The following is a 72,089-nucleotide window of genomic DNA, read 5'->3' on the forward strand; positions in this document are numbered from 1 at the left end:
ATTTGATTCAAAGGTATGGCAGTTCTTCTTTTACAGATTGGGAACGTCTTTTCACCATTCGTAGACCTGTTTATAAGGAATGGTGTGTTGAGCTGATGAGTACTATAGCGTTAAATGTAGATGTAGATAGGTTAGATGATAGAAGTTTTCTTAGATTTATCCTTGGCGGTAGGATGTACAGAATGTCCATGATGGACATGGCCGGGGCATTACAGATTTACACTCCTAGTGAATTGCTACTACCCGACTGTATGAGTTTGATTTATCGTGGTGAAAGGGTAGATAGGAATTTTGATGCGAACGCCGTTTGGAGGCGTATGTCAAACTATAATGTTTTTACACTAGGAGGAAAACACTCCTACTTACATATTAACAAAGCCGAGCTTCGTGTAATTCATAGATTTTTGGCTAACTCGATTACACAGAGAGGTCACAATAAGGAGAAAATGACCTTACATGATTTATTTTACCTAAAGTGTATTCGAGACCCGAGAAGCTTTGTTAATATCCCTTACTGTGTTGGTTTTTATTTATCTAAAATGGTAGTAGGAATGCAGGACGGGAGTATAATAGGAGGAGGTATTTTTGTTACTCTCATTGGAGAGTATTTAGGTGTTGATAGGAACCAAGGGGGTCCATTACAGGTTTGTAGAGAACAGGATGAGACCATAGGATTGCGGGTTTATACGGGTGCTAAGGTATTGAAGAGTAGACGCAACCAGGCAATTCCCTATGAAGGTAATCATCCTCAGGTAGAGAGAGGCTCAGACGAGGAAATGGAGGAAGCTGAAGACATTAGGGATGTCTTTCGAGATGCTATTCTTGACGTCCACGTTCGTATAGATGAGGAAGCAATGACGAGCGCGGCCAGACATAGTATGTACGAGCAGTGAAACTCCGAGCGAGTATACGAGGATTATAGGCGACGCCAACACGATAGCTGGTTAGTTCATCAGCACCAAATCATGAGCCAGCTATCATATCAGGTACCAAATAATTACGTGCCTACTCGACCTGCTCATTTTCCGCCACACAACCCCGACATCCGACCACCCTTTAACCGGTATGACTATAACCAAGCCTATCAGAACACCTATAACCAACAATGGAACCCCTATCCAGACTGATTTAGTTCCATTGGTTATTTTTATGATTTTTATGTTTTTATCTTTTTACTTATTCATGTTTAAACTTACGTTATTGGATATATTTATGTAATTTTTATCATTTTTATTATTATTGTGTACTAATATTTCACATTTAGGATTTGAAAGTGGGATATTAAGTCCCATTTCAAATTGCCATGCATGTTTATATTTGTATGTATGTATATTGTCGATTGTACAAAACAGGGTAAAACAGCGCATTTTCAAAGACTGGCATTAAGTTCAGCAAAAGCTAGTAATTTTGACGACAAGATGAAAAATAAATGTGATGTAACAACAAGATGGAATGAACAAATGATATGCACCATTTATCATTCAGCAAACAAACGCCAATATGTTTGGAAACTTTGGTAAAATTTAATCATTTTTCTACGCTATTTACCCTCAATAATTTAAATTGTTACTGATTTCTTGCAAATGAGGGCATTGCAAGATCTTAAGTGTGGGAAGTGGTTAAATTCTTTCGGAATTTTAAAAATTTTTGACTTGTACACTTGGTTACCATTAGAAATACTAGTAACGCAGTAGTTGTATTAGAATCTAGTGCTCTCTGATAATAAAGAACAGCCATAGTCTTATATACTGACTACCCAATTCTAGTAAAAATTTTTAAAATTTTTAATTAAATGAATTCAAAATCATGTTTATACATATTTATGAACGATAAAACTAAGTGTTAACACCGAAATTATTGTTACCTCGGAAAGGACATAAATTGAGAAACAACCTAAAATGTTAGAATTCATTTAAAATGGAATAGAGGACAATAAAAAGGAAAATAAAAGCCAAGTGTGGGAAAATTTACCAAGTTATTTAAAACATATATCACACATATTTTTGTAACAAATAACTGAAGATACTTTTGTTTTGGACGATTTTATTCAGTTTTACCCGATTTACTGTAATATATTTGAAAGAAAGATGGATCTACACGATGAATCAATTCCATCATTAAAAGGAAGTAAAAGTCTTCCAAAAAAGAAACGCGCTTCTTGATTTAGGTCATGAAGTTGTCGTCCAGACCAGCTGTAGGTTGACGAAAAATCTAGAAAAGCCATCACTAAAATCAGCAAGAAATCCACGGACCTCAGCATCAAACAGGGTCGCAAGTGGTCAGACTTATCCTAACCATGAGAGGATCTGTCTCGTAAAATGGGGAGGACGCCGTGCAAATTAGCTTGATAAGACTAATGAATCAGATCCCCAGAAAAGGATAATCTCCTTAAAGATCAAAAATCAGCTTTTAAGCCTGATATTACTCAATCCTAGAGATTGACCTTAAAGATTAAGAATTACAAACTCATGAAATTCGATGATATCTAAACTCGAGCTTGAACGAAAAAATATTTTGATCAAAATTGCAAACCGATTTGTTTTCTGAAAACCCATTTTCAATGCGTTCATTACCATTGAACGTAAAATCCTAGAAATTCACCTGGAATTCATTAGGTCACCTGAACCAAATCGGGTGTCAACCGTAAGAACAGTGGTTGCATAGCATGGTCAAAGACAGGACCTTGTGCCAGACCGAAAAATTATAAGGGTGAGCTTTACTATTTCTCCTACAAAGAATAGTAATTGCATCCGACACGTTATAGACCATAATTAAAAGCATGTCAGGGGACATTGCCTTAACAGTTGCTTGTTTAACGCTTTCCTTTACAACCGGACGGTAGTTTACCGAAAGGTAATATACGGAACAAGTAAACTGGACGTGTTGCTTTTCCAATACAAGGTTAGCAAGTAGGTGACACAAAACCGCAAGTTTTGAACTAAAATTTTCAAATCTGAAACCCACCAAACCCACAAAAATAATTTGTAAACACCGGTGAAGGGTTATCCCGGAAAACTTATCTAGGGTAAAAGCTAGATTTAATTTTCAAAAGATCAAATGTTTTCATAAAGATCCAATTTCCTTAAAGGATCTAAAATTTTTATAGTCATGTGGGACTGTAAACCATAACGTTACTACCATTGTTCATACCGCCGTAATGAAATCACTGATGTACAAAGTGTGAAGAATAAAGAAGTGATTCTAGTATGTTTTTATTCAAGACTATATTGCTTGAGGACAAGCAACGCTCAAGTGTGGGAATATTTGATAATGCTAAAAACTAACATATATTTCATAGCATTATCCCTCAAGAAAGACAAGCTTTTAGTTGCAATTGTTCTATTTACAAGTGATATTCGTTTAAATAATAAAAGGTGAAGACAAAAGACAGATTCGACGAATTGAAGACGCAAACGACCAAAAAGCTCAAAAGTACAAAATACAATCAAAGAGGTTCCAATTATTGATGAGAAACGTCTCAAAATTACAAGAGTACAAGATTCGAAACACAAAATACAAGATATTAAATTGTACGCAAGGACGTTCGAAAATCCGGAACCGGGACCAGAGTCAACTCTCAACGCTCGACGTAACGGACTAAAAATTACAAGTCAACTATGCACATGAATATAATATAATATATATTTAATTCTTAAAATTAATATATATATTATATTATATTATAAAAACCGTCGGCAGAAAAAACAAGAGCATTTGAGCCTCCCCAGCTGGCCATGCGATCGCATGGCCTTGAAGAGTAATCTTCATGCGATCGCACGAGCTCCTTTTCCAGCTCACAGGCCTATAAATTCGTGTGTTTGGTTCAGTTTAATCCATCCATCCAACTCTCTCAACGTATATATATATATATATATATATATATATATATATATATATATATATATATATATATATATATATATATATATATATATATATATATATATATTATAATTTTAATTTTAATTTTAATTTTAATTTCCAATAATAAGGGTATGTTAGCGAATGTTGTAAGGGTGTAAGTCGAAATTCTGTTCGTGTAACGCTACGCTATTTTTAATCATTGTAAGTTATGTTCAACCTTTTTACATTAATGTCTCGTAGCTAAGTTATTATTATGCTTATTTAAAACGAAGTAATCATGATGTTGGGCTAATTACTAAAATTGGGTAATTGGGCTTTGTACCATAATTGGGGTTTCGACAAAAGAACGACACTTGTGAAAATTAGAGTATGGGCTATTAATGGGCTTTATATTTGTTTAACTAAATGATAGTTTGTTAATTTTAATATAAAGATTTACAATTGGACGTACATATAAATAACCATATACACTCAATCGGACACGATGGGCGGGGTATTTATATGTACGAATAATCGTTCAATTAACCGGACACGGGAATGGATTAATAGTCACTAGAATTATTAAAACAGAGGTGAAATTATATACAAAGACACTTGGTGTAATTGTTAACAAAGTATTAAAACCTTGGGTTACACGCAGTTGATATCCTGGTGTAATTATTAAACAAAGTATTAAAACCTTGTTACAGTTTAAGTCCCCAATTAGTTGGAATATTTGACTTCGGGTATAAGGATAATTTGACGAGGACACTCGCACTTTATATTTATGACTGATGGACTGTTATGGACAAAAACCAGACGGACATATTAAATAATCCAGGACAAAGGACAATTAATCCATGGGCATAAAACTAAAAATCAACACGTCAAACATCATGATTACGGAAGTTTAAATAAGCATAATTCCTTTATTTTCATATTTAATTGCACTTCTAATTATTGCACTTTTATTTATTGTCATTGTATTTAATTGCACTTTTAATTTTCGTACTCTTTAATTATCGTAATTTTATTTTATCGCACTTTCATTATCGTTATTTACTTTACGCTTTAAATTAAGTCTTTTATTTATTTAATATTTTACATTAGGTTTTAACTGTGAATAAAGTTTTAAAAATCGATAAACCGGTTATTAAACGGTAAAAACCCCCTTTTTATAATAATAATATTACTTATATATATATATTTGTATTTTTATAAATTAAAACTAATATAGCGTTAAGCTTTGTTTAAAAGATTTCCCTGTGGAACGAACCGGACTTACTAAAAACTACACTACTGTACGATTAGGTACACTGCCTATAAGTGTTGTAGCAAGGTTTAGGTATATCCATTCTATAAATAAATAAATATCTTGTGTAAAATTGTATCGTATTTCATAGTTTTTCCTAGTAAAATATAAGCTATTTCATATACACCTCGCATAATATCAATATGTTAAGATATGAATTAGCAGATACGCAAAGATATGAATTTTGTCTAAACACTATTCATGCAATCAATGCAGTATGATGTGTCTAGACTAAGAATGATAAGCATGTAATTTCCTAAGGATGATAAGCAGATGATTTTCGACTAGAAATGATAAGCAAAACTTTTGACATGCAGACACGGTCGAAGTCCAGACTCATTAATGCATCTTAACAACTATCAGTTAGACACACTAATGCAAGACCTGGTTCGCTAAGACCACCGCTCTGATACCACATGTGATGAGCCGTCCTAATCCATAAGGACGAATACAATAACATATGATTACATCGCGAGGTATTTGACCTCTATATGATACATTTTACAAACATTGCATTTGTTTTTAAAAGACAAACTTCCATTACATCGAAAGTTGTCATATATGCATATCCTTTCATAATATATCCAAACTATGAATGACTTAATATTAATCTTGATGAACTCAACGACTCGAATGCAACGTCTTTTGAAATATGTCATGAATGACTCCAAGTAATATCTCTAAAATGAGCAAATGCACAGCGGAAGATTTCTTTCATACCTGAGAATAAACATGCTTAAAAGTGTCAACCAAAAGGTTGGTGAGTTCATTAGTTTATCATAATCAATCATTTCCATCATTTTAATAGACCACAAGATTTCATATATTGACACGCGTAACTCGCGAATTAAAATTCATTCATATGGTGAACACCTCGTAACAGACCTTAACAGGATGCATATAGAATATCCCCATCATTCCGGGACTCACATCAGACATGATAAATCGAAGTATTAAAGCAGTTCAAATTCTCTGACTGGGGCTTGTTAGTACCCATAGATCTATCTTTAGGATTCGCGTCAATTGGTGGCAATTATAATAAACACCAAATCTTAGGCTACCAAGCTAAAAAGGGGCATATTCGGTTTGATAATCCAACCATAGAATGTAGTTTCGATCACTTGTGTCTATTTCGTAAAGCATTTATAAAAGCAGCGCATGTATTCTCAGTCCCAGAAATATATATTGCAAAAGCATTTAAAAAGAGAGCAAATGAAACTCACGATACTGTATTTCGTAGTAAAACTACATATGACGTCACTGAACAAGTGTAGGGTTGACCTCGAATTCACGAACCTATATTAATTGCATTTCTATTAAAACATATAATAGAAATATCATAATTTCATTTATTAATATATATTTTGTAGCTATATAAGATTTATACTAGGTTTCATTTAAAAACATATACTTTATGTTATATCTTAAATTATATGATATATATATATATATATATATATATATATATATATATATATATATATATATATATATATATATATATATTGTATATGTATTTAAAGTGATTAATATAGTTATATTAATATCTATATATATATATTTAGGATTATATTAAAAATACCTAATTTGTTGTATGTAAGTTTTTATATAAGTAAAGTTAATATGATTTATATATATAGTTATATGGAATATTAATATATTTGTAATATATGTGATAAGTATGTTTTATGTACAAAATATATATTTGTTAAAAATGATAGTTTTGATATTAATGATTTACTAATAATAATAATAATAATAATAATAATAATAATAATAATAATAATAATAATAATAATAATAATAATAATAATAATAATAATAATAATAATAACATTATTAAAAATGATAATATTAATAATAATAATGATATTGTTAATAATGATACTTTTGTTTAATAATAATAATACAACTATTAGTGATAATAATAATATTCATACTTGTATTTATAATCATAATAAATGAAAATTTTATCATAGTACTTATATTAGTAATAATAATATTAATAATTAATATTCATGATACTTAATAATAATAATTCTAATACTTAATAATAATAATAATAATAACAATAATGATAAGTGTAATAATAATACTAATAATAACAATAATCTCAATCATAATAATAATAATAATAATAATAATAATAATAATAATAATAATAATAATAATAATAATAATAATAATAATACTAATAATGATCATGATATTACTAATACCTAGTAATAATAATAATAATTGATAATTACTACTTATATTAATAATGTTAATGACAATAATAATTGTAGTACTAATATTAATAGCAATAACAATAATAATCATAATAATAATAATCATATTAATATTAATAATAATAATAATAATATTAATTAGTAGTAGTAATAATAATAATAATAATAATAATAATAATAATAATAATAATAATAATAATAATAATAATAATAATAATAATAAGTGAATAAATAAAGACTACCTCAAAGGAATGAATTCCCAAAAAAAACAGCCCATGCCGGGGCTCGAACCCGCGACCTCTCAATAACCTAAACAACTCCTAACCATCCGTCTGTTTCTCTTTATCTGATTAATCCCACTTCCATTTTCTATTTAACCCTTCCTATCAGTTACCCCTTTTTCTTCATCTTTTTCGTGATGCAAATCAATCAGAGACTAGGAAAATCCCCATTTACTTACTCGTTGATTTTAATACATGTAATTAAAACGACAACCATTTATAATTGTGACTTTGTATTTCGCAGAAGAAAAAAAATAAGTAGATACAGCAACCAAAACAGTTCGCTGTAACACCTTATGAACTCCTATCATGATTTTGAAATTTACAGCGTTTTAGATCCAACTTACAACATGAAAAAGTTTACATTCCATTCCTAGAAACTTTCTGGACAATTTGAATTGACACATCAAAACAAATCCGAATTTTGCTATGAACACTTCGTTTGACTTTTTGATTTGAAACGTTGACCTCAAAATTGGAACTCGATAATAAGAATTGGAGTTTGAAAATTTGCAGAAAGATTCAATAGAGGATTCCTAACAAAACTACATTTCTAATTTTTGAAATTTTATTCGAATTCAAGGTTTTTGAGATTTGAGTTCAAAAACAGAGGTTACGACTCGTTTTCTCTATTCTTCTGTTTGAATTTCGAAAATTAAAAGTTGTAAGTAATTTATTTGACAATGGTTTTGAAGGAAAGAATGAGTTAAATCAATATTATTGACTTATCGATTGTTTTATAGCAGATTGATGGGTCGACATAAGATATTCACTCAGAAAAAAATAAAATAAAATAGAAAACGAAAGCTAACTTTATTTGAATTTATTTCAGTGTTTGTATTCGTTTATGTAATAGATTCAGGGACAAGAACAAAATTTGAAGAAAGTTGATTGAGATGGGAAACATGATTGAATTCCAAAAATTACGCGTATGAATTTTTATATAATTATTATTAATAATTAATAATTTTAATTATATTAATAATAACTTAAATACAAATAATAACATTAATAATAATAATAATAAGTCATAAAAATAAAAAATTTAATGAAATTGATAGTGATAATTTTTAATAAGAATATTCATAGTAATATTAAATAATAATGTTATTAATAATAATAATAATACTATTACTAATAACAATAATAATAAAATTATTAATAATAATATCGAAATAATTCTAATAATAATTATAATATCAAAATAATAAAGAGAAATAATAATACTGATATGATAATATTAATAAAAAGATAAGTTAATAATAATTAATAATAATGATGCTAATAATAATAATATTATTAATGATAATAATAATTTGTCTTACTTTATAATAATAATAATAAGGATAACTATAATAATAATAATAATAATAATAATTAATGATAATGTAACAATAATATCGAATAAAAATACAATTTATAATTAAGATAAAACATGTTACATATTTTCAATTTTATATAATAATATTAATACTACAGATAATGATATTAATAATAAGAAAAATAATGATATAATGATAATAATATTATAGCAAATATATTGTTAGGTTACAATTATATATTATATGATAACATATGTTGAATATTTACTATTTATTCATTTTAACAATATTTAATTATTCTTTTTAATATATTATATTTTGTTATTTCAAATTGTTATATATACCTTTGTTTATATATATATATATATATATATATATATATATATATATATATATATATATATATATATATATATATATATATATTTACTTACACTCAATTATTCGTGAATCGTCGGGAATAGCCAAAGGTTAATTGAATATATGAACACAGTTCAAAATTGTTAAAACTTCAACATAACAGACTTTGCTTATCATGTCGAATCATAATAAAATTAAGTTTAAATTTAGTCGGAAATTTCCGAGTCGTCACACATTATGAGCTTAATTCAATAAGCATCAATCTTTATTCTGCATTTTTGTCAATCAATCATACTATTATAACACTATAACCACTCCTATATTCATATAGAGCAAGTGCGAGAAACAAAAGCATATACATAAATGGAACCGCGAACAATCAATTTGCATATAAGAATGGTAGCAATGGTATAAGCCAATGGTAGTCAATGGTAAAATCAAATTCTATTATTTAAGGATCAAATGTATAAGTCAATGGTAGCCAATAGCACAAATCTAAATGCATAATAGCTTTTACAGTAGTCTGGGTCATATGACCATACTGCTACCCTTGTAAGAATTATAGTTAATCAATAAACGTACTTTTTGTTTAAAAAAATTCATATTAAGAATCTAATGGCATAATTAACAGCCTAATATTTGAACTGAATTCCCAAAAAACTTGTCCTACCACCAATACTAAATCGTCATCAAATAGCACAGATTTCTATACAACACATATAAACCCAAATTTAATACTATATAAATTGTCCGTTTAACATATAACTAAGATGATAAATTTTATTCAGTAGTTAGTAATTTTTATTCCCCATTTATCAATCAAACATACAATTATTTATCACTATATTAGTTTCATAAGTAATAAGCACATACATACTACTGTACTAAACTTCAGCAAGGAGTATTTTAGCACAACTAAATACTAACATATTTTGAGACAATAGAAGTGTAACAACTATTTAAGCTCCAACGGTGATCAAATATTAATAAATACAACATACCATTTACGTCTAACATATCAATGCATTCAGGAAGATGATTAACATGATCATTTCAGCAACATCTATACAAATAAACAAAAAAACAACCTTAACATAAATAAAAATAAACTAATAGTGTATAGAATAATTTAGGACTATGAGAGCATTACTACTCGTTAAAACTTCACTTGCAGTATAGGCTTTGTCTATGTCGAGAACCAAGTTGAAGAATCTTATATCTGAAGCATTTGCCTGAAATCGTGTTACCCTGGGTTCATTTAAATGTAAAATAAGTAGTGGTATTATTGTAATTATTATCTATTGTAAATAAGTACAGTTAATATATAAAAGCAGATTGGTAACAATTATTTGTTATACCATTTCGTCTAATAGAATAACACAATATCCAAGTGGGGTCTGGTCTGGGGGGTTTCTTGCTATCCATATGCAATAAACTTTTACCTCAATCACTTTTCCGTTGTCATAAGGTCTTAGATCAGCAAGTGGAGTAATCTGACTCATTATGAAGCAAAGAAAAATATTAACAGCAGGTACCATACAAACAAAAAAAAAAAAAAAAAAAAATATGACAACTCTAAAAATAAAACAATATAGACTACAATAATTGGAAACTGAAGTTAAAGCAAGCGACCAAAACATTGAACTAACATACATCAGTTGAATCATACCTTCGGAATTGAAGACGAGATTAGTATCAAGTAAAGATCGTCAGATTTGAGCATTGTAAACAGGCAATTGCAACAAAGAGCCAGAACCTAGTGTTAACATTTAAAAAATATAACACAAATTAGAACACCATCTGCAAGCCAAAAAGAATAAGCACTACAAAAATAGTAGCAAAGAAAAAACATGCTATGATTTACCATCAGCAACAGTTGCATTACGATCCTGGGATGAACTATTAGTTGTCAGAGACCTAGCGTCCATCACTGCCATTTGAAACAATATAACGCAAAACATGTAAATACCTACAGGATATTGTGAACATCAAAAAGGAAACTACAAAATTTACACACCTTCTGAACTACCCAAAACAGTATAACAGAAGCAGTGTACAATGGCCTTCAATTTCAAATCTCCAGACAATCCAACAACAAATAATGACCGATCCGAACTCAAATTTGCCTTACGATTACGATAATTTAACATATTTTGAATATCAGTTTTCCTCGAAGATACAGAAGAAATGTTCGCAACGAAGGCGTTGTCTTTAATACCCTCGAGCGAAGCATTCGCATTTTCAGCTGACCTTTTTTCACGTTTTTTAGGTGCCATTATACTATTATGGCTTATAAAAAGGATGCCAACTGAACTTAAGGCAGGCTATTATTTAACAACTGGTTCATACCAATAACTCATACAAAACAGCAGATAAAAAATGCCTCTTAAACATTAGCCTATAGTAGAAAAAAAAAAAAAAAAAAAAATCATCCAGTTAAACCAATAAAGTACATAGAAATAGCAAAAATAAGATTAGAAAACTTACAGGTATAAGGAAAAGATGTAGCCGTTATCTGCAATAAAAAAGAACGTATAAACAACAGTTAATGATATCCGGTCGATTAACAACAAACCAAAAAAAGTCAGTACCTTCAAGAATGATAATAACCAACAAAAGCAAAAACAAAACCTGGAACTTCGAGATGACGCAAACGGACGGTAGTAGATGAAGTTTGCTTACAAAGAAAAAATTAAATAAAAAAATGACAATAATAACTATTAACTACCAATAACTATCAAAAAGTAACTTACGATTATGTGAGATGTATATTTAGGGGTTCATAGGAAAAAAGGGTTGTGACAATTGGGAATGAAATGAAACAATGGTGGAGAAGAAACCGTAGCAGCGGCGGTGGTCATGGTACCAAAAGCAACGGCGGTAGTGGTTGCAGCAACAAATTTGGCCGCGTTTGGTGGTCTGGTGGTGATGACGGTGGCAGAGTGACACAAAACACGCAACGGAGGAATCATCGGTGAGCAAAGTAGCGACCTAGAAAGAAAACCCTATCGCCAGAATTCGACAGATCCATCGAGAGAGTGGGTGATGGGAGAAATATGGGGTAGGTTTATAAAATATCTAAAGTGTTAAAAACAAAAATACCCTTTACTAATAAAGTAATAAAGTAAGTGAGTGAATAGTAAAATGATACTTTCTATTAAATATATATTAATATTAATATTAATATGTGCAAAAGGTGTATATCGGCAAGAACTAAAATCATTTTTTTTTTTTTCAAACTCACCAAACTTACTTTGTAAAAGTTGGATGCCTATAAAATATCGCAACCGAATAAGTCCCATGTGGCACATATAAATACCACCATCGAATACCTTATACCTCCCATGTGTCAAGAACGACTATCATCACACTTTATCAATGTTTAGAAATTCTTACCAAGAATGAGACTCGAATAGCTAGTCTCACAAATGAGACTCGAATAGCAAATCTCAACTTCATTGTGGATATTATTTACACTCCTTATCTCATCAAAACTTGTAACATGATTGGTCATGTTAACATACAAGTATACAACTTGCAAGGATCTCAATCAACTAAGAAAGACTAAGGGTGTGTTTGGCGTGTAGCTTATTGGAGCTTATGAAAGTTTGAGCTTATGATTTTAATAAGCTCTAAGTCATAAGCTTCGTTTGGTAGTCAAAAAAAGTAGAGCTTATGAAAATCATAAGCTCTGAAAAAAGAAGCTACTTGTAGTAGCTTATGAAAAAAAGTAGAGCTTATGAACTGAAAAATAAGCTCCAGCTAGTTTACCAAACATTTATAAAAAATAATAAGCTCCAGCTACCAGCTTCAAAAATAAGCTCCAGCTCCAGCTCCTGCTCATAAGCTCCAGCTCCAGTTACTTTCGTCCAACCCCCATCTTATCTATCATACGGAGTATATCTTTATGGTGTTATTCTCATTTTTCTATATTGTAAATTAAAACAATGTTTTTAAAGGCTATGGAATCTGGTTTTCAACAGAGATACAAAGCAGGATGCAAGTATATTAACAACGACAGTTTCCGACCATTTTCTAATCCACCCAAGATATGCATATGAAGTGATTAAAGTGTCACTTATTTTTTATTCGTATATTATTATATATTTTATATATATATATATATATATATATATATATATATACAATAAACAAGTTCCTTGATAATCATTAAGGGTTTTAGAAGCTAACTGTATAATTATAGATGCAAACATCCGAAAGAACAACAGATAAGAAGATACATTGTCCAGAGACATAAAATCACAACCAAATACTTAACATTAAAGTTGTATTATTCAACCCATTTCTTATTAAATTTTATTCTGATTATTTTACATTAATTATAATTCACAGATTGAACATAACCTTGATGGCGTTACCACCACGAGCACTCGTCTCAAACGCTTCTTCAACCTCTTTCTGCGAGAAACCGTATCTATGAGTTATCAACGGCTTCACATCAATCTTACCACTTCTCAAAAACTCTAAACACAACGGCCATGTGTTCTTGTACCGAAAGATTCCCACCACATCAACCTCCCTGATTACACCCAATAACATTTCTCCATAATTCAGCTTACAACCATTAGATGGAATCATATCCAAAACAAAAGGGCCATGTTATAAGGGTACCTGGCAGCAGCGGGAGTGAGAGGGACCGTCATTTCATGGTGTCCCATTCCTACAAGACAAACCTTGCCGCCAGCACGAGTGGCGGTCAAAGCCGTTGTCATGGTCTTGTTAAACCCTGCACAGTCAAAGCTCACATCCACTTCACCTCCCATTGCTTTCTGTATTAATCCCACTTCCCCCTCCAGATCCTAAGTATAAAATCATTCGCTTAACAAACAATAAATTTATATTTAACAATAATTAGCCATGTAAGTTCATGTCATTAGTAGGAGGGATTGAAGAAACCTGAATATTAGTAGACACTTTGATGATCTCATCTGCACCAAGCTGCTTTGCTACCTGCAACCGGCTGTCATCTACATCCACAATCACTATTCTTGGAGCTCCAAAAGCACGAGCAGCAAGCATTGTCACTAGCCCTATTGGTCCAGCTCCCATAACTAGTACATTTGTCTCAGGCCCAATATTAGCCCTACGGCAAGCGTGGACCCCAACACTCAATGGTTCACACATTGCCCCTTCTTCTAAACTCACATTATCAGGCAGTTTAAAACATAAATCTGCTGGATGCACCACCTGTAATAAAAACTTATTTTTACTGACCAGAAAAAGGGAATTCGTGGAATTATTTTTTCAATTATAAATACTAAGATGTACCTGATGGGCAAGAGAGCCGTGAACAGGGGGAGTAGCGAAAAATTTCATATCAGGGCAAAGATTGTATCGGCCTTCTTTGCATGGTGCGCATTTCCAGCAGCTGATACCAGGCTCGAGAGCTACACGATCACCTGGTACTAAATCTTTGACTTCACTACCGACTTGTTCTATCACTCCAGCACACTCGTGCCCAATAACCATTGGTTCTTTGACTACAAAATCTGCACATCTTAATGTCTGCAAAATTATTTTAGTCAATACGGTCATGTTAAAGGTTTAAGAAAAATTCAAGGTGAAGTGTTTTAAATGGTTAAAGTTAAGTGTAACTCACTATGACATTAAGCTGATTATGCAGTCATGTTTGTAAAATTATAAGCTTTAGTTACGTTCCATCAATCTATCTTTTTATTATGCAGTTTCTATCAAGTATGTATATATATATATATATATATATATATATATATATATATGGGCAGGATCAATGGGGAAGTAACCAATCGGGGGGAAGCGAGGGGAAGCAAAATTTTATTTTATTTTTTCGTTTTTTTTTTTTTGGAATTTTTTTTTCCGGCATCAAGATCACACGAAAATATGAACATTTAGAAGAGACACTTCGTGATGAATGCTATTATTTAGGCGGGAAAACGATCGACAAAAATAACATTTAAGATAATATTGTTCGTGAAGAATATGAACGTTTTTTTCCCATGTTTTGTGAAGTAAAATTTAGCCCGATTTAGAGTTTAGGGTTTAGGGTTTGGTGTTTTGGGTTTATTTCATAAACCCAAAACACCAAACCAAACCCTAAACTCTAAACCGTTCGTGTTGAAAACTCAATCTAAATCCTAAATCTAAACCCTAAATCTAAACCCTAAACCCTAATATCTAAACCCTATAAACCCTAATATCTAAACCCTAATATCTAAACCCCAATAGCTAAAACCTCAACATACGCTCGAAAAACACGATAATTGTTATATATTACTTCTTCGAGCGTTTTCCCGCCAAAATAAAAATATTTATCACAAAGTGTCTCTACTAAATGTTCATATTTTCATCCCATTTATAATGTTCGTGAACAAAGTTTTTTCAAAAAAACGAAAAAAAAAAAAGTTTTTGCTTCCCCCCGCTTCTCCCGATTGGTTACTTCCCTCTTGATCCTATATATATATATATATATATATATATATATATATATATATATATATGAGACAGATATTGGTGATTAGTGGTACAAGAACCAAAAACCTGTAAGTTGGATTGTAAATATTAATCAGGAATCAATTAAGCACGAGTTATTGCTTTGATTAATCCATCAATCCATATTATTATTTTTTTATTTTTTTTTGAAAAGCAAAGACTTTTATTACTATAAAAACAGAGAGTTGAAGCAAACATCTGTATGTATATCAGTAAGAAGCAAACAGCAACAAAGATAGTTGAAAATTTGGAAGTATCAAACAAAGGATCCTATTCTTCTTGATTTTGGATATCTCAAAGGGTATAACAACACAACAGAGAGTTGAAGTACCAAAAATTACCAAACTTTTAGATATCATATTTTTTAACGACATCCATACAAATACCACAATTATCTTTGAAGTGAATTTAGGAATCCCTTTAGGAATACACCAACATCTTTTAATCATAAAAAATAAACAAACAAATAAAAATAAAAATTCATAGTATAGTAGAAGATATATAGTAATAAAAATAGACCTTGAGGTAGTGAACATCACTTCCGCAGATACCCACAGCTTTCATCCTCACTCTAACATCAAACGCCCCTGAATTCAATTAATTAATAAGTAATAAATTAGTTAAACTGATTAATTAGTATTAGTTATTAGTAAAATAGTAGTAATAGTGATAGTAATATCAAAAGTGGATTTGATTTGAATTGGATTACCAAGAGCAGGAAGCTTGAAAGGTTGAATCTTGAGGGTGTTAATGGCGACCAACCAAGCAGCCATGTTTTCTTCACCTTCTTCGCCATTTGGGGCCACCTCATCACTCTTTCCACCCTTACCCATATCTCACTAATCTGATTATTGACTTCCTCTCTTTTTCAATCCCCTGGTTCACCGTTATGGTTTTTTCTTTTCCACATAATTTATTTATTTATATAAAATTTAGTGATAGCAAAAATATGATGATTTTTTATTTTTTAATAAAGGATCGGATAAGAAGAATATCTAGAAAGGGTTTATTTTTTATTTATTCTTTGATTTATTACTACTCCGTATTTAATTTTAACTAATTCTATATGTTTGAATTAAATGACTCTAATAATATCTGATACTAACGATTATCTAATTAAATTATAGATTTTTTCAATATGCTCCAATTATGGAGTACTATCGTAGTTGTAGTGTTTAGTTTGTGTACGTAATTTCTCTCGACAGTCTCAAAAATCACCAAAACCAGATTAATTACGCCATAGGAGCATGTACATTGTGCTTAAACATGTGTATTATGCACATATGAATTAATTTCCAGCTATGAAATGAAACTCAAAATAAGATTAGATGTGACCATTTCACACTAACAACCAGTTTGAAGAAATCAATGATGATGACAATGATGCATAAAGATGAACAAGAAGAGAATAAAGAAGAGATGATGGACAGCAACAATAAGGCAGCTTGGCTTGTTGGAATCAAGAACCTTCAAATTCAACCTTACCATCTTCCTCCTCTTGGTAACTATTACCGGTTACATCATCAGTACATGACTTTTACTAATTCTGATCATCATCTCTAATTTTTACTTATATCAATTACAATTATTCTACACTCAAATTCCAATATAACTATACAAAAAGGGGCTCAACGTACATGAAACAAACTCATATTTATGCTGCTTTTTTAAAATACTTAGGTCCTTATGATGTTAAAGTCCAGATCAAAGCCCTTGGAATTTGTGGTAGTGATGTTCATCACTTCAAGGTAAACTGATCATATGTTTTATCATAATGCTTGAATATTGTTGTATACAAATTGATTGATAGTCATTTTTTACCAACCTGTACATTTTTCTCAACTGGATTTGATGTATTTATGTGGCACTGCAATTAGAACATGCGAGTTGCAAACTTCATAGTGAAAAAGCCAATGGTAATTGGACATGAGTGTGCTGGTATCATCAAAGAAATCGGGTCCAATGTGAAGTCCCTAGCAGTGGGTGATCGAGTAGCCCTCGAGCCTGGTAAAAGTTGCCAAAATTGTAATCTTTGCAAAAACGGAAGCTATAACTTATGCAAAAAGATGAAGTTTTTCGGATCTCCACCAACCAACGGCTCTCTTGCCAATCAGGTTAAACACAAACATGTTCTAATACTGTTAGATAAAGACAAGTTTTTCATGGCATTTTTGCCTACTTCTAGGTGGTTCATCCTGAAAATCTAGTGTTCAAGTTACCTGATAATGTGAGCTTAGAAGAAGGAGCCATGTGTGAACCACTTAGCGTTGGTGTGCATGCTTGTCGACGTGCGAATGTCGGCCCAGATACAAAAGTGTTGATAATTGGAGCTGGACCAATTGGTCTAGTAACTATGCTAGCTGCTCGTGCTTTTGGTGCCCCCAAAGTCATCATTGCTGATGTTGATGATCACCGATTATCAGTTGCTAAAGACCTTGGTGCAAATGGTACCATTAAAGTCTCAACAAGCATCCAGGTTCTGCACATCAAATTAAATTATATAATACATATAATATATTTGTGAACGAGTTGATCTGGGCTATTTTTATCTCTAACATGTCTCAAACAAGTAATAGAACATAAAAATAAAAGAAGAAACACCTTGAGAAGGAATGGATCAAAACTCACAAGTCACCCAATATGCATTTTTAATGCAGAAATCCTTCAAAGTTATTGTATTCCAGAAAAAAATATATTAATGAGTGGCGGTTGTATATGTGACAGGATATTGGTGAGGAAGTAGTAAAGTTTCACAAATCTATGGGTGAGGGAATCGATATTAGCTTTGACTGTGTTGGCTTTGACAAAACAATGTCAACAGCTTTAAATGCCACTCTATCTGGTGGTAAAGTATGTCTTGTGGGATTGGGACAGAGTCAGATGACCATCCCTTTGGTTGCTGCTGCTGCTGCTGCTGCAAGGTTTTCTTTCATTTACTCCTCACACACACAGATTCATTACAGTTACATACATGTATACTCTTTCACCATAGAATAAACCAACCCTCGTTTCTCTCTTTTTGACACTAGGGAAGTTGATGTTATTGGGATATTCAGGTATAGAAACACATGGCCACTCTGCATTGAGCTTTTGAGAACTGGGAAAATTGATGTGAAGCCACTTATTACTCACAGATTCAAGTTTACACAAGAAGACGTTGAGAAAGCGTTTGAAACAAGTGCTCAGGGAGGCAAAGCCATCAAAGTTATGTTTAACCTCTGAGATACAACTTCTGTTAGTGGGTTGATATGTAATATAAGAAGCAATCTCTTGTCACAAATTACATTAAATAACCTTTTTGGTAGTTCATATGTTACCTTGCAAAGAACTCCAACCAGTTGTTTTTTTTTTTTTTTAACACTCCACCTTTATTCAACAAATTTCTCATTTTCATAACATCATCCCATCTCTCTGCAAAAGCATATATGTTTGATAAAATAATATAATTCCCGCTAATGGAAAGATCCAAATCGAGAAGCTTGCTAGTTGCAATTTCAGATCTAACCATGTTTCCTTCAAGCTTACGAGAACTTAATATCCTACATACCATTTGATCATATACATCATGTGCCAACTTTATCGAACCATACCTTCCAATCTTCCATGATATCCATTAAGATGTTTCCAAGTTATACATCAATCATCTTGTAGTTATCTGTAACATACTTAGCAATAGACTCTGCAAAACTCTTGTCACCTATATTGACACATGCTATTATAACTTCACCGTGGTGACTCGAATCAAGTACCATATCTGCGTTATGCAGATGCTCAAAAGGATGTAAAACCTCCTTGAATCGGTCACATCGACTAGAGCCTGAAATCATTGCATTTCAAGAAACCAAGTCTCTCTCAGGCATGTTGTCAAACACCTTTTTTCACATCCCAACTGTCCACATGAAAATTACATATGACTTGGAGAGTTACAAGCAGATAGATACGAGCTGAACCCCATCTTAAACTCTCTCCAAAAACCCATCTTTAACACGACCACAGGCTTTTAATTCAAATATATAATACATGTCAGGTTGTTTCTCAATAATCCAGGTCACGCACTTCATCAAACAGTTGTAGTGCAAAAACATGTCTCTGCGAGAAGGATTGGATCACAATGCTCCAAATTGGCAACGACGGTCCTTCAATTTGATCGAATACAGTAAGGGCTTTGCTCAGATTGTTTTGTTGAGGGCTATATGTACGGATTACAGGAAATATCTGCATAAAATGATTACATGTTGATCAAGCGATAAAAAGGAATCTTGTGATTACTGATTAGTTACCTGAATAACATATTGAGGTACAAGAAAAGATGCCCCACTCCACTTGTATATGCCCGTTTCGCTGGGCCCAAAATCGCTAGCTGGAAGAAGAAGAAAAAAAAAAACGCCCCCTGCAAGAATCGAAGCTGCACCCATCTGAAAAGAATAAAGGTCACCAAGCCATCCAGCCACTTATGTCTTTATGTTATTATTTTACAGTGTTTAATATATATCCCTTAAAATTAGAGGGTTGGGCAAAATTTAAAAAGGTAATCAAAAGAGGGTGAAATTTAACATAATGTAAAGACAGGGGGTAAGGTGACAAAATTGTGAAAAAGTTTAAAAGGGGGTGAAATTTAACATAATGTAAATACCAGAGGGTAAGGTGACAAAATTGTGAAAAAGTTTCAAATGAATAGTTCTATTTTTTTGTCTTCTTGTGTTTTGTAAGTAATTATTACTATTATTATTATTATTATTATTATTATTATTATTATTATTATTATTATTATTATTATTATTACTATATCTAAAAGACATAGGAAAAATGAATAGTACCTAGGGGTACTTTCGACTTTTTACGTTTTTTTTTCTCAAATTGCACAACAAAACCCCACACTTTATCCAAAAAATCAAACCTACCCCTCAAACAGGGGGATAAATTGTCAAATACTCATTCTCATAAAAAATCTTAAACAAACTCCACCCAAATATTCAACGGGCCATATCTTCGCGCTCGCAACGAGTTAAATTTTTCCGCCACCATCGTTAAACTCAAAATAATTTTAGGAACACAATGTCACTAGCTACACGCAAAACGGACGCTTTTTAAAAAACGCTAAATATTTGGAGTACTTTTCATACACGTTAATTCTCCGTTAAATTTTTAAAAGTCGACAATTCCATAGCGAAATGCGGAGATGCATATATATTGTTAATTTAAAATAACTTTTAAATCTTTCACGGGTTATACCTTTTAGTTCGACTCGAGTTGCGCTTCAACGACATCATCGTTAACCACAAAATGATTTTACAAACTAAACGCAATAAAATACATTAAAAACTGAACCCCCGCCGCGAAGCGAGGGCTCGAACACTAGTTATATCTAAAAACATAGGAAAAATGAATAGTACCTAGGGGTACTTTCGACTTTTCACATTTTTTTTTTCAAATTGCACAATAAAACCCCCTCACTTTATCCAAAAAATCAAACATACCCCTCAAACAGGGGGATAAATTGTCAAATACTCATTCTCATAAAAAATCTTAAACAAACTCCACCCAAATACTCAACGGGCCATATCTTCGCGCTCGCAACGAGTTAAATTTTTCCTCAAAATTTTCCTCCACCATCGTTCAACTCAAAATAATTTTAGGAACACAATGTCACTAGCTACACGCAAAACGGACGTTTTTTTAAAAAGCGCTAAATATTTGGAGTAATTTTCATACACGTTAATTCTCCGTTAAATTTTTAAAAGTCGACAATTCCATAGCGAAATGCGGAGATGCACATATATTGTTAATTTAAAATAACATTTAAATCTTTCACGGGTTATACCTTTTAGTTCGACTCGAGTTGCGCTTCAACGACATCATCGTTAACCACAAAATGATTTTACTGTTATAATATATAGAATATAAATATAATAGAGTGGATAGTCAATTTTGATACACAAAATTAATGTTATTGTATTACCTAAAGTACTTGAATTCTTGCTATAAATAGACCTTCAAGCAAGCATAATACTTGCTCATTCTTACAAGAAAATTTCTCTCTTTACTCATATACTCTTGTTCTTAAGATTTTCAAAGTCTATATTCAAGAACCAATCCAATAAAGGTAGTTATAAGCCTACTGAATTATAAACGTTATCTGCACGAAGTGCTCCGTATAATCAAGGTTTATCTAAGCAAGCACAAGTCACTAATCAAGGTAAGAAATTCTTTAACGATATCTTCTATTATTTATTAGTAAGGTAAATATTATTATCATCATAAGTAAAATTATATTTCTGTAATCTAACTTTTATTAATTTCACTAACATTTATATTTATGTTATTTAAGTTATATATGGTCGGTTATACCGCCTGAATTATATTTATGTAATCTAACTTTTATTAACTTCGCTAACATTTTATATTTATGTTATTTAAGTAATATATGGTCGGTTATACCGCCTGAATTATATTTATGTAATCTAACTTTTATTAACTTCACTAACATTTATATTTATGTTATTTAAGTTATATATGGTCGGTTATACCGCCTGAATTATATTTATGTAATCTAACTTTTATTAACTTCACTAACATTTATATTTATGTTATTTAAGTTATATATGGTCGGTTATACCGCTTGAATTATATTGCTTTAATCTAACTCTTATTAATTTCACTCAACTCTTCGGTGGTAACACCAATCTCCTTCGTTTTGATGATGACAACACCGTCCATCTCCACCTCAACGAATACACTGGCAAGTGTTCAAATTCGGAAGTACGCTGCTTCGAACCGGTGTATCCTGAGAACAGACGACGAATCGGTTTAAGGGAATTGTGTCAAACACAAGCCCGGTTCAAACCTTCAATCGGTTAGATCAATTTATTTTTAGTTTATGATTACATGATTGTTATATGAATATTATGTTTGTGTAATCTATATGTTTCAGTTTCGTATATAATTTATCTACAAACTAAAATAGATTACCTATTAAGTTTTGCGATATTTATAAAATACCATACCATTATATTTTTTTAATAGGACACTATTACAGAGTAATAGTTAAGTGATCACAAATTGAAAAATAGTTTTACTTATTGATAAAAAAAAAAATACATATAAAACCACAGCTGATTAGAAGGTTAAGTTGTGACTTGTGAAGATGAAATGAACATGAAAGAGAAAGATGGTGTTATGTCACACTTTTCAATACATATAATACCGAGTAAGAAAAATATAAAATCATCATTAATACCCATATACCTATATACATGTACCTATTTAAACTGTTAAATTATTGACTTTGGTCCAAAGAAGAAAAAAAATAGGTCCAAATACATAAAGTCATGTTTGATGCTATATACATTGATCTGTAATACACATGCTATCTTTAGTACACATGTTATTTGTATTCACTGTAAGTTATGTTTTCGATTTCCGGTATACATACCGATTGCATGTGATCATAAATTTGCATGATATGATTAATCATTTCGTTTATCTAATACACCTAATAAAATAAATTGAATTATTTTATTATTTGTTGATAATCATGAGATCATTTAATTATTTAATTATTCTAATTAACTTGTCAATCCAATTCGTTTTATTTTGAATGTTGGTCTTCTACACATATACGGAGTATAAACTTATATGTTTCATCCAGTAAATTATTTGATTTATATATTAGGATATTGGAAATTGATAAATGCTTAGTTTAATCTTTTATGTATAAACGGTCATGTGTATGATTTGCTATTGGTTGATGCTATTTAAAACTTAGATTTTTTTATGAAGTGTATGTGTATGATATATGCTTTTTGTCTCGGCCTGTTTTTATGAACAACTTTTTACCTGCCGTGATAAGTATATTATGGATTAAGATGTGTTTTTAAAAAAAAAAAAAAATTAAAGATATGTTATACTTTTATGAGTCTTATGTCATACTCCATAATAGATTATGGATGCTCATGAAAAGTATACGATTTAAATCTTTTGGAGTATATTATATTTTGAAATATAAGGAATAGAAAAGGCAAAATTCATGTTACCAAATGATACGAATATTCTGATAAACAATGTCTTGTTTTCTCCCAAATCAAAGAGAAATTTGTTAAGTTTCTCTCATATATATCATAATGAATATGATTATCAGTCAATGATAACCGGAAATGAGAAATATCTATGTAGCACCGAAAAGCGCATATGATAAAAAGCGCAGCGCATATGATTAAAAGCGCATATGATAAAAAGCGCGTATGATGAAAAGCGCAGCGCATATGATTAAAAGCGCATATGATGAAAAGTGCATATGATGAAAAGCACAGTGCATATGATTAAAAGCGCATATGGTGAAAATGATATATGATTAAAAGCGCATATGATAAAAAGTGCATATGATGAAAATCGCATATGATGAAAAGCGCAGCGTATATGATTAAAAGCGCATATGATGAAAAGTGCATATGATGAAAAGCACAGCGCATATGATTAAAAGCGCATATGGTGAAAATGATATATGATAAAAAGCGCATATGATAAAAAGCGCATATGATGAAAAGCGCAGCGCATATGATTAAAAGCGCATATGATGAAAAGTGCATATGATGAAAAGCACAGCGCATATGATTAAAAGCGCATATGGTGAAAAGGATATATGATTAAAAGCGCATATGATAAAAAGTGCATATGATGAAAAGCGCAGCGCATATGATGAAAAGCGCATATGATGAAAAGTGCATATGATGAAAAGCACAGCGCATATGATTAAAAGCGCATATGGTGAAAAGGATATATGATGTGTGACGATCGCTCCAAATCCATATGGACAATACGTCATTCATTGATTTCATTGCGAGGTATTTGACCTCTATATGATACGTTTTGTAAACATTGCATTCTTTTGAAAAGGCACACCATAAATGAATATTTAAATCAAAGGTTTTCGACATCTGATGATTTCTACATATAGACAATCACCGTAAATAATAGTTTACAATAGTACTTCCGTTGACAATGCAGTCAAAATAAGATACATGGTGATGATTTGGTGAATGCAACGTTTCCTTGAAAAGTATGTCATGTAAGACGCCATGCACATAGCTTGTCTAACATATAAGCAACAGCAGAAGACTTCTAGTAAACCTGAGAATAAACATGCTAACAAGTGTCAACACAAAGGTTGGTGAGTTCATAGTTTTATTGTTTCGTATAATCTGTATGTAAAGGTGAATCACAAGTTTTCATTTGTTTCATCCAGAAACGTTTATCAAAATATTCTACAAAATTGAGCACCCTGGTAACTAAACTTAACGTATATATAATTTGTACCCTTTGTATAATCATCTTAATAATACACGCAAACCAACGTGTACGCTTCTCAAATAGTATACGTCCGTTAAAAAGCTAGTGCTCTAGCTCGGACGGGAATATCAAGCCCTATGGATCCATATACTGTTATTCGCATCCACCAGTCCATATCCTATGTACTGGCAGTTACTAGTTACCAAAGCTAAGGGATTTTCGGTTTAAACTCAGCGTAGAATTTAGTTTGTACTTGTATCCATTGCGTTTAAAATAAAGTGCATGTATTCTCAGCCCAAAAATATATATTGCAAAAGAAATTAAAAAGGGAGCAAATGAAACTCACGCATATAAATCTAGTATTTTCAGTATTTAAAAACAGTCGCATGTATTCTCACCCCAAAAATATATTGAGTAAAAGGGATCATATGAAACTCACCTTAGCAGCACATAAAGTTGTTCATCGTAATGTGACCGAAACTCGGTATATCAAATAATCGTAGATCTCAACCTAGAGAACATATGTTGGTCAATAAATGTCTATCAAGCTAGGTCAGGTTATAGTGTATCACAATCCTAATGCTCGAAATTGACATACAAAAGTTATTCAAAGTTGTTTCAAAAAGTCAATTTTAACAATAGTTCAACAAACGAGACGTACCTTATATAAGGATTTATTTACTCGGTTGGTAATATTAAAAAATCCATTTTATCAATCTCGTAAACAAGTTGTTTAAGTATTAATTGCAGATTCAAAAAGCAATTCCAATTAATGTCAATTATAATTCAGTTGACCATATCTTTTGATTCGTTCCTCGAAACTATTCGATATCTAAATGAAAAGTTATTGATTTTTCGCCAGCTTTCCGAAAACATGTATATCATATACCTTTTACCCTTCATATATGTATTTAATTCGTGATTTATTATAAACTGTTTAACGACGAAATTTAGTATACAAGCATGTATAAATATATATACTCAAGCACTAGACATGTATACACTACTAATTTATAAAAGATAAAATATAAATGCTTACGTATCAATATTGTGATTCAATATTTCAGAAAAGTACGTAGACGTAACGGAGATGATAAACACTAGGTTAAATATACGCCCGAACATTACCCATAACCTCCTTGGCAATAACCCATAATTTCCTTAGTTCTATCCCGCTCGAAAAACCATTTTGAAAGTGATACGCTTAAGACCTCGTCGTAGTATTTTATGTATAATATTAATACTACTAATAATAATAAGATTAATAATAATATTAATCTTAATAATAATAATAATAATAATAATAATAATAATAATAATAATAATAATAATAATATAATAATAATAATAATAATAATAATAATAATAATAATAATATAAATATAATAAATAATACGGAGGAATGTGGAAACCAGCTCGAGCTTTTATAGGATTCTGGCCTGCTACAGTACCCCATGCGATCGCATGAGTTTTCAGTGTTTTTGCCATGCGATCGCATGGCCGCCTTATCCTGTTTTTGTTTGCTAGTTCGCCGACATCAAATAGTGTTTTACTGTAGCAAATAGTATTTACTGTAGCAAATCAATGTAGCAAAGTCGTGTCACTGTAGCACTGTAGCAAAATACGGGTTCACTGTAGCAAATAGTGTTTTACTGTAGCAAATAGTGTTTTACGGTAGGAAAGTCGTTTTTACTTGTACATATATATATATATATATATATATATATATATATATATACATACATATAATTGTTCATGAATCGTTGAGAGCAGTCAAATGTAATTTAATACATGAAACAGTTCTAAAATTTTGAAATTCAACTTCATAGACTTTGCTTATCGTGTCGGAAACATTAAATCATTTAAAGATAAAGTTTAAATTTGGTCAGAAATTTCCGGGTCATCACATGATGAAAAGCGCATATGGTGATTAATGAAAAAGCATATATGGTGATTAATGAAAAACACATATGGTGATTAATGAAAAGCACATATGGTGATTAATGAAAAGAATATTGAGAAAGAATCACCTATGTTTCTTGAAAGAATTCAAGGTTATATATATGGACCAATTTATCCATCATGTGGACCATTTTGATATTTCATGGTTCTAATAGACGCGTCTAGCGGATGGTCTCATGTTTGTATGTTATCAAGCAGTAATATGGCATTTGCAAAGTTTCTTGCACAAATTATTAAATTGAGAACACATTATTCTGATTACACCATTAAAAAGGATGAGACTTGATAATGCTGGTGAGTTAACATCTCAAGTATTTAATGATTATTATATGTCTACAGGGATTGTTGTTGAACATCCAGTTGCTCACGTGCATACACAAAATTGGTTTAGCTGAATCAATAGATAAACGTTTGTAGCTAATAACTAGACAATTGGTAATGAGTATAAAACTCTCAATATTTATATGGGGACATGTAAATTTACATGCTGCGACATTAATTCATATTAGACGAAGTGTGAGTCATACATATTCTCCCCGACAACTTGATTTTGGCTGAGAGCCAAATTTTTCCCACCATTAGAACATTTGGTTGTACAGTGTACGCTCTAGTTGCACCACCACAATGCACTAAATGAGCCTTTAAAGGAGGATGGGGTTATATATATTGGATATGAAACATCTTCAATTATAAGATATATTGAACCCATGACGGATGATGTTTTTACATCACGTTTTGCTGATTGTCATTTTAATGAAAAATTGTTCTCTAGATTAGGGGAAGAAATGAAAAATAAATAAAATGATGTTTCATGGTGTGAACATCAATTAAGGTATCTTGATCCTCGCACAAAAGAATGTGAAACGAAAGTTCAAAAATAATGCATATGCAAGAACTTGCAAATCGATTACATGATGCATTTAAAGATACAAAAAGAGTGACTAAATTATATATAATAGCGGTAAATGCTCCAGCTCGAATTAAAATTCCAAAAGCTGGCAATAATGTCACTCTTGAGTCTTTGCCACGCATGAAACGTGGAAGATCAATTGGTTCCGAAGATAAAAATCCTCGAAAATAAAATCAGCTGATAATGAGGTAAAATAAAGTGTTCAAGAAGAACCAAATATCAATACTCCTTCTGCAGAGGATATTGATAATAAATACAGAAATTGCAATAAATTATGCAATATTATGGAACCGAAACGGAATGACAAATATTGATGAGAATTTTTCGTATAATGACATCATGAATAAAGATGATGATCTAGAACCAAAATTTGTCATTGAGTGTCAAAATATACATGACTGAGCTCAATTGAAAGGAGCAATATGAGCGGAATTAGAATCGCTCAATAAAAGAAAAGTTTTCGGATCAATCGTTATCACTTTTAAAGATGTGAAACGTATGGGATACAAATGAATTTTAATTCGAAAAGGAAATAAGAAAAATGAACTTACAAGGTAAAGTCAGACTTGTAACTCAAGATTTCTCTCAAAGACCAGGAATTGATTATGAGAAAACTTATTCTCCTGTTATGGATGCAATTACTTTTAGATACTTAATTAGCTTGGCAGTTTCTAAAAATTCAAAAATACATCTAATGGATGTTGTTACTGCTTATCTATATGGATCACTTGATAGTGATATATATATGAAGATACCTGAAGGATTTAAGGTATCAGAAGCATCCAATGCAAAATCCAATCGGGTCGCATGTGGTATAAATGATTAAGTGATTACTTGATAAGCAAAGGGTATACAAATAATTTTATTTGCCCATGTGTATTCATTAAGAAAACAACATCCGGATATGTGATCATAGCTATTTATGTTGATGATCTTAACATCATAGGTACAAATAAAGAGATCCATGAAGCCATTCAACTTCTAAAGAAAGAATTTGAAATGAAAGATCTCGGAAAAATCAAGTATTACCTTGGTTTGCAGATTGAGCATATGCCTAATGGTTTACTTGTACATCAAACAACTTATACCGAAAAGATTTTAAAACATTTTTAAAGACAAAACCATTGGTTGATATATCACTCAATATTGACACTGATCCATTTCATTCACGTGAAGATCATGAAGATCTTTACGGATCAGAAGTTCCATATCTTAGTGAATTGGTGATAGGTCAGATCATATTGAGATTGAGAGAAACGATAAGATAGAATGAGATTCGGTAGGTGAGAAGGAGATTCGGTAAGAGAGAGAATCGGTACAAATTACATTCCACAGCTTCTAGAACTCAGTTACAATGCAATGTCTATCTAATTAGGACTATTTAGGTTCCTTATGTAGCCCTCTTCTAAGGAACCATCAATTAAGCTTATTTCACATTAACACTATATAACTTCGGGGTCCTAATAATCTCCCCCTTAGTGTTAAATGTGAACTTTACAATATAATCCTATTAAAACATCTAAAGGAACTTTGTTCCTTTGAAGTGAACTTTGGATTTGAATCCCTTGAGATTCTCATATCTTCGTATGTTCACTCTTGTCTTTAGACGACTTTTCAATCTTGTGAGAATGTATTTGACAATCTCATTATCTTCAGTTGAATAGCAATTATTGATCAGTCTCCATCTCAAATATTTGAAAGCATACATCAACGTTCCGTCTGAGTATCTTCTGAAGTCTGAGACTCTGATGAAAATCTTTGTATAGTGAGAATTGACAAACACAAACCCATAAGGATTGTCACTTACTTCAAGTAAGGACATAAATCTTAGCTCTTTGATTACTTGATTTGGCGGTTTGATTCCGAGCTTTTTGTGTCCAGATTCTAACCCCATTTGAAAATCGTGAACTGACATCCATCTCATCGAGTCAAGAATAAATATGTAGACTGCCTTTATCATGGTAGCATGATAAATTATTGCAGATTCATTCAAGTTAATCAAGTGGTTGTAAATGAAAATAATGTCGTCCATCTTCAATCTATCAAAATCTGCCTCAGAGAATTGATAATCTTCATCATCCATTCTTGTTACCTGAAACAATGGCATCTTCACTCCATCCTTGTTAATCATCAAAATCTTATTTATGCTTTTGATCTCTGAATTTCGCGGAACTTAAAGTTTCTCTTCGTTCTTCAATTTATATTTGTCACGAACACTCAGATAAGCTTTGAGATATTCTGGTTTCTTATGATATTTCCATGCACCCAGAACACTCATTGATGCAGAAAGGACGAGATCAGAATCACCATAGATTCTATACGCTTGTTGTTCAATGAATGGTGAACGAAGAATCATCTTCTCTTCGTCCTCACTTAATTGGAAATCAGCATCACGCTCAAGAACAATCTCTGCAATTCGAAATGGAACATTCAGATCAGGAGGAGTCATAGTATCTTCCTTGCCATTAGAGAAAATCTCCTTCTCAAAGTGTATCCCAAATTCATCAGTTAGAGATGATAAGTTAACAAATTGATGATCGTTGAATTCATTGGCGACACTCGACGACTCCTTCAAAATATCTTCAATATTATCGAAGTTTTGATTATCCTCTTGAGCTGACTTATTCTCTACTTGATCAGCTGAATCCATAATCATAAGCATCCCTGAGTCACCCTCTCTCTGACCTTCCGATTCATCTAGAAAACTTTCACACTGAATTTCCTCAATTTCATCGCTTTCAGAATCAGATATATCAACAACATCTTGATCCTTATGTTGACTAGATGTACCAGTTTCATACGTTAACCTTTGAAAACCACTGGATCGATAACCACCTTGTCTATTCTCCCCCTCATGAAGATTGTCGGGATCGAAATCATCATGATCAGGCATGTGAATTGGTCCAGGTGACTTGCATGGAGATAAAGGATATACTACTCTTGCTTGCTCAAGATAAAGCATCATAGTCTCGCGAACTTCATCAAGATCAGGTCGTTTAGCAAACATAGCAAGATATAGTTCCTCCACCTCATTGTCAGAGAGATATTGTAATCCATATCTATTCGAACTCTAAGAAGATAACCCAGTTGGTGAAACAACAGTGTAACCACGAACAACATCAGCATCAGCAGCAACTGTTGAAGGCGATGTCAGTGGAAGTGTTTGATTTGTCGTGAGGGCAGGTAAGGATATATGTACGGTATTATTCTTATATGTAGGACTGTACATACTACTAGCCAGATTCATGATATCCCCTTCTGATGGTGGTTGGGCAACAACCGGAGTTGTCGCCGGCGAAGTTTCTTTTAAAGCATCCGCCTCCATGACTTTAGTCTCATGGGACTCTGACAAAGTAGTAGAACTACCCGTCAGTTTTGATCTCGCAGAGATATTCCTATCTCCGACTCCTGAAATCATTGATATACCATGAGGTGGTACATCTCTTTCAGTTAACGACTCATCCTCCAGACCCTGAGTTTCAGAATCCAAAAGAAAAGTGGTTTGAACCAATGGATCACTTTCATGAACCAAAGGATCAGTCTGCTGGAAGTCTGATAAATATCCCGAAGGATTGTCATGTTGACTCGTTTCCATGGGACGCGGCAGATCTCCCTCATCAAGATAAGCCGGACCTCGAGACCCTGTTGTACGTTCAGGCACAGGAGGATTTCCAGCCGATATGCAGGGTGCCTTTTCAAGACTTTTCGGCTCCCCTTTGGCCGTTCTGGACTTCAATGATTGAGTTTCCTCAATCGATTGAGTCAACGCAGACTTTACTGCAGAGGAAGACTTTACTTCCTTAGATGCCGAAGCATCTTACTGTGTAGGATTTATTATTAAGTCCTGTTTAGATTGGATGGGCTTAGTGGTCTTTTTACCATCCTTGCATTTAGATCTCTTTCCTATCGAAGCTTGCTCTTCATTTAGCGTAGGGCTTACTGTTATTATTGGATGTGATACGAAGATGGGTGAGGGTGACCTAATTGGTTCTAGGTCTTGGTCCGTATCACCAACGGTTGGAGTAACAGTTTGGCAGACGATGGGTGTCGAAGTCCTAGATCTAGTTACTCGTTGGGTTGGCAGAGTCTGAATCATCTCATCAGGTATAAATCGAGTTCTCTTAGGAGAAGGTTCAGGAGATGACTCAGTTACTGAAGAATCAGTGTCACTGCTCACTTCGGGTGTTGTTGAAAGGGTTGGTTCAATCCTAGGTGAACTAGGCTCCATGATCCTCACGGGTTGAGCTTGGTGTGCTACCCTAGAACATTTGAGGTTCACCCTAAGTGGAGGATTAGCTGGTCCGGGTGGTTGTACTAAAGGTTCCTCTACAACCTCTGGGGCTGCCCACGGCGGGTCCAACTTGTTCTTGTTGTGCTGGGTTCGGAAGAGGTATTCCTACAGCCTCAAAATAAGAGCGCATTCGAGCGTCTTGGGGTACAGCTAGCCCCACAAGCCAATTTGGAATCGGCGCAGTGAATTGATTGTCAGAAATCACCGGGGTATTCATCTTCAGCTCCCCAAATCTTTTCATCTGTAATCCATGAGTACCTGGTACAAAAATATTCGCATTTCTGCAAGCAGTGATAGCATCATGGATAAATATATAGAAAAACCTTTCACAAGGGATGTATGAACCCCTTGGCTTATCAACTTGTGCTGAACCAGTTCCCATAGAAGCTCAGCATAGTCAGGAGCCTCTACTCTTATGAAAGAGTAGAACAACTTCAGCATTGGCACGGTAAGGCTGTCGGATCCACTCCTTGTCATCAGCAAGCATCTGTTGATGATTGAGAAGATCACATACCACCTTGAGTGCAGATATTTCTTCTGAAACTTAGCTGGTGGAACATTGGTAGCTCCAACATAACCAAGATCGAAGACTGCATTCATCATTTGCTGAGTAGCAGGGAAAGAAGGAGCATTTTGTATAAGAGGAAGTCTGAAGATCCTCCTGAAATTAGCCTTAGTGATACTCCTCATCCCTTGAACTCCCCTTAGTTGAAATTCGAAGCGAGCTTGTGTTCCCTCTGGATTTTCAGCAGTAGGTTGTGTAGCTTCCACAAACCTAATAGTTCTATTAAGTAGCTCCAGATCTGTCAATGCCACACTGGCAGTAGTACTGAGAGCAGGCCATAATGTGTGCTTCTCCAGTATTGCAGTCCAGTAGTTGCAGGGAATGTTGGTTTCAGAGTTAATGAAGTGATTGTTCGCCATTTAGCTGTATGAATAAGAAATAGAAGACCACAAGATATTTAACATAAATCACATATCTCTATTCTTATTTGCCTTTGAAATCCTTTGTATTTTCAAATTTTATAATTTTTATGGTTTTTCGAAGTTAAAAACATCATTTATACAAATTATGAACAAAGATTTGACACACATGATATTCATATGATATTCATCACATTATACCCTATCATGTAATCAAGTATATATCATAAAGAATCAGAACAACACTTAGTCAATTTTCAACACAATTAAGCAGATTCGGTATACCAAAAATTTTAAGATTTGGAAACCAAATGAGTTTTGAGTTTTCAATTCAAAAAGATCCAGAATAAACATGTTAAGTGTTCGAAGATAAAAATCAGAAAGTTTCGAGGTACCAAATGTCAGACTCGGTATCAAGACAAGAACAGATTCAGTATATTCAAAATTAACAGAAAGTCACTCAAACATGCATATTCTATCACATATCATGCAAGAACACAACCAAAATCAATTAACCACTCAATTAAAGCATAACACCATGTTAATTGTTTGAACAGACTCGGTACTGTAGATAGAACACATTCGGTATATACAGAATCCATCAAATAAGCAATTAACCATGTAATTAGACTCGGTCAAATGATAAATCAATCAAATTTAACTCAGATTAGACAAGATTTCATGTTAACTATCCAAATCAATTGACTTTAATCAAGGATTAAAAGAGTACGACTCAGATTCGGTATAATTAATAATATTTCAAAATTGAAAGTCATAATCCAGTTATTTTGATCTTTTCTGGTTGATAAACACTTAATTATCTCAGATCTACAATTACGTATCTTAAACATTGATTAAAATGAAAATATACCAAAGATTTGAAGAAAGAGAAGGACGGACTCGGTAGATTAGGCAGATTCGGTATGTTCAGTCAGACTCGGTAGGTAATTAAGAACAGTAAGAGAGTTAGTTTGACTTTGACCCTCCTTTTATAGATACCGAAGATAAAATACTGAATGGGCCTATTATACCGAATACAGTCCACTTTTCAAAACATTATCAATTTAACTTCAAATCTTGACAAATTGACTTTTCCTCTCAATATTCATTTCAATCTTTTCGTGAAAAATATTTCTGAGACAATTATTGAAAATTTTGAACTTACCGAATCTGCACTGTTGGTTGTCAGATTCGGTATAATGCTAAAATTAGCATTTATTCAGTAAAATTCAAATATTTTTAGATTTTATCTTTTCCAATTTTTATGAATTTTATCAAAACAAGATTTGTACTTAGAAAATATTGAATTATGTACAAAGTACAAATCTTCAGTGATACCAATTATTAAAACGAGTTGCATACTGAGATGTATACAAGCCTTAGTGAACTATTTCAGATAAAAACAAAGAATTTATGAAATTCACTATAGAAAAACAGTTTTCTTTTCATTTTCTCCCTTTTCTCCCCCTCAAAATGTGATATACAAGAAAGTAAATCACCATTTTGATATATTTCCAAGAAAATGAGTTAACTCCCCCTTAAAATATGATATCAATGAGTTACCTCCTCCTTTCGTAACCATTGAAATTTAATACTACAAAGTTAACAGAATTCTAAAAGTAAGGCTCCCCCTTGAAAGATGTTATCTAAAGCAAAAGAAGTAGTTGCTCCCCCTAGAATTTATCTACTCCCCCTAAACACAAGATCTTAAGTATAAGTCCCAACAGATCTAAGGAATGTCAAGCACTATACTCTACCATGCCAATTTCTTTGATCAAGAACTTTAGCCTAAGTTCATCTAAGGGTTTAGTGAACATGTCAGCTAATTGCACTTTGGTAGGCACAAAGTATAGCTCTACATCCCCTTTTTCTACATGGTCCTTAATGAAATGATAACGAATATCAATGTGTTTAGCCTTAGAATGCTGGACCGGGTTGCTCGTAATTGCAATAGCACTTTGTGAATCACAGTAAATAGGGGTCTTAGAAATCGGAAAGCCATAGTCCAAAAGTTGAATTTGCATCCATAAAACTTGTGAACAACAGTGAGCTGTAGCAATGTACTCAGACTCAGCTGTTGATAAAGACACACAGTTCTGCTTTTTGGATGACCAACCAACTAGCCTATTTCCCAACATCTGAATTGATTCAGATGTGCTTTTTCTATCAACATGGCAACCGCCATGATCCGCATCAGTATAAGCAGTGAGATTGAAATCGAATCCATGAGGATACCAGATCCCAAGGTTAGGTGTACCTTTAAGGTACTGAAAAATCCTAACAACCGCTTTGGAGTGAGATTTCTTAGGGTTAGACTGAAAGCGGGCACAGACAGTTATAGCAAGTGTAATGTCTGGTCGACTTGCATTCAGATACATTAAAGAACCAACCATGCTTCGATAAAGCGTTACATCAAAGGGTTCCCCATTAGCATCAGTATCCAGTAAAGTCCTCATTGGGGTTGTCATTGGTTTTAAATCAGTCATATTAAAACGTTTTAGCATATCATTGATATACTTTATTTGACTAATAAAAATTCCATTTGGTAATTGTTTTACTTGTAACCCCAAGAAGAAATTTAACTGGTCAAGCATGCTCATTTCGAATTTGTTGGCCATAAGATCACCAAATTCTTTCCATAAGGTCGGGGATGTGGAACCAAAAATAATATCATCAACGTAAATTTGAACCAAGAGAATGTGACCGTGGTTTTTACGGATGAATAGCGTTGTATCAATCGTTCCACGAGAGAAGCCGTTATCCAGCAAATACTTTGTCAAGGTCTAATACTATGCACGCGGTGCTTGCTTCAGACCATATAAAGCTTTCTCCAAGTAGTAGACGTGGTTTGGATAAGGGATCGACAAAGCCTTCTGGTTGATCAACATAAACTTCCTCTTGAAGATGACCGTTCAGAAAAGTAGTTTTTACGTCCATTTGAAACACCGTAAACTTCATATGTGAAGCAAATGCAAGGAAAAGATGAATAGCCTCAATCCTAGCAACCGGAGCAAACGTTTCGTCATAATCAATACACTCTTGTTATCAATATCCCTTGGCCACAAGACGTGCCTTATTTCGAACCACAATTCCATCAGGGTCCTTCTTGTTCTTAAAAATCCACTTAACCCCTATTGGTCGTTGACCCGTTGGTCTTGGAACTAATCGCCATACTTTCAAACGATCAAATTGACTTATCTCTTCTTGCATTGCTACTACCCAGTTCGGATCTAGTAAAGCTTGAACAACCGTTGTTGGTTCAATCTTACTAAGAAAGGCAGTGTATAAACACATATTCAGAGTAGCCCTTCGAGTTGAGACTGGAGCAGATGCATCACCAATGATAAGATCAATTGGATGACTTTTAGTCCATCGGTTATTATGTGAAAGAGGTTGTACATCAGTGGTATCCATTGGAACATCAACCGTTGTTGACGTTGAGCCTTGATCCGCTTGATCTGATGTAACACCATCTAATGGATTCAATTGAGTATCTGGAGAAACAACTGGAGTTGTATCAACTGATGAATCTTGAATTGGTTCATGATTATCTGTATCTGGAGGTGGGAGGGAGGATGAAGAAGCAACGGGTGAATCAGTTGGTGTTGTATTGTAACAACCCGACTTCGTTTCACCAAAAACACGCCCTAATTTTTTTTTTTCTGGGACAGTACATCTGGACGGCGTCCAGTTTTGAAGGACTGGACGGCGTCCAAGCCCTTGGGACGGCGTCCAATTGAACTAAAAGTTCATGATCAGTTTTTTCAAATTCACGCGAGCGAAAAACCCGCTTCCCGACACTTTTAAACGAAACAACTTTCACAACACATCATATTAAGTAAAACTAAGAGATTTCCGCAATGAAAATAAGTTTTACAACACCGGGCCCATAATGACCCGTTTTACAAATAATGTAGCGATTTCGACCCATTTATCTCTTTAGACGGATTAGGACTCTATAACCCAACCCAATACCAAGAGCATAATCCCGGAGACTACCAAATCCCCAATCCGCGTCCATATAACCAAAAGCTACCCCTTCGAGCCCAAACGCTCCTACGCATCTAGTCTAACAACTAGCTTGCTTCATAACACAATACCTGTAAAAAGGTAAACAACGAGAGGGGTAAGCATAAAGCTTAGTGAATGCAATAATTATACACATACATATATACATATATAATATACCAACTTGCAAACACTTACTCACATACCGCATACATACTAGCAACACAATTAGCTTATCATCACAAGTACAAAGCTATTAACCTCCAATACCACAAGCTAGCACAACAATAGCATATATATATATATATATATATATATATATATATATATATATATATATATATATATATATATATATATATATATATATATATATATCTCGAACAATATAAAATGCTTACGCTACAACACAATAACCATGGTTAACCAATAGCACAAGGAATGGTACTCAAATTTCCCATCGGTGTTCATAACAACCGTTAGAGTACTTAACACGTCGTACACTAATCCCATGGGTGGCATCTTAACACGTCGATACTTCACCCTGGGTGGCATCTTAACACGTCGACACTTCACCCCGAGTGGTGTCTTAACACTTCGACACTTCAATCTTTATTTTACTTGAGGTGGCATCTTAACACGACGATACTTCACCTCGAGTGGCGCCTTAACACATCGGCACTTCACCCTTGATTTTACCTGGAGTGGCATCTTAACACGTCGATACTTCACCCCGGATGGCGTCTTAACACATCGACACTTCATCCGTTAATTTCTTGGAGTGGCATCTTAGCACATCGATACTTCACTCCGGGTGGTGTCTTAACACATTGACACTTCACCCCGGGTGGCGTCTTAACACATCGACACTTCACCCGTCATATTACTTTGAGTGGTGTCTTAGCACATCGACACTTCACTCGTCACGTGAACGTGGTGTCTTAGCACATCAACACTTCACATCTCACGCTACACAAATAAATACATTATATATCTACGCATATAATTATTCCACTCACCTTGGAATGCCCGCACAAGTCATGTACAACATGATCTTCGTCCTCAAATCCAAGCAAGTAACCACATATATCACACGTAGGAAGAATATACACATAAATAGCCATTCTCTAAAAGAGAACTCGATACAAACATCCCTTAGCTGAGGGATCACACCTTGCTAGTCAAAACCCGCCCATCTAACACCTAATGGACACAAACTAATTACCACTTCGGGTGGTAATTCAAATCAACACAACAAAGTACAATTTAATCCAAAATCATACTTTACCCCAATTAGACCAAACCTAGGTCTTAACACTATATTACTATTTAGGTAGTAATCATTTCAAACGCCTATTGCACCAAAGTTATAAAATGCCCCATAATCACTAACGACTAGTGGTTATATTTCCAAAACATCAATTAACACATAAATCAAGTATTTACATACTTGATTTACCAAAACTTGACTCCAAACTTAATTTGACACCGAATCAAGCTTACTTGACCCAAAATACCCATTTGACCCATTTTGACCTAAATTAGGGTTTACACCCAAAAATTAAGTCAACACAAGTGTTCTAAGGTTTAACCAACACATGCAAGGTCCAAACTAACATTTTCATCAATTGAAACCCTAAGTCACCCATTTAGGCTTACTTACATGAATCTTACCCAAAACCCTCAAATTTCACAATAAATGGGTTTATAACTCTAACTAACACAAACCCTAACTCAAACACAAATCTTAAACAATGAAATTCGGATTTAGAATTTACCATAACAATCAAAACGTAGCCGAGAACGAAAGGAACAACTTCATCACTCGCACCTTTGATTGATTTAAGCTTCTTCTTCATTAAAGATTCAAATCTCTCTCTAAAATCTCCCTCTCTCTCTAAGATAAGATGAGAGAGATGTGTGGATGTCAAAATGATCCAAAATAGGATCTAAAACTGATATTAAAGCCCCAAATCCGTCCACAAGTGAAAAGACCAAAGTACCCCTTTTAATTTGAGTAAAATAGAGCTGCTGGCCTGTCAGGCCTCTTGGACGGCGTCCAAAAAGCATGGACGGCCTCCCAATGAACTGCGTCTGAAACTGAAACTTGTTTTGGTCATAACTTTCAAACCGTAATTCCGTTTTCGACGAATCAAATATCGTTGGAAACGTAATGAGATTTACTATCCAATGGTAAGGTTTTAGAACCTCAAATTCAAGTTTATTTGGGATCCAAATATACGCTTACATGCCTCATATTTCGAATGATTCGAAATAATGCGTAACTGAAAAACGGGTGTTACAACTCTCCCCCACTTAAATTGGATCACATCCCCGTGATCCGAACCAACACTAGTAGTAAGTACTTCTCCCTCGAACATTTCTGCTTCCAACGCAGAGTCACACACGTATTAATCACGCCTTCGAATTCTCACTTCGTGCTCTAATGCATCATATTACAACGATATCGGGCAATTAACCCTCGAGTCAAAACAACTGCAACCGTTTGCTCCTACACCGAGTTTCCAAACTCGTACCATACACTTCACAATCGTCTTACAAGTAGAGAAATTCATCGACAACCATCATCGTCGTTCCTTTTAATCCTGCGAAACACAACCAAGCCTGACATCCATAACATCTTCCGTGAATTCTATGAACTCATCACACGCTAATAGTCACTAGCGTGCACTACCGCAAAAAGCGATATCTCATACACTCACGTCCAGAATTTCCATTTATGAAAATACGAAAAATACTACATATCCCTTCAAGTTCTCTCGGCTACTACTCGCCACAAGCAACATCCGTAACCATATCACTCAATCAATCGATCCGCACACGTCCATCCGTCACTGGATTAATCCAGGACAACAATAATACACCATGTGCTGAGCAAAACATCAACACTCGACGCAGGGTTCCTGCTCTAAACCCTACCACACAACCACACAAGACGGCTTCCTAGTACTAGCATGGGACTAATCATATACTAGAATTCCGTCAATGGTGAATTATCATCACGAAATTTTCGTAATTTGCCACATGACTCACAGAATATTTACCAACGCCGGGTGAACCTTCCTACCTAGACCTTCCATTAAGGATGGTCTTGACATTTTAATACAACCTACGGGTCACATCACTAGGGTACACACTCTCGTAAACAAACAACATCCGCGTGTCTCTACGGGAGACAGTCAGAACCGACACTCTCCGCCTCACAATCGTCCATAAAGTGGAATGATACACTGACAATTTCTAAGATCACTTTTCCCGACAGGGAAAAATACAGCATTCGCCACGATATCGAACTCGTTCCCATCCACTAATCCTATCCGAGTTTCATGACAACCCAGATTTTTCACTACGAGAGCACCCGCAATGAAAGCTTCCTTTTCTCACTTCCGTGGTCTCCAACTGCATACTTGGTCTCATACCACTCTTTGGTACCACACGACCACCTTACGTAGGAAATCTTACACCACACTCGATTCTAACATCCCAATCTCCACACATATCATTCCGGAATCGCAACTCACAATCGTAAATGCACGATCTCGAGTCGACATTAGCAACCCGTCACTCTTCCTTGTTAGGAACTCCAAATACCTGTTGAGGCTTAGCACGGTACACTCCGACACTTCGCTATATATAGAACCACTGGGGCTTCCTCATGCGGCAGTAAAATCCCCCACTTAGAATTCCACTCCATATTCTCACCGCTAAGATGATAACATCCCGCGGAGTTGTCACTCTACGACACACATGACCATTCTCATTGTTGGTTATACACACCAAATCACTGCAATTTCACTTTAGGCTCTCAGAGCCGTCATACACATTCGCTTGAAGTGCCGTACACGTGACGCCATCGCACCTTCGTACCACAATTACAAATAACAGTCCTTCACCGTTCGCAAAGCGAACTCCACCAAAGTCCCACATACGCCTCTAAGCCTAGGCATATGCCACTCCACTTAAACAGTCGTGAATCTCAGTCGAGATCACCCGACCTTCCACTCAACGAACCTTTATCAACAATTGCTCACTCTCATGGAGAAGAGTGACCAATTCTGACACCATAATTGTGTCCACCACAATATCAACACGTCATCATACCCTTCGAACTAACCGACCATTAAGTCCGTCACCGTGTGATAACCCGTTAATTTCCGACCAAATTTAAACTTTAATCTTTATATGATCCCGACACGATAAGCAAAATCTATAATGTTAAAGTCTCAAAAACATTAAATTGTGTTCATGGATTCATTTGACCCTTGACTATCCCCGACGATTCACGAACAATTGTTTGTAAATAAATAGGTACGTATATATAAACATATAGGTAAATATAAGTATTTACAATAATTAAAAATGGTAAAATATAAGTTAACATTCGAACTAAAAATGTAGATAAGTTACCAAATAGTTATGTTCTAATTCAAATGAACCTATATGATTATTTATGTATAAATATTATCACATATATATATATACTGCATAAATATTCAGTTATATAAATTATGATATAATTGATAAATTAAGATACTATTATATTAAACATGATTTCAAGTTAAATATATAATTATTATAAATATTTTCAACAATTATACCAGTGTTATTAATATTAGTTAAATATACAGTTTATAGATACGAATCTGATATATATAAGTTGATATCGTATTATTATTATTATTAGTATCATTATTATTTATAAATACCAGTAGTATTGTTATTCATACAATTATTAATAAATAGTTTCAATTGTGTATAAAATAATAAAGGTAATGAATCTGTTTTCCATCAACATCGGATCATCTGTTTAATCGTCCTTCATGTCTGTTAATCTAACAAGTCGATTCTTTCCAAATGAATGCCAACAATTTCTGTTATCAATCTACCTCAACTTTTAATTGTTTTTATTATATTTTTTTTTTCTTTCTGTCTATATCAACTATCAAGTGGGATCACACTAAGTTGATGTGTGTTGTTACAATTATTTTCATTTTTGTTTGCAAGCCGTCCCTCCACCTCTCTCTCTAACCTCTCCCCTTAGCCATGATCAAAATCACCACTTTAAGTTATCAACACTCTCACCTTGATGTGTGTTGTTACAATTATTTTCATTTTTGTTTGCAAGCCGTCCCTCCACCTCTCTCTCTAACCTCTCCCCTTAGCCATGATCAAAATCACCACTTTAAGTTATCAACACTCTCACCATCTTCAAACTTGGAAACTGCGAACTTCCACCTTGATCACCACCATCGTGAAACCAGTGAGTCACCACTACTCCAACACCACGACAATCACAGGTTTCTTTTCTGTTTCTGCTCTATTGATCCACCAAAACCTGTCACTTTTATACCTCCTGTTCGTAATTACTAATACTGGATCACCTTCTCCAATCACCACCCTTTCTTGATATATTTTTTTTGTTGTTGTTCGATTGATGAAGCACCACCACAGCCATCATCCTCTCTCTCTCTTCCGATCACAATCACAGTCGAACCCTCAACACCACGACACCATGGAGAATCACTACCTAGAACAACCAACTCAATCAAAATCGCCACTACTATCAACATTATTTTTTTTTTTTCTGTTTTCATTTCTGGTTCAATGGACACTCAAAACCACAACTCGCGTTTTATTTACTGTTCGGACAGCCCTTGATCATCTAACATCCAAAGTTGTGCTGTGTTTTATGTTTCTCTCTTTCTATTTGATAATCGTATGTACCACACCCCACCGAACTCAATATGATACGGAATAGTTACTTGATCAAATTATGTGGATGTTAGTGGGAGACAACTTCCTAATCATGAAGCATTTGTTAAATATAAAGCAATAGGGAAAGGTGGGGATTACTTCTCTTTTCTTTTTCGTGGCCAACAACCCCATTCACCACTTGCAAATTTTAAATTGTAACATTGATCATGGGAAGTTAAACTGTAACCATATATGACTAGATTATTGGACCGTTATGTGTTGGTGTTTCCAAGTGGGTCGAAACCATTTTTAAATAATTGATGATGATTGACGAGGAACGAAATTGAGGTAGTGATAAGTTGAAGATGATAGCCGATAATGATGAACAAAGTGGATAAACCTTCTTATTTCTATTTAATAACACCACAAACGTTCATTCTGTTTCGATCTCTAATAACCTAGGAATTTATATTCATCAGCTCATTGTTAATGGATCCAATCTGTTAATGGATTACTCCTTAATCCTGGCCCAGCTCGTGTCCAGCCACAACCGGCCCAAACCTCAAAGTGCAAACCATCGGTGTTATTATTTATAAATAAGATTGGGTTTAAATCGAGTAATTGAGCATTGAGTCGAGTTGTGGGGTTAATGATATGTTCGTGTTTTATAAACTAAACCATCACCAAGCCATGTTGATTGATAAATGATATAGGTGATAAATAATCGTAAAGATGATGAAATGATTTGAAGTAGAAGAAAAAGGAAAACAGATAGATATAGGATATAAAATTAAGTATGGGGTAGAAATCAGAAATGAAATGATGGATGGATGGTTTAGAGGTATTGGTCTTGAACTAGAGGTTGCAAGTTCGAACCCGGATCGAGGCAGTTTTATTTTCTTTTGGAGTCTAAACTCTTAAGGTAGTAATTCATCATTATTATTATTATTATTATTATTATTATTATTATTATTATTATTATTATTATTACTAATATCATTAAACTTATTATTATCACAAGTATTATTATTATCATTATTACTAAAGTAACTTTATTTTCAAAACTGTCGCTTTTATTAAAACTAATATTATCATTAAAAGTAACATTTTTACTGTCCTCACTATTAATAGAAGTAGGATCAATATCATTATTTTTAAAAAGTATTATAATTATGACAATAATTTTTTAAAAAGATATTATTAAGAATGTAAGTATGTTTGTTTTTAATCAAATTAACAAAGTTTATATAAATATTCATATATAACATGTTAGGTATTAACTATATAAATATTGAACATTTTGAATATATACACAAACTAAATAAGTATAATATATAATTTAAGATATAATATATAATTTTGTTCGACTATAATTACGTGTGTTAATATATACATAAATGATATAGGTTCGTGAATCCGAGGCCAACCCTATACTTGTTCAATGTCGTTCTATGTATTTTTACTACAAAATACAATACGGTGAGTTCATTTGATTCCCTTTTACTCTTTACATTTTGGGACTGAGAATGCATGCGCTACTTTTACAACTGCTTTATTAAATGCTTTTGAGATATATGTTGAACTGCGAATACATGAAATTGCTCTTATAAATGTTTGACGCAATAGACACAAGTACCTTAACTGCATTCTATGATAGAATTATCTGGGATTGGGGTTGATTATTATGGCATGTATTGTCAATGGTTTATATGAATGAATGAATTTGTCTCCATGTGTGGGACGTATATTATGAGAAATGGCACCGGTTGACCTATATATTATATACATGTGTTCAGCCGTGGGGGAGTAAAGACCGGCACAGAGGTTCTATATTTTGAAGGCACATGTATTCAGCCGTGGGGTGTAAGACCGGCACAGATGGTTACTATTATATTTTGGAATCCTCACCAGGTGTTCTTCATATGAATGATATTTTTCTTGGGTAGTTGGAATGGGACTTCTGTACGCTTTATGATAATTAAAATCTTGTGGTCTATTAAAATGATGAAATGAAATGTTTACTATAAACTAATGAACTCACCAACCCTTTTGGTTGACACTTTAAAGCATGTTTATTCTCAGGTTTGAAAGAAGTCTTCCGCTGTACATTTGCTCATTTTAAAGATATTACATGGAGTCGTTTATGACATATAGAAGTCCGTTCATCGTGATGATACCAGTTGTTGAAGGCTTCGTCCGGATGGACTAGGACGGGGCGTTTCAGTTGGTATCAGAGCGATGGTCTTAGCGAACCATGTCTGCATTAGTGTGCCTAACTGATAAGTCGTTAGGATACATTATTGAGTCTGGACTTCGACCGTGTCTATATATCAAAAGTTTTTGCTTATCATTTTGTGTCAAAAATTACCTGCTTATCATTCTTAGAGAATCATTTGCTTATCATTCTTAGTCTAGACACGTTTTACTGCATTGACTGCATAAATAGTGTATAGACAAAATTCATATCTTAGCGTATCTGTTACTGTAGATCTTGCCTGATATCTTTCGTAAATTTCTCCGTAATTTAAGGGATCCTGGTACTATATATATCTATGTAAATTATGCATTGAGAATACCATCCAACTATCAATTACTATCACTAAACTCTTCATATCAAAAAAAAAAAAAAAAAAAATCTTTCCTGAGATCGCGTAAGATGGCCTCTACGAATCGATCAAATTCCTCTGACTCCGAAGACAGCGTGACAGGAGCACATCAATCAATCAACTATCGTGATTACTGGAGAAAATGGGGGTGGGTTCGCGACATACTCACTCTATGGAGAAGGGAAGAAGGTACTCCATATCATGAATCGAATCTACCACCTAACCTTGGAGTACTCGACCCGCTCACTGGCGAACCTGTTCGCAACACCGTTTATACCCTTTTTGCCAGAATTTTTCGTCTTGAGACTACCATTAATGGAACTAGAAAAGATATCCAATCCCTACCTCACATTGATAACCAACCAGGGTTAGTAGAAGAAGTTAAAGAACTCCGAGCTCGAGTGTTAACTTTAGAGAGCACGGTACACAGTCTGCAAACACCAGCAGTATCACCAACACCAGTCACATCACCAACCTTAGCACCAACAACACTAGTACCACCAACAACAACATCCGCATCACCAGCTTCGACATCTCATTCTATACCTCATGTATAATCATCGTTCTACGTATCGTTCTATCTATTTTATTTTCGTTCGACATGGCGATTATGTAATCTCTAATGTTTTAGAAATTATATATTATTGCTCTAATGATAAATCAAATGAGATCAATATCACATTAACTCATTAACTTCATGATTGCATCTAAAGAAAATATATACGTATATATGTTTTCATAAAGATTGTAATTAAAAATTCTTTTGTACAAACTGTTAATGGTGAAAATATTTTAACGGGTAGGTAATACCCGAGGAGTATTTAGATATCACATTAATAAGTTACACTGTATTGATTCAACGATCATTTACTATCCTATTTACAACCACCAATTTACGTATCCGTTCACCAAAGAATAACTATTTTCATTCAAATTCAATTTCATATTTGGATTTTGATCTATCAGAATCCAACAAGTGGCATAATGAAGAAATAATGGACACAATAAAAATTGATTAGAAACAGACTAATTGACAATATGAAATTTTGTTAAGAAACCACGCTAACAAAATCCTAGCTAACTGTTCCTAGCTAACTGTTAATTCCATATTACATTTTATTTATCGCAATTTATTTTATCGCAATTTTAATTCTCGCAATTTTATTTATCGTTATTTAATTTCTGTTATTTACTTTACGCATTTTATTTATCGTCATTTAATTTCTGTATTTACTTTACGCACTTTAAATATCGGGACACGTATACAAAGTTTTGACATATCATATCGACACATCTATATATATTATTTGGAATCACCATAGACACTCTATATGCAGTAATGATCGAGTTCTCTATACAGGGTTGAGGTTGATTCTATAATAATATATATACTTTGAGTTGTGATCGAGTCTGAGACATGTACACGGGTCACGGTACGTATTAATTAATTCGAATATTATATATTAAATTATATATGAATTATTGGACTGTCAACTATGGACTAATAACATTGGACAATTAAAATGAATTAAAATATTGATTATAATATATGAAACTAAATAATTCTTCAAGTTTGCCACTTGATTTCATTTTAAACCCCATTCGTATCATCACAATTACAATCTGTGTTCAAACCTTTCATGATTCTTGAAAACACCTCAATCGAGAGGATGAACCAACCGCACTTCATTTACGGAAGGAAAGAGTTATGCATATAGTAGTGCACCTGAGAAACTCTCGGCAACTGAGTAAAAGTTTAACATTTAGCCGCGTCAGATCCTTTGACATTTATTAGCAAAAATAACTTAGTAATCTCTTTCCAAAGTAGCAAATTTTGTCACAGCTTCAGCAAATCAACTTCGATTTTTCGTTCGAAACAACCTCATTATCACCTTGACTAATATGCATGTTCATTTATTGTTACCGGGAACCTTTTATATTCCACCATATTACCGTCAGCGTTTAATCATCTAAAAACACAACTTTCTTGAAATCATCTCGGATCGATAACAAATGATTCAGATAGGGTAGCAGTAAATGTAGAGGAATCGGCAATCAGTACTTTGAAAACTCACAGCATATCTACATTAACAGTTATATGTATGACATTTATCTCTTAGAATTATGATCTCTCATTCTGAAATTCTGAAAAGCACTCAGTCACAAATCAATACTCTGAATGTTGAAAAAGCTGAATGAAGCAGCAGAAACTGTAGATAACCGTAAACGACCATAATCATCGAAAGTTTGATGATAAAAATTAGTATGTTGGAAAAGCTCAGAAAAGTTGGAACTGGAAAGCGGATTGAGCTAACCATAAAGGAAACCAAGGAGAAATACAAGTAACATACCCTAAATTCATAGAACCCAGATAAATCTAGATCCGTTGAAATCTTTAGAGAATATCTTGCTCCGAAGTCATGTTAAAATCTTGCGGAAAAATCTTTCTCCATCAACCATCGAACTTAGATATTCCAAAATATCATCATCAATATCTTCGATATTTCTGAGGATATTTTCATAAATATTCTCGTCCGAAATTATATACCTCTTCGTGCTTTCTGTGTAACATTATATTAGAAACATTCAATAGAAAATTTAGTACCGAAAAGCGGATCATGCGAAACTATGAAGGAAGCCGTGGACAAATCACAAGGAATAAGTCTGACTTCAAAGAATCCAAATGATTCTGTTTCTGATGAAATCTTTAGCGAACACCTTGTTTCCGAATCTAAACCCTTACGGATAAATCTCCTTCATCATCCATCGATATTAGAAATTCCAAGATATCACCGTATCTTCCATTATAAATATTCTCCATATTTATGAAGATATTTTCATAATTATTCTTATCTGAAATCAATAATCTATTCGTGTTATCAATGTTACATCATATAGAAACTGTTAGTTTCTATATTCTGTAAACTATCGAGCTTAAAATATGAATGTTTTTGGAAGTAGTGTTGGGAACTGATGCATGAGTTAGTATTATATAATGACACTTGATCAACGTGATTATATTACAGTAAGTCATGCTGAGTTTCTAATGAAACCTGATGATGGTTCACAGTAGATTATACCATCATCATGTGTCATGTTACATAACTCTTTCATTCTACATAACCTCCGAACATATCAAGAAGAATGTATTATTGATAGTTCTATCATCTGTATTTTTGATAAATTTGAAAATCAAATCGTGCTATCACGTTCCACCCTTCTTAGAACATTATAATCATTTAGAACTCTATATCTACAAATTCTGGACCATTATTCGCTTGATTTAAAGTCGGGAAGAGAAAACAAGAGCATGAAGCTCCGATATATAAGGAAAATATAAAGCCCAAACAACACCACCGAAATTACAAACTGTGGATATCAGTGCGTATAGCAATATAAAGACACGGGAGAATTATAAATACAATAATCCCTAGACCATAGTAGAAATAAACAGATTCTTCCGTTGGGAGTTGGAAAAGAAGAATGATCATTGCGATAGTCAGAATAAGAACAAGAATTAGAACCGGATTAAGCATTATTATAATCTTTTAGATATATGAACTGAGGAAGAAGGTATAAAAGTGGTGGAAACTAAGGGAATGGAAAAGATAAATTTATAGTGGAAATATCAGACAAAGCAATCAAAACAGATGATCGCATTTAAGGCGGATCCCAACCTCCTTGATTACCGAATAATCAAATCTTATTACAAAGATTTTTTTTCTAAATCTCTTGAACTTGGGAAAAATCAACCCTATCTACGACAAAAGATTTGACGAATCTCTATTTTCTCATTTCACTCTTTAGAGATAGCTTCACTCGTACTCTTCACAAAAATCAAATTGTTTTATCTATATTACTCAATGATGATAAAACTCTGTTTATCAACTCACATTCGTCATGAAAACATTTTTATTGTTAGCTATTACGACCTCACTCAAATTTCGGGACGAAATTTCTTTTAACGGGTAGGTACTGTGATAACCCGTTAATTTCCGACCAAATTTAAACTTTAATCTTTATATGATCCCGACACGATAAGCAAAATCTATAATGTTAAAGTCTCAAAAACATTAAATTGTGTTCATGGATTCATTTGACCCTTGACTATCCCCGACGATTCACGAACAATTGTTTGTAAATAAATAGGTACGTATATATAAACATATAGGTAAATATAAGTATTTACAATAATTAAAAATGGTAAAATATAAGTTAACATTCGAACTAAAAATGTAGATAAGTTACCAAATAGTTATGTTCTAATTCAAATGAACCTATATGATTATTTATGTATAAATATTATCACATATATATATATACTGCATAAATATTCAGTTATATAAATTATGATATAATTGATAAATTAAGATACTATTATATTAAACATGATTTCAAGTTAAATATATAATTATTATAAATATTTTCAACAATTATACCAGTGTTATTAATATTAGTTAAATATACAGTTTATAGATACGAATCTGATATATATAAGTTGATATCGTATTATTATTATTATTAGTATCATTATTATTTATAAATACCAGTAGTATTGTTATTCATACAATTATTAATAAATAGTTTCAATTGTGTATAAAATAATAAAGGTAATGAATCTGTTTTCCATCAACATCGGATCATCTGTTTAATCGTCCTTCATGTCTGTTAATCTAACAAGTCGATTCTTTCCAAATGAATGCCAACAATTTCTGTTATCAATCTACCTCAACTTTTAATTGTTTTTATTATATTTTTTTTTTCTTTCTGTCTATATCAACTATCAAGTGGGATCACACTAAGTTGATGTGTGTTGTTACAATTATTTTCATTTTTGTTTGCAAGCCGTCCCTCCACCTCTCTCTCTAACCTCTCCCCTTAGCCATGATCAAAATCACCACTTTAAGTTATCAACACTCTCACCTTGATGTGTGTTGTTACAATTATTTTCATTTTTGTTTGCAAGCCGTCCCTCCACCTCTCTCTCTAACCTCTCCCCTTAGCCATGATCAAAATCACCACTTTAAGTTATCAACACTCTCACCATCTTCAAACTTGGAAACTGCGAACTTCCACCTTGATCACCACCATCGTGAAACCAGTGAGTCACCACTACTCCAACACCACGACAATCACAGGTTTCTTTTCTGTTTCTGCTCTATTGATCCACCAAAACCTGTCACTTTTATACCTCCTGTTCGTAATTACTAATACTGGATCACCTTCTCCAATCACCACCCTTTCTTGATATATTTTTTTTGTTGTTGTTCGATTGATGAAGCACCACCACAGCCATCATCCTCTCTCTCTCTTCCGATCACAATCACAGTCGAACCCTCAACACCACGACACCATGGAGAATCACTACCTAGAACAACCAACTCAATCAAAATCGCCACTACTATCAACATTATTTTTTTTTTTTCTGTTTTCATTTCTGGTTCAATGGACACTCAAAACCACAACTCGCGTTTTATTTACTGTTCGGACAGCCCTTGATCATCTAACATCCAAAGTTGTGCTGTGTTTTATGTTTCTCTCTTTCTATTTGATAATCGTATGTACCACACCCCACCGAACTCAATATGATACGGAATAGTTACTTGATCAAATTATGTGGATGTTAGTGGGAGACAACTTCCTAATCATGAAGCATTTGTTAAATATAAAGCAATAGGGAAAGGTGGGGATTACTTCTCTTTTCTTTTTCGTGGCCAACAACCCCATTCACCACTTGCAAATTTTAAATTGTAACATTGATCATGGGAAGTTAAACTGTAACCATATATGACTAGATTATTGGACCGTTATGTGTTGGTGTTTCCAAGTGGGTCGAAACCATTTTTAAATAATTGATGATGATTGACGAGGAACGAAATTGAGGTAGTGATAAGTTGAAGATGATAGCCGATAATGATGAACAAAGTGGATAAACCTTCTTATTTCTATTTAATAACACCACAAACGTTCATTCTGTTTCGATCTCTAATAACCTAGGAATTTATATTCATCAGCTCATTGTTAATGGATCCAATCTGTTAATGGATTACTCCTTAATCCTGGCCCAGCTCGTGTCCAGCCACAACCGGCCCAAACCTCAAAGTGCAAACCATCGGTGTTATTATTTATAAATAAGATTGGGTTTAAATCGAGTAATTGAGCATTGAGTCGAGTTGTGGGGTTAATGATATGTTCGTGTTTTATAAACTAAACCATCACCAAGCCATGTTGATTGATAAATGATATAGGTGATAAATAATCGTAAAGATGATGAAATGATTTGAAGTAGAAGAAAAAGGAAAACAGATAGATATAGGATATAAAATTAAGTATGGGGTAGAAATCAGAAATGAAATGATGGATGGATGGTTTAGAGGTATTGGTCTTGAACTAGAGGTTGCAAGTTCGAACCCGGATCGAGGCAGTTTTATTTTCTTTTGGAGTCTAAACTCTTAAGGTAGTAATTCATCATTATTATTATTATTATTATTATTATTATTATTATTATTATTATTATTATTATTATTATTATTATTATTACTAATATCATTAAACTTATTATTATCACAAGTATTATTATTATCATTATTACTAAAGTAACTTTATTTTCAAAACTGTCGCTTTTATTAAAACTAATATTATCATTAAAAGTAACATTTTTACTGTCCTCACTATTAATAGAAGTAGGATCAATATCATTATTTTTAAAAAGTATTATAATTATGACAATAATTTTTTAAAAAGATATTATTAAGAATGTAAGTATGTTTGTTTTTAATCAAATTAACAAAGTTTATATAAATATTCATATATAACATGTTAGGTATTAACTATATAAATATTGAACATTTTGAATATATACACAAACTAAATAAGTATAATATATAATTTAAGATATAATATATAATTTTGTTCGACTATAATTACGTGTGTTAATATATACATAAATGATATAGGTTCGTGAATCCGAGGCCAACCCTATACTTGTTCAATGTCGTTCTATGTATTTTTACTACAAAATACAATACGGTGAGTTCATTTGATTCCCTTTTACTCTTTACATTTTGGGACTGAGAATGCATGCGCTACTTTTACAACTGCTTTATTAAATGCTTTTGAGATATATGTTGAACTGCGAATACATGAAATTGCTCTTATAAATGTTTGACGCAATAGACACAAGTACCTTAACTGCATTCTATGATAGAATTATCTGGGATTGGGGTTGATTATTATGGCATGTATTGTCAATGGTTTATATGAATGAATGAATTTGTCTCCATGTGTGGGACGTATATTATGAGAAATGGCACCGGTTGACCTATATATTATATACATGTGTTCAGCCGTGGGGGAGTAAAGACCGGCACAGAGGTTCTATATTTTGAAGGCACATGTATTCAGCCGTGGGGTGTAAGACCGGCACAGATGGTTACTATTATATTTTGGAATCCTCACCAGGTGTTCTTCATATGAATGATATTTTTCTTGGGTAGTTGGAATGGGACTTCTGTACGCTTTATGATAATTAAAATCTTGTGGTCTATTAAAATGATGAAATGAAATGTTTACTATAAACTAATGAACTCACCAACCCTTTTGGTTGACACTTTAAAGCATGTTTATTCTCAGGTTTGAAAGAAGTCTTCCGCTGTACATTTGCTCATTTTAAAGATATTACATGGAGTCGTTTATGACATATAGAAGTCCGTTCATCGTGATGATACCAGTTGTTGAAGGCTTCGTCCGGATGGACTAGGACGGGGCGTTTCACACCGGCTCACCGGTCATCTTACTCGTCTATCACTTAAGAGCAATAGGATTCGCTCACCTGTCACTTCATAAGAAGTATTCATCACAATGCTCTTAAAATTTGACTTTCGCAACCGTCGAATTACTATCACCCATCGATCACTATTATAATCTCCGATGCTTCCAAGGGTATCTCACGGCACCCTAAGCACAAAGTGATCACACCACTACCGGAGTTGAACATTACACTAGCAGGTATAAAAAGGCACCTGACGCAGCGTCATGCAAACTCCCACCGCAGCCTATCGAGATTTAGGAACTCGATCCTTGGGTTTCATACACCCGATATCACCTACCTCTCAATAATAATGACTTGAGGTCATACATTCCCGAAAAACCTTACGGTTTATTATCTTATCGAAAATTTCTACCGATCACACGCTACCCGCAATTTTCCACAAGGCCAAATGATATAGCCTAACGAAACCTTCCGTCTAATGCTAAGAGCTGCTTGGAACACTAAGTCTTACACCCTTCCAAATGTCGACACAACCACTACGACAAGGGATATTCCGTTAGGAATGTTACCCTATAATCCATAACACGCTAACACACTGACGCAATCACAATCATCGCCATACGGGTCTCACTCACATGAGTTGAACGACCCGAGGACTCCTCGACTCGCCAATTCTAAGGCGACTTACAACAAGAATCCCTACACGATTCTCTTACCGCACACTCTTCCAAGTGTAACCCAATACCACAATCATTAGACTTGTTGCATCCCAATACGGAATTCAAGTCCTCGACGCACACACACGCACACACACGCACACATTAATCGGTCATCCTAGTTACGATGGGTAACTACAACTAATGATGATCTCAAATAATGCACCCACTACGTAGGGTGACTAATTATGCACCGAACTCGCGAGTTCCACCCACTCATCTTAACTAACCGAATCCACCGTAACAATTTCTGACTCACAACGAATCCGATGTGACAACGAGCACATCACCCGAGACCACTATAACCTAGGAACCAATGAAAGATTCCCAATTCATCCCGTTCTACCCCAACCATGCCACGTTTCCTCCGTTCGGTACTTGTCATGTCATGCTTAGTGTCAAGATACACTTTCGTAATAATGGTGATCGGTCATTATTACAAATGCGTACCTTACCATTTCCACATGGTCACGCAAAGTACTTTACCCGGACTGACGCAAACATTCACACAAAATAGCACGCGATAACTCCTAGTACCCGAATGACCAAAGTCCTTACCGTGAACTTGATCACTCAAAACTGCCAAACGTACGAATCTCTCCAATAGATTCATCCCTAGGATACCGCACAAAATATACCTGTATATATACACCTATATACAATATAATAATAAACGCACACAAGTACATCACAACAACAAGTCAACCTACAACCTAGGTGACTATCACTGAAACAACGTCCAAGTTCGCCTACTTACATTAGGCACTATCTGTCTAAGGCATTAATTTACACACGAAATAAGGCCCCGCATAATCACACTTTGGACAAAAATAAGTCCTAGTTAGTCACCTACTCTAAGGCACTAACAAATCTCAATCTGACCCGTATTCCTACAAGTCCCGCAAATAATGCATAACCGCCAATAAGTCTAAGACTAGGCACCTATTCCAAGGTCACCTAATTCCCTTAGACTATGCTCTGATACCACTTGTAACAACCCGACTTCGTTTCACCAAAAACACGCCCTAAAAAAAATTTCTGGGACAATACATCTGGACGGCGTCCAGATCTGAAGGACTGGACTGCGTCCAAGCCCTTGAGACGGTGTCCAATTGAACTAAAAGTTCCTGATCAGTTATTTCAAATTCACTAGAGCGGAAAACCCGCTTCCCGACACTTTTAAACGAAACAACTTTCACAACACATCATATTAAGTAAAACTAAGAGATTTCCGCAATGAAAATAAGTTTTACAACACCGGGCCCACAATGACCCGTTTTACAAATAATGTAGCGATTTTGACCCATTTATCTTTTTAGACGGATTAGGACTCTATAACCCAACCCAATACCAAGAGCATAATCCCGGAGACTACCAAATCCCCAATCCGCATCCATATAACCAAAAGCTACCCCTTCGAGCCCAAACGCTCCTACGCATCTAGTCTAACAACTAGCTAGCTTCATAACACAAAACCTGTAAAAAGGTAAACAACGAGAGGGGTAAGCATAAAGCTTAGTGAATGCAATAATTATACACATACATATATAATATACCTACTTGCAAACACTTACTCACATACTGCATACATGCTAGACACACAATTAGCTTATCATCACAAGTACAAAGCTATTAACCTCTAATACCACAAGCTAGCACAACAATAGCATATATATATATCCCGAACAATATAAAATGCTTACGCTACAACACAATAACCATTGTTAACCAATAGCACAAGGAATGGTACTCGAATTTCCCATCGGTGTTCATAACAACCGTTAGAGTATTTAACACGTCGTACACTAATCCCACGGGTGGCATCTTAACACGTCGATACTTCACCCTGGGTGGCGTCTTAACACGTCGACACTTCACCCCGAGTGGTGTCTTAACACTTCGACACTTCACTCTTCATTTTACTTGAGGTGGCATCTTAACACGTCGATACTTCACCTCGAGTGGCGCCTTAACACATCAGCACTTTACCCTTCATCTTACTTGGAGTGGCATCTTAACACGTCGATACTTCACCCAGGATGGCGTCTTAACACATCGACACTTCATCCGTTAATTTCTTGGAGTGGCATCTTTGCACATCGATAATTCACTCCGGGTGGTGTCTTAACACATCGACACTTCACCCCGGGTGGCGTCTTAACACATCGACACTTCACCCGTCATATTACTTTGAGTGGTGTCTTAGCACATCGACACTTCACTCGTCACGTGAACGTGGTGTCTTAGCACATCGACACTTCACATCTCACGCTACACAAATAAATACATTATATATCTACGCATATAATTATTCCACTCACCTTGGAATGCTCGCACAAGTCATGTACAACATGATCTTCGTCCTCAAATCCGAGCAAGTAACCACCTATATCACACGTAGGTACAATATACACATAAATAGCCATTCTCTAAAAGAGAACTCGACACAAACATCCCTTAGCCGAGGGATCACACCTTGCTCGTCAAAACCCACCCATTTAACACCTAATGGACACAAACCAATTACCACTTCGGGTGGTAATTCAAATCAACACAACAAAGTACAATTTAACCCAAAATCATACTTTACCCCAATTAGACCAAACCTAGGTCTTAACACTATATTACTATTTAGGTAGTAATCATTTCAAACGCCAATTGCACCAAAGTCATAAAATGCCCCATAATCACTAATGACTAGTGGTTATATTTCCAAAACATCAATTAACACCTAAATCAAGTATTTACATACTTGATTCACCAAAACTTGACTCCAAACTTAATTTGACACCGAATCAAGCTTACTTGACCTAAAATACCCATTTGACCCATTTTGACCTAAATTAGGGTTTACACCCAAAAATCAAGTCAACACAAGTGTTCTAAGGTTTAACCAACACATGCAAGGTCCAAACTAACAATTTCATCAATTGAAACCCTAAGTCACCCATTTAGGCTTACTTACATGAATCTTACCCAAAACCCTCAAATTTCACAATAAATGGGTTTATAACTCTAACTAACACAAACCCTAACTCAAACACAAATCTTAAACAATGAAATTCGGATTTAGAATTTACCATAACAATCAAAACGTAGCCAAGAATGAAAGGAACAACTTCATCACTCGCACCTTTGATTGATTCAAGCTTTTTCTTCATCAAAGCTCCAAATCTCTCTCTAAAATCTCCCTCTCTCTCTAAGATAAGATGAGAGAGATGTGTGGATGTCAAAATGATCCAAAATAGGATCTAAAATTGATATTAAAGCCCCAAATCCGTCCACAAGTAAAAAGACCAAAGTACCCCTTTTAATTTGAGTAAAATAGAGCTGCTGGCCCGTCAGGCCTCTTGGACGGCGTCTAAAAAGCTTGGACGGCGTCCCAATGAACTGCGTCTGAAACTGAAACTTGTTTTGGTCATAACTTTCAAACCGTAACTCCGTTTTTGATGAATCAAATATCGTTGGAAACGTAATGAGATTTACTATGCAATGGTAAGGTTTTAGAACCTCAACTCCAACTTTATTTGGGATCCAAATATACGCTTACATGTCTCGTATTTCGAATGACGTTCGAAATAACGCGTAACTGAAAAAGGGTGTTACATGTATCTTCATCAAAAAGACTTGATTGAGTCTCCACAGTAGTTAACTGTGTTGGTGTAACCAGTATGATTTGAACATTTGAATTTCGTTGAGGAGCATAAAGACTATCAAACAAGATATCCAGTTCCTCTGTTGTAACCGTAGGAACACCCTTCTTCAAGAAAATTGAGTTTTGCGCGGAAGAAGTAATAGCCAGGTTAGGATCGGGTTTTGAACTGAGTTGTTCAAAAGCCATTCCCGATAATTCATCGAACCTTACATTAATGCTTTCCTTGATCGTCTTTGTCCGTTTGTGATTAACACGATAGGCAACTTTGTTCGAAGAATAACCAAGAAATATGGCCTGATCGCCATGTGGATCAAACTTTTCGAGGCTATCAAAATCGTTAAGCACATAGCATATACAACCAAAGATACGGAAATATTTGACATTCGGGCGTCTACCATATAGTAACTCATAAGGAGTTTTATCAAAACATTTATTAATGATGCAGCGATTTTGGGTATAACATGCAGTAGAAATGGCTTCCCCCCACATTTTCGGAGGTAGTTTGGAGTAAGCAAGCATCGTTCGTGCTGCTTCGCACAACGTACGATTACGTCGTTCGACTACTCCATTCTGTTGAGGGGTTCGTGTAGGAGAGAACTGATGTTCAATGCCTTGGTCTGTCAAATAACTATCAAGCAAGTCATTCTTAAATTTTGTCCCATTATCAGTTCAAATACTTTTAACGTGTTTGTTAAAAGAGCGTTGAGTCTTTTTAATGAACTCAATGATAATGGCAGGGGTTTCTGACTTAGTCCGGAGAAGGAAAATCCATGTAAATCGGGTATAGTCATCAACAATGACAAGCACATGTTTTCGGCCACCGAGGCTAGAAATCCTCATGGGTCCACATAAGTCCATATGCAGTAATTGCAAGGACGATGAAGTACTGGGGTTTTGCTTAGTCAGATGAGAAGTTCATTTCAGCTTACCCATCGCACATGATGGACATACATGATGCTTATCATATTGAAAGCTTGGAAAACCATCAACTAAGTCTTTAGAGACTAGTTGATTAATACCCTTGTAATTCAGGTGAGACATCCGGTGATGCCATAACCATGAATTTTCCTTTGTTGAACGAGTGACCAAACACATGGTTCCCTGTGATGGTGCATCATTGAGGTCAATAATATAAAGTGAAGCACAACATTTACCAACAAGGAGATCGTTTCCATTGGTGGATTGCACCGAGCATTGACGACGTTCAAACAGTACTTTGAGATCTCCATCACAAAACTGGCTAACATTAAATAAACTGCACCCCAAACCCTCAACATATGAGACCCATTTGATCGTTATGCCATTCTTCACAAAATCTCCATAACCCATTATTGTTGCAATCTCATCATTTCCAAAAGTAACCGTTCCTAGGAATTTGTCAATGAAATTGACAAGAAAGGATTTATCGCCTGTCATGTGTCGAGAATAACCGGAATCGATATACCAAACACAGATGTCGAAACCCTGTAAACGTTAATTTACTAGAGTTTATGTACCCAAAGTTTCTTGGGTCCTTTTCGGTTAGTACCAACATTAAACTTTGGATCAACAATGAGATAATCACGTAAAGCATCATGCAATTTAGACAACAAATCATCATTTAAAACCACATTACATGAAGCATCATATGCAATATCAAGTTTTACATCGTTATCAGAAGTCTTAGCACACAACTTATTCCAAGTAGATGTTTTGTTCATAGACGAAAATCGAAAAACATGAGATGATTTCCTAGGTCGACTAGAAGAATTCTTTGGTTTAGTTGCTACTTTCTTAGTCGTGAACTTAGGAATCCATACAGACTTGTAAGTCAAATTTGGATTATAACCTGTGACACGAAAAACACCTCTCTTAGTTAGACATCCAAACTTTTCAGTTGACACATGAGATGATTGATTTTGCAAAATTTCCAATTTGATTTTACATTCCTTTGCATCATACTCACTCAAATCAGGTTTTGGACTCTTGTGTTGTGTTGACATGACTGATTTTTATAAAAGACTTTCCTTTGATTGATTTGACATTGGAATCATAGGAATCTTTTCAGTTAACACAGAACCATTTTGAGAATGAACTCTCTTGACAACAAATTGTGTTAAAGGTGCAACTTTTGAAACACGGGTTCTAAATTGAGAATGTAGTGGGTTTTTAAGAATAGTAATGGGTTTTACATCCTTAGATGTTGTTGTCCCCTTCCCCTTCTTAGTCATCCCACCAACACTTGTAGACACAATGGTTTCAACAATACATGATTGCTTAAGTGTGTTAGCCTGTTTCAGTTGAATTATTTTTTGTTTTAAGCTCTTAATCTCAAGACATAATTCCTCTACAGAAACTATCACTTCACCTTCCTTAAAATCATAAGTACATTCTTTCTTAGGAAGTGGAGGCAATTTATCACACAAAGCAAGCATTTATTCTAATGATTGACACTTAAGTTGCAAATCAACGTTTTCCTATTCAACTTCACCTAGTATACGTTTCAAGTTTTGTAAGGTAAGTTCGCATAAAATTCATTCAAAAGATCAATTGGTTTGTCAAAGTCTATCAGGTTTACAGGAGTTGGTTCATCTCGAGGTTCTACCTTTACATCTAAATCAGTTTGACCTAGGGATTCTGTCTCAAAGAAGACAGTTAGTTCATGTGCTAGGTCTTCACGGAAAACATTATCAGAACATGCAGGCTAAGCTGGTAGAATTGGTTTCACATCAAAAGTTGGTTCATCAAACACCTCATCTATGGCAATAATGCTAGAAATAGGTTTGTTAAACACTTCATTCTCAAGCATTAAAATGTATTTCTCTAGCATGAGTGTTGGGATATAAACCAGTCTATGCTTAGGCACATAATTTTCATGTTGCATATTCTTTTCAGTTTCAACAAGTTCCTTCAAGAAATCAGGATTTGATTTACCCATTTTAGCATTGATTTTCTCATACATTAAGCTAATTTGATGGTATTTTCTAGATTTGCGATTAACAATAATATCATCAAAATCAGCATCAGAAGCATGCACAAAATGATATGGTAAACCAGCTTGAAATTAATCAGAATGATATAATCCTGGAATCTTTTTGGAAGCATTGTCTAAGATCTTAGGATCTTCATAACCCAACCCCCACTTGCCACCATGAATTGTTTTTGGTCTATTCATGAAAATCTTTGTTTTGAAAGTTCCATATTCATGATAGCTTTGGATTGATCTGCTCGATAGAGTTTTTCCTCATATCGAGGAAGTTGTGCTTTCATTTCAAAAGATTCTTTTGACAACGAAGAGATTTCAGAGTCCTTTTCAATGATGTTGTTTTCCAATTGAATAATTTTCTTGTTTAGCTTTGAAAGTGTGGGTTCATGTTGAGTTTTCATATCAGAAAGATCTTTTTCTAGAAATTGAACTTTTTCTACAAGTCGTTTCGATTTTAGACGATAATCTGTCCTTTCGACCTTAATCGGATGAACTGATTTTTTAAGATCTTTCAACTCAGTTTCTGTGGAGCTGAGTTGGACAGTCAATCTTTGCAGTTCCAATTGTAATTTAGATGAAGATGGTTTGGTCTCAAAAAGTTTGATTTTATCTTTTAAAACCTTGTTTTCAGATTTTAAACCTTTGACTTCTTTTGACATTGAGACCAAATTCTTCATCATGTCATTTTGCACTTTGATAAAATCAGGTGGAATTTCAGATGATTGTACCTCATCATCATCAGATGCTGAGTCAGAATTCTCTATTGCTTCCGTAGCTTTGATGAGCTTAGTCACCTTGCAAACAATTGCATGTTCAACCTCTGAATTTGAATCGTCAATCCAGTTAAACCAAGTATCATCAACTGGTTTCAGCTCTCCCCCAATTTCTACAATCTTTGCCAACAACTTTTTCTTCTTGTAGTAAGCTGCATCCTTCTTCTTATGCATTTTGCATTCACGAGAGTAATGACTAGCTTTGCCACAATTGAAACAGATTGAATCATCCTTCTTGGAATCATCAGCACGTTGTTGTTGTTGTTTTGATTGATCAGCTTTCTTGTAGTACGAGGAAGATGATGAATTCTTGCGTTGATTGCTTGATTTTCCTTTGAATTTGTATTTGTTCAAGGCTTTTGTGAACATGGCTGCCATCTTGACTAATTCAAGGTGAGAATCATCAATATCAGACATATTCAATTCTTCAGAATTAGTTGAATCTTCAACAAGCACTTTCTTGGACAAACTTTTGGAAGTCGTAAATAATTTGCTCTTCTTTTTGGCAATAAGAGCAAGAGGATCACTTGGAGATGACTCTTTCCTTCTTTCTTGAAGTTTAGATACTTTAGGTTGGTAATGCATAAGAACTCCAACAAGCTCATGAATAGTCATCTTGTCAATCTCTTTGGTTGATCGAACAATATTTCCATAAGGAAGCCAATCAGCATTGAGCTTTTTGAGAAATTTCATGTTAACTTCAGCATTTACTTTTATGATCTTGTACCTTTTCAACTCATTGAGAACACCATTGAAACGACGGTAGGTATCCTTGAGTGGTTCATCAGGTTCCTGCTTGAAGTCTTCATAAAATCCCAGAGCCTTATTCAGTTTAGTAACATCTGACATGTCATAACCTTCTTGCTGTCGTTTGATCTCATTTCATATATCTTTTGCTGTTGTGTTGCTATCAACATTTTCAAACAATTCATATGGGATAGCTTGCATAGCAATGTTCTTTGCCTCTATGTCACCCTGAGCTCTCTCACGTTTATCACCAGAAAGTTCATAGACTGGAATTGGCATACCAGTATCCGGATGATAATCTACAACTGGACCATCTCTCAGAGAAGCCCATATGTACTTTGTTTTCTCACCCTTGTAGTCTATGTACTGAGTGATACGGTGAAGCCACTGAGTGTACTTGCCATCAAAAAACACTGGAGGACGAGAATCTGATCCAATGATCAAAGTATCTTGAGTAGACATCTTGAAAAATGAGGTAGATTCGGTAAAGATTCGGTATTACACAAATCTAAGATGAAAAATCACAACAATCTAACAAGAATGTCAGATTCGGTAACAGATTCAGTACTGTAGCAGATTCGGTACAGATTCTGTACTGTAGCATATTCGGTAAACCAGATTCTGTAACAGAAACTGATCAGAAATACAAGTAACACACCCAGATTTAGTATAGATTCGGTAACCATAAGACTTGAAGCCTGAGAACACTTAAACCAATGAATTAAGTGATACAGAGATTCAGATTCAGTATCTGACTCGGTAGTCAGATTCTGTATGAATATGAAGTTCAAACACAATTCAATTCCTTTGAATTAGATTCAGTAACCTTGCTGCACAAGGAAACACGTTAGTATTACACAAAATAACAAAGATACCAAATGTATAGAATACCGAATATCAACTGTAGCAGTTGACAATACCGAGTCTAAGTCTAATGACCCGTCCTAATCCATCTGGACAAATACATTACATTTGGTTACATCGCGCGGTACTTGACCTCTATATGATACATTTTACAAACATTTCATTCGTTTTTAAAAGACAAACTTTCATTTCATCGAAAGTTGACGGCATGCATACCATTTCATAATATATCCAACTATAATTGACCTAGTAATAATCTTGATGAACTCGACAACTTTAATGCAACGTCTTTTGAAATATGCCATGAATGACTCCATGTAATATCTCTAATATAAGCAAATGCACAGCGAAAGATTTCTTTCATACCTGAGAATAAACATGTTTTAAAGTGTCAACCAAAAGGTTGGTGAGTTCATTAGTTTATCAAAAACAATCATTTCCAATAATATAATAGACCACAAGATTTTCATTTCCATTTCTCATAAATATACATCTCATATCAGGCATTTCGCAAACTGCATAGAGATAAAAATCATTCGTATGGTGAACACCTGGTAACCGACCTTAACAAGATGCATATAGAATATCCCCATCATTCCGGGACTCCCTTCGGACATGATAAATTCGAAGTACTAAAGCATCTGGTACTTTGGATGGGGCTTGTTGGGCCCAATAGATCTATCTTTAGGATTCGCGTCAATTAGGATGTCTGTTCCCTAATTCTTAGATTACCAACTAAAAAGGGGCATATTCGGTTTAATAATCCAGCCATAGAATGTAGTTTTCAATACTTGTGTCTATTTCGTAAAGCATTTATAAAAGCAGCGCATGTATTCTCAGTCCCAAAAATATATATTGCAAAAGCATTTAAAAAGGGAGCAAATGAAACTCACCTATTGTATTTTGTAGTAAAAATACATATGACTATATTGAACAATGCAGGGTTGGCCTCAGATTCACGAACCTATATCATTTGTATATTTATTAATATTCATAGTTGTAATTGAACACACACACACACACACACACACACACACACACACACACACACATATATATATATATATATATATATATATATATATATATATATATATGTTTTATATGTTCATTTTGTATATATATAAAAATATTAAATTTTGTTATGTTATATGTGTTAAATATATATATTTATGTATGTATTTAATTTGTTTATCAAAACAGTAGTTCTATTATACTAAGCTAATATTAGTAAAAATAAATAATGATAATAACATTAATAATATATATATGTTAATAATAACCCTATTAGTGATAATAACAATGATATTAATAATAGTACTTGTAACAATATTAATTTTACTGTTTATGGTAGTTATGATATTAATGGTTTACTAATAATAATAATAATAACTTTGTTAAAAATGATAATATTAATAAAGATATTGTTAATAATGATACCTTTGTTTAATAATAATAATATTAATACTAATAGTTACAATAATGATACTAGTACTAATATTAATGAGAAAAAATGATAACTTGTATTATATTCCATAATAATAATAATAATAATAATAATAATAATAATAACTTATCATAATAATAATATTAACATTAATAATAATCATAATATTAATAATTACTAAAAATAATAGAAATAAAATTTGAGAGTGTATACCCTTGAGAAGCTTTTTCTAAAAAATTTTGCTCCACCCGAGACTCGAACCCGCGACCACTCGAATACCATCAACCCCCTCTAACCAATACTCCGTATATATATTTTTCTGATTTTATCTTCCTGCTAACTTTTATAACCCGTATACCCCTTAGTTTCTATTCCTTCTTCTTCTCATCATCGACTCAATGACTGAATCAACAATCGGTTGTAATATAAATTAAAACTTAATTTGTATTCAAAATTGAAACTGAACTGAACTTAAGTGAGGGATTTTTATTCAATCAAACAAAGAAAAGAAAAGAAATTTTAAAAAAAAAAACGCTGTTACAATATCGTGAAGAACTTCAAATCAAAACTCAATTTTTAGCACGTTTCAGACCAAAATTTCTAATTGGAATAGGATTTAAATCCCTTTTAAAAACTATAGGAACCGTCAGGTTAACTTAATTCAAAACAGAAATTGCGAATTCGTTCAAGAACCTAAGTTTGACTTTTTAAGATTATAACTTTGACTCGACAATTGGGATTCGTTAGGAAGAATTGAAGCTTGTAATTTTGCAGGTAGTTTACTCAGACAATTCCTAACAAAACCTCATTTAAGGATTTTGAAATACCATTCGAATTCGAGTTATTGGTAAAATGAGTCGAGAACAGAGAAGAACGAGCTGTAAGATTTATTTTTCTGTTAAACTCAATCGTATAATAACTGTGATAATTTTATGTGATAGTGTAAATGGATAAGTGGATGACTTAGTGAATAACGTCGAACAACTCAATTGTTTTATAGCAATAAGCTCGACATGAAGAATTAACAGGTACAGATAATTAAATTAAAATAATAAAAACTGATGGAGATTGTTAACAAACTCGTAACAATTGTTGGATTAATATCAAAAATTAGATACCAAAAGTACAAATTAAATACAGTTGAAAAGGATGGAAACTGGATTCATGATCTTTTACTGTTATATAAGTATTTTAATCATATTTTTATAAATATAGATATCAGTATACGTTTTTATGTATATATATATATGTATCAGTACATTATGTATATATATATGTATTTATATAACTGATTATATATTTGATTATATATATATAATTCATAAGTTTTAGTATTGAAAATGTTATGTATTAAAAATATTAATACTAATAATAAAAATAATAAAATTATTAATAATACTATTGAAATATTAATAATAATACTAATAATTATATTGGTAATAATAATAATAATATCAAAATAAATATCAATAATAATACAGATATGATAATGTTAATAAAATTACTAATAACTAATAATAATAATGACAATGATAATAATACTCTTATTAATGATACTAATAATAATACTGGTTATAATAATATAAATCTTATTGATAATATTCATAGTTATAAAGATGATAATAATATTATTTATGATAATAATAATATATATTAAATATGATAACTATAAAATAATAATTTTTAATGATAATGGTAATAATAACTTCTACAATAATAATAATAATAATAATAATACAACTTAAACATATCAAATTATATATATATATATATATATATATATATATATATATATATATATATTATTTAAAGTAATAATATTACAAATATTAATATTAACAACAATAATAATAATGAAAGTAATATTAATATATCAACTATATTCAAACTTGTAATTTAATATAATATAATTTATTATTTATGTAATATTATATTACGGGACGCCATTTACTGAATAGTTAATATTTATATATTTTATGCATTTATTTAATAGAAATTTTATATAGATTTATAATAACATATAGATATATATATATATATATATATATATATATATATATATATACTTATTTTATCAGTAGCTTAATTATCCTAATTATTACATTCCAATTAATCAAAGTATTCTTTATGAACTCATAATATTATATTTTCTTATATTTTTATTTATATAATATATATACATATTTATTTACAAATAATTGTTCGTGAATCGTCGAGAACAATCGAAGGTCAAATGAATGTACGAAAATAGTTCAAAAATTTTGAGATTCAATTTAATAGACTTTGCTTATCAGGTCGAGATAATATTAAGATTAAAGTTTAAATTGGATCAGAAATTTTCGAGTCGTCACAGCACCTACCCGTTAAAGAAATTTCGTCCCAAAATTTGAGTGGGATCATCATGGCTAACAATAAAAAATTTTTCATGATGAATATGAGTTGATAAATAGAGTTTCATCATTATTGAGTAATATCAATAAAACGATTTGATTATGTGAAGCGTACGAGTGAAGATGTCACAAAAGATTGAAATGAAGAAATTTAGATTCGTCTTAACTTTTGACGTAGTCATAGTTGATTTTCGGAATTCAAGGGATTCATAGAAAATATTTGAAATCTTTATAAGATCTGATTAAAGAAATTATGATCAAATTTAATTAAATGCGGTAACCTGCTTTGATCGCTCTGTCTGATATTTTCACTATAAATTTACCCTCTTCATTTCCTTATTTCCATAACTCATACCTTCTATTTTTTTGTTTTCTCTTCTCGACTTTAAGTCAAGCGAATAATGGTCCAGAATTCGTAGATATGAAGTTTCGAATGAACATGACTAATGTTCTAACAGAGATTGTAATAGCACGATCTTGATTGGTTAAATTACCAGAATTCAAGAGAAGAATAGGACTATCAAGAAAATACGTTCTTGATATGTTTGGAGATGAGGTAGAATGTAAGAGTCGTGTAACATGACACATGATGATGTTATGATCTGTGAATCATCACGTTCCATTAGAAACTCAGCATGACTTACTGTAATATAATCACGTTGATCAAGTGTCATTATATTATACTAATTCATGCATCAATTTCTTTACATTTCTTCAGAATTCATTCATAAATTAAACTTAAATTTTACAGAAGTTTCCAATATAATGAAACACAAGAAGCACGAAGAGGTATATAATTTCGGACGAGAATATTTATGAAAATATTCTCAGAAATATCGAAGATATTTATGATGATATTTTGGAATTTCCAAGTTCGAAGGTTGATGAAGAAAAATTTTCCGCAAGATTCTAACATGTCTTCGGAGCAAGATATTCTCTAAAGATTTCAACGGATCCAGAATTACCTGGATTCTTTGAATATAGGGTATGGTCCTTGTATTTTTCCTTGGTCTCCTTCGTGGTTAGCTCAATCTGTTTTCCAGTTCCAACTTTTCTGAGCTTTTCCAACCTACTATTCTTTATCATCAAATTTCTGATGATTAAGGTCGTTTACGGTTGCCTACAGTTTCTGCTGCTTCATTCAGTTTTTTCAAAGTTCAATGTATTGATTCGTAGGCTGGGTGCTTTTCAAAATTTCAGAATGAAAGATTATAATTCTAAGAGATAAATATTATATGTATACATATAACTGCTGACGTAGACACGCTACGAGTTTTCAAAGTACTGATTGCTAATTCCCGATAATTGGTATGGAAATTCTCGTTATAATATGCGGATGAGTATATGATAGGGTTTTAATGAACGAATATAATGGTTTTTCGGAGAGATTTAAGTCAATGAGTAATAAAGTTGCTGGTAAGTTTACTGCTAATGTGGTGGAATATAAACGGTTCTCCGGTAAGAAAGGTAAACTTATATATCAAGGTTATAATAAAGTTGATCCGAATGAAAAGTCGAAGTTGACTTGCTGAAGCTGTGACAAAATTGGCTAATTTGAAAAAGAATTGAAATGATATTTTCGGTAATAACAATGCCAAAGGAGCTAGCACAGATACGTGTTAAACGTTTACTCAGGTTCCGAGTGTTTTTAGGTGCATAACTATATGTATCAATCTTTTCTTTCGTAGATGAAGTGCGGTTGGTTCATTCTCTCGATTGAGGTGTTTTCAAGAATCATGAAAAGTTTGAACGCAGATTGATGTTAAAGCTAAGGGGTATAAAATACTATTAAATTTTAGAAGGAAATACTATTAAATACGATACAATTTTACACAAGATATTTATTTATTTATAGAATAGATATACTTAAACCTTGCTACAACACTTATAGGCAGTGTACCTAATCGTACAGTAGTGTAGTTTTTAGTAAGTCCGGTTCGTTCCACAGGGAAAATATTTAAACAAAGCTTAACGCTATATTAGTTTACTTTTATAAAAATACAAATATATATATAAGTAATATTATTATTATAAAGGGGGGTTTTTACCGTTTAATGACCGGTTTGTCGATTTTAAAAAAACTTTAGTTACAGTTAAAACAAAATGTAAAATATTAAATAAATAAATACAAGACTTAAATTAAAGCATAAAGTAAATAACGATAATGAAATTTCGATAAATAAAAGTGCGATAAAATAAACTTGCGATAATTAAAAAGTACAAAAATTAAAGTGCAATTAAATACAATAACAATAAATAAAATGCGATAATTAGAGGTGCAATTAATTATAAAATAAAGGAAATAAAATATGAAATAAAATAATTATGCTTATTTAAACTTCCGTAATCATAATGTTTGACGTTTTGATTTTAGTTTTATGCCCATGGGTTAATTGTCCTTTGTCCTGGATTATTTAATATGTCCGTCTGGTTTTTGTCCATAACAGTCCATCAGTCATAAATATAAAGTGCGAGTGTCCTCGTCAAATTATTCTTATACCTGAAGTTAAATATTCCAACTAATTGGGGACTTAAACTGTAACAAGATTTTAATACTTTGTTTAATAATTACACCAGGATGTCGACTGAGTGTAACCCAATGTTTTAATACTTTGTTAACAATTATGCCAAGTATCCTTGTACATAATTTCACCCCTGTTTTAATAATTCTAGTGACTGTTAATCCATTCCCGTGTCCGGTTAAATGAACGATTATTCGTACATATAAATACCCCGCCCATCGTGTCCGATCGAGTGTATATGATAATTTATAGGGACGCCCAATTGTAAATCTTTATATTAACATTAACAAACTATCATTTAGTTAAACAAATATAAAGTCCATTAATAGCCCATAGTCTAATTTCCACAAGTGTCGTTCTTTTGTCCAAACCCCAATTATGGTACAAAGCCCAATTACCCAATTTTAGTAATTAGCCCAACATCATGATTACTTCGTTTTAAATAAGCATAATAATAACTTAGCTATGAGACATTAAATTAAAAAGGTTGAACATAACTTACAATGATTAAAAATAGCGTAGCGTTACACGGACAGAATTTCGACTTACACCCTTACAACATTCGCTAACATACCCTTATTATTAGAATTAAAATTAAAATTAAAATTAAAATTAAAATTATAATATATATATATATATATATATATATATATATATATATATATATATATATATATATATATATATATATATATATATATATATATATATATATATATATATATATTACGTTTGTAGGATAGAGAGATAGGATATTTTTATTTTGGCCAAAACGCGTTGAATTTATAGGATCTGAGCTGGATTTCAGAGCCATACGATCGCATGGCTTTTGTGCCTCCAGGCCATGCGATCGCATGGCCAGCTGGGAGAAGTCACATATCTTTGTTTTCTTTCTTGCCGACGTTTATAAATAATAATATAATATATAAATAATTATAAGAATTATTTAAATATTATATTTTATTTATGTGCATAGTTAACTTGTAATTTTTAGTCCGTTGCATCGAGCGTTGAGAGTTGACTCTGGTCCCGGTTCCGGATTTTTGAACGTCCTTGTGTACAATTTAATATCTTGTACTTTGCATTTTGAATCTTGTACTCTTGTAATTTTGAGACATTTCTTATCAATAATTGGAACCTCATTGATTGTATTTTGTACTTTTGAGCTTTTTGGTCATTTACGTCTTCAATTCGTCGAATATGTCTTTTGTCTTCACCTTTTATTATTTAAATGAATATCACTTGTAAATAGAACAGTTGCAACTAAAAGTTTGTCTTTCTTGAGGAATAATGCTATGAAATATATGTTCGTTTTTAGCATTATCAAATATTCCCACACTTGAGCGTTGCTTGTCCTCAAGCAATATAGTCTTGAAATACAAGAATCACTTCTTTATTCTTCACACTTTGTACATCAGTGATTTCTTTACGGTGGTATAAACAATGGTAGTAACGATGTGGTTTACAGTCCCACATGACTATAAAATTTAGATCCATTAAGGAAATTGGATCTTTATGAAAACATTTGATCTTTTAAAAATTAAATCTAGTTTTTACCCTAGATAAGTTTTCCGGAATAACCCTTCACCAGTGTTTGCAAAATATTTTTGTGGGCTTGGTGGGTTTCAGATTTGAAAATTTTAGCTCAAAACTTGCGGTTTTGTGTCACCCACTTGCTAACCTTGTATTAGGAAAGTAACACGTCCAGTTTACTTGTCCCGTATATTACCTTTCGGTAAACTACCGTCCGGTTGTAAAGGAAAGCGTTGAACAAGCAACTGTTAAGGCAATGTCCCCTGACATGCTTTTAGTTATGGTCTATAACGTGTCGGACGCAATTACTATCCTTTGTAGGAGCAATAGTAAAGCTCACCCTTATAATTTGTCGGTCTGGTACAAGGTCCTGTCTTTAACCATGCTATGCAACCACCGTTCTTACGGTTGACACCCGATTTGGTTCAGATGACCTAATGAATTCCAGGTGAATTCCTAGGATTTTACGTTCAATGGTAATGAACGCATTGAAAATGGGTTTTCAGAAAACAAATCGGTTTATAATTTGATCAAAATATTTTCTCGTTCAAGCTCGAGTTTAGATATCATTGAATTCCATGAGTTTGAATTCTCAATCTTTAAGGTCAATCTCTAGGATTGAGTAATATCAGGCTTAAAAGCTGATTTTTAATCTTTAAGGAGATTATCCTTTCTGGGGATCTGATTCATTAGTCTTATCCAGCTAATTTGCACGGTGCCCTCCCCATTTTACAAGATAAATCCTTCTCATGGTTAGGATAAATCTGACCACTTGGCAACCCTGTTTAATGCTGAGGTCCGTGGATTTCCTGCTGATTTTAGTGATGACTTTTCTAGGTTTTTCATCAACCTACAGCTGGTCTGGACGACAACTTCATGACCTAAATCAAGAAGCGCGTTTCTTTTTCGGAAGACTTTACTTCCTTTTAATGATGGAATTGATTCATCGTGTAGATCCATCTCTTCTTTTCTTTCATCGGGTAAAATAGTTTAGTTTAGTCCAAAGCAAAAGTATTTTCAGTTATTTGTTACAGAAATATGTGACATATGTTTAAGATAACTTGGTAATTTTTCCCACACTTGGCGTTTATTTTCCTTTTTATTGTCCTCTATTCCATTTTAAATGAATTTTAACATTTTGATTTGTTTCTCAATTTATGTCCTTTC

General features: G+C 33.2%; 3 protein-coding genes across 8 annotated transcripts; 1 reads left to right on the plus strand and 2 right to left on the minus strand.

The window, feature by feature from the left end:
• Positions 1 to 10,071: 10,071 nt before the first annotated feature.
• Positions 10,072 to 12,421, minus strand: LOC139895669 (uncharacterized). Of its 6 annotated transcripts, XM_071878200.1 has the most exons (8): positions 11,941 to 12,421; positions 11,837 to 11,864; positions 11,367 to 11,747; positions 11,214 to 11,279; positions 11,019 to 11,105; positions 10,792 to 10,842; positions 10,500 to 10,597; positions 10,074 to 10,412 (listed from the first exon to the last, which is right to left on the minus strand). In XM_071878200.1, exons 3-5 carry the CDS (start codon positions 11,623 to 11,625, stop codon positions 11,059 to 11,061), a joined length of 372 nt encoding a protein of 123 aa, XP_071734301.1. In that variant the 5' UTR covers positions 11,626 to 11,747; positions 11,837 to 11,864; positions 11,941 to 12,421; the 3' UTR covers positions 10,074 to 10,412; positions 10,500 to 10,597; positions 10,792 to 10,842; positions 11,019 to 11,058. The 6 variants fall into 6 exon arrangements, 5 of the variants coding, with proteins under 5 accessions (XP_071734303.1, XP_071734302.1, XP_071734301.1 ...); XM_071878202.1 differs by lacking the exon at positions 11,367 to 11,747 and having other exon boundaries at positions 10,072 to 10,412; positions 10,708 to 10,842; XM_071878198.1 differs by having other exon boundaries at positions 11,837 to 12,421.
• A 1,148-nt stretch (positions 12,422 to 13,569) lies between these two features.
• Positions 13,570 to 16,882, minus strand: LOC139899576 (sorbitol dehydrogenase-like). Its single transcript, XM_071882390.1, has 6 exons — positions 16,548 to 16,882; positions 16,358 to 16,425; positions 14,639 to 14,875; positions 14,267 to 14,557; positions 13,982 to 14,169; positions 13,570 to 13,889 (listed from the first exon to the last, which is right to left on the minus strand). The coding sequence occupies exons 1-6, from the start codon at positions 16,669 to 16,671 to the stop codon at positions 13,697 to 13,699; spliced, it is 1,101 nt and encodes a 366-aa protein (XP_071738491.1). The 5' UTR covers positions 16,672 to 16,882; the 3' UTR covers positions 13,570 to 13,696.
• A 107-nt stretch (positions 16,883 to 16,989) lies between these two features.
• Positions 16,990 to 19,099, plus strand: LOC139899575 (L-idonate 5-dehydrogenase-like). The gene is made up of 6 exons (XM_071882389.1): positions 16,990 to 17,339; positions 17,519 to 17,586; positions 17,716 to 17,952; positions 18,024 to 18,314; positions 18,563 to 18,759; positions 18,868 to 19,099. The coding sequence occupies exons 1-6, from the start codon at positions 17,207 to 17,209 to the stop codon at positions 19,058 to 19,060; spliced, it is 1,119 nt and encodes a 372-aa protein (XP_071738490.1). The 5' UTR covers positions 16,990 to 17,206; the 3' UTR covers positions 19,061 to 19,099.
• Positions 19,100 to 72,089: the final 52,990 nt, after the last annotated feature.

The sequence above is a fragment of the Rutidosis leptorrhynchoides genome, chromosome 3 (genome assembly GCF_046630445.1).
Source record: "Rutidosis leptorrhynchoides isolate AG116_Rl617_1_P2 chromosome 3, CSIRO_AGI_Rlap_v1, whole genome shotgun sequence".
Taxonomy (NCBI): Eukaryota; Viridiplantae; Streptophyta; class Magnoliopsida; order Asterales; family Asteraceae; genus Rutidosis; species Rutidosis leptorrhynchoides.

Excerpts from the sequence above, each read along its gene's own strand:
- LOC139895669 (XM_071878200.1), bottom strand. The coding sequence starts at position 11,625 with ATGGCACCTAAAAAACGTGAAAAAAGGTCAGCTGAAAATGCGAATGCT. Across the intron at positions 11,280-11,366 it reads TGTTTTGGGTAGTTCAGAAG|TGATGGACGCTAGGTCTCTG; the intron begins GTGTGTAAATTT and ends TTCAAATGGCAG. Across the intron at positions 11,106-11,213 it reads TAATGCAACTGTTGCTGATG|GTTCTGGCTCTTTGTTGCAA; the intron begins GTAAATCATAGC and ends TGTTAACACTAG.
- LOC139899576 (XM_071882390.1), bottom strand. The coding sequence starts at position 16,671 with ATGGGTAAGGGTGGAAAGAGTGATGAGGTGGCCCCAAATGGCGAAGAA. Across the intron at positions 14,558-14,638 it reads ACGGCTCTCTTGCCCATCAG|GTGGTGCATCCAGCAGATTT; the intron begins GTACATCTTAGT and ends TTTTTATTACAG. Across the intron at positions 14,170-14,266 it reads AAGTGTCTACTAATATTCAG|GATCTGGAGGGGGAAGTGGG; the intron begins GTTTCTTCAATC and ends TTTTATACTTAG.
- LOC139899575 (XM_071882389.1), top strand. The coding sequence starts at position 17,207 with ATGATGATGACAATGATGCATAAAGATGAACAAGAAGAGAATAAAGAA. Across the intron at positions 17,587-17,715 it reads GTGATGTTCATCACTTCAAG|AACATGCGAGTTGCAAACTT; the intron begins GTAAACTGATCA and ends CACTGCAATTAG. Across the intron at positions 18,315-18,562 it reads AAGTCTCAACAAGCATCCAG|GATATTGGTGAGGAAGTAGT; the intron begins GTTCTGCACATC and ends TATATGTGACAG.